The sequence below is a fragment of the Trichoplax adhaerens genome, genomic scaffold, assembly GCF_000150275.1.
Source record: "Trichoplax adhaerens TRIADscaffold_2 genomic scaffold, whole genome shotgun sequence".
NCBI classification, from domain to species: domain Eukaryota; kingdom Metazoa; phylum Placozoa; class Uniplacotomia; order Trichoplacea; family Trichoplacidae; genus Trichoplax; species Trichoplax adhaerens.
In genome coordinates this window covers 3,561,477-3,619,202 of record NW_002060944.1, presented here as the reverse complement: position 1 = coordinate 3,619,202, position 57,726 = coordinate 3,561,477, and the positions used below count along the sequence as shown (strand labels likewise).

The following is a 57,726-nucleotide window of genomic DNA, read 5'->3' as shown; positions in this document are numbered from 1 at the left end:
TACATGAAATACTTTGTGAGAATCAAGCCGGCAATGCAAGTGGATGTATAACCATAATTAATTTTAAGGTTGATTTTACTTTACTGAAGATATAACATGAAAAACTTAATGAGGATCAAGTCAACAATGTAAATGGACCCAACCTCAATTAAACCTATAGATTGTTTTTACTCTGCTAAAAGTATAGCCTTAAAATACTTTTGAGAATCAAGCCAGCAGTGTAAATGAACGTATAAACTTGATTCATCCTATAGATTGATTTTGCTTTACTAAATGTATATCGTAAAAATGCTTTATGAGAAAAACTGACCAAAAAGGACGCCTTGTGTTAGCTATTATGACAGTCAAAATCAATGAAGGATCAAGTAATCTAACTATAACTTTTCGGCTACTTGATCATTCTTTCGGATCAATATTAAGCAGTAATCAATTTTATAAGAATAAGCGTGCGCTCTATCATAAATTAATCATCGCCGGTTCAAATATCTAGCCATTTGTATCCTACTTTACATCATAGTGAATATTTCTAAAGTAAAATATTAACTATGATATTGAAAAAGCGTTAAAAGCGAGAACATTAGACTAATGTGCTATCATTTTATCCAGCATTTGTAGTCGTCGTATTTATTGATAAACACCAAGATTGTTTATTTAATCAGATATTTGTACCACGCGTGTAGTGGTAGGTAATTGAAAATAAGTTTCCCTAGTCTATGTCTTTTGATTTTTATGATATGCGGTAAATTAAAAACTATAGCATGCATTTGAATTAGATAGCTGTCATGTAGAATTATCATAGAGCTTACAGGTTTACTAAAAGCTAAGTATTTCGATATGTCAAAATGATCTAATCATAAAAATAAAATAAAGTTCTAGTTTTGTTCCCTTCATCACAAAACGATGTGTTCTTATATTAAGCATGCTTGTCGAAAAAGAAAATTTAAGGATTGCAATTTCAATATTCTTACGTCCGGTCCATCTGATCTATTAGTGATCAACAACATATCGTCAGAATTTTTTACAAAGCCCTTTCAAATCAAGTCTGTATTCAATATCTTTTTGAATAAATGAAGTTTTGTTCACGTTTGTAATCTGCAGCTAGACGAGTTAATCGATTCAAATTCCTTTAAACTCGGTTACAAAGCTATCTATGGTATAATAAAACTAGGTGAATGCCGACCATCAAACAGTACAGGATTGGTATTCAATCCTGTTTGTTAACAGAGATTTCCTTTACTTTCATATTATGGATAGCTTAATTATACTAAGGTTGTTACTTTATTAATTATTAGTTATACTCGCATGGTGGTGAAATAACCAAAAGTATTAAATAGAACTACCATTACCGATTTTATAGTACAATATACATCAAAGTCTTGATTGATTATTAATTTAGATTTGTCCTGTTAGATCTAGTGATAGCTTAACAATAACAACTGCGGGAACTAAAAATAAAAATTGGCACTGGTACCTAACATATAGACTAACGATTTTACGATAATATATGGTATTTGAAAAAATGTCGTGATAATATATAAGCTATACGGTGTTGTTTATATTGTATTCGTGTTATAATATACAGTATATTACTGACGAGATAAATTACGCTCTTATTAATAAACAAGATTTACGCAAAATTTATTATATAGAATAATTTACTTAAATTTAGACATTTGTACTAGTGTACTCATTCTTCATGAATAGACAGAGCAATATATATAGCTTGTGTAGGCTATATAAATATTCGGAATGATTAGAGAATTTTGGCTAATTTTGCTGTCATTATTCGTTCGTGATATATTGGCTTTGGGTTAGCTTTGTATTTTATTACTGGTTTGATAATATCTGGTTTTTCTAAGTAAATAAGTTGATTAAATTAGCAGATCTAGAAGGCTTCCAATTTATTTCTAATCAACTTAACAATTTATATATAATCTAAGATTAAAGTAGTGGGCACAGTGAAGATATTTTACTGTTATACTTTAATAAACAGATAAAAGCTAGATGGTATAGATTAGAATCGAATCTTAATCCAATACTTCATCTGTAGATGTAGCATAGAACACTTACACTCTAAAGGATAATACCTTAAACCTTTATAAGAATAAAAATGTTGAGATGCTACGTATGTAAGAAATTAATCCTAAATTTATACTTGCAACCTATTGACCGATTTATTTCACCATCTATGCTGGGCACTTACATCAAATTGTCATTGGCAATAGTTTAAACTGAGATGCTCAAAAATCCAAAATAAAATTACAAATGTTTTTAAATATTGATTTTTATACCACATTTTACTAGTACAGTATCGATTGGTAATTGGCATTTGTTGAAGTACAGAATTCTTATAAAAATTAAAGATGATAGATGAAAGTCCAAACAAACTTAAGTTAAAAACTTATAAGTTCATTCTATCGTGTAAGCGTATGGAATGCGTCTATGAGGAAGAAATTGCAGTATATTACGTCAAATTAATATTGAAAGCTCACAACAGAGTATTTTATGGTCAACAATAATATTTATGACAAGGAGAATTAAATGTCTCTGGTATTACAAATGCTTCTGCTATAAAATTTATAAACATAACAAAGCTTTATATTGCGTTCGAACAACAACAGATTATAAGTATGTGGAATAAAATATAAACATACATGTAATCACGAGATAGCAGGTTGCTTATAGATTAGGTCAAAAAAGTGTTATTAGGTATAACCTCTTTCCCTAACCCATCAGCTAACTAATTTATCATTATCGATTAAATGAATGGCGTTAGGTCGTAAACTGCTTGTTGTTTTTCGACAGAGGTTATTCTGTATGTTATTCTACCGGTCAAGAGTGTAGCGTAAATAGATTGTTTAGCTTTCGAATATAATTGGAAACATAATATCGTATTGATAAAGTAAGCTCTAGGGTTGATATTGATAAACTATATCGCTATTGCATCAATAGCAAAATCATCTATATTAGTTGATTGATTTTAATACGCAAGTAGACGTTGGATCGTTGTTCTGAAGTGGTAATTTACGTCATATACTTTATTATCACTGGGGTGAAAAAAATAAAATAGGTTAAGGCATAAAAGCGAATGACGCAAAGGATAAAAAAGTGGTTTAATTGTTCAGTTCAAAAAATAAAAGTAATCTAACTCAACGAAAACAACTTTCATGATTTACTCTTGCCTTAGATGTAAGTTGTTTTTTGTTGATAGTAGAATATCAGATAAATAGTTAGAATTGAGGCACCACGACAATGCAGATTGTTGCTAATACAGTTGCAGTGAGCATAAAAATTAACATTAGATTGCTAATAATATGATAAGGAGAAAGTTGTTGTCTCTCTATTTTTTCTATCCAATCAATTGGCTGTGGATAAATTATCATACAGTTCTTTCTACTTTTAGCATGAATAGTAATAGCAGATACGTAATCATCATAGTAATAATGACAACAACAACAAACATCAACAATTTAAAAAATTGACTACTATGATGTCATTCGAAGAATATCTATGGTTATTGATCAAGTGTTGATAGTACCATAATGAGAAAACAGTATGATTAAAGAGATAAAATAATAATTTGAGGAACGCAATGCCTTGGCAATACAATGTCATTATAAAATTAACCTTAATCCGTAAAGATCATAAAGTAATTAGTAATCAACTGAACTATTTTCTGCAATAATAAATAATAATATAGGCAATAACAGCACAATATTATGATAAAACGTGATCGTAATAGAAGACAGGGTCAAATTGATTGTCAGCAACATCCGACATAGACATCCAATACGCAATAGACAGAATATTCAATAAGTAATGATTATTTATGATTTTGGGCTTGGTACAGACTGACTTTGAATATCGACTGGAGTTACTATCGTCATCATCATGAAAATAATTATAGAACGAAGAAATATCAATAACAAAAACAAGTTGATCTAATACATTATTAACCAAATATTAATAAGATATTTCTCTACTTGGTTACTTTATCCAATACCGCCATTATTGTCAGTAATAACGACGATGGAGGTATTGTAAATTGGATAAGGTAAACAAAATAAGAAATCTTCAATTTAATAATTTTTGTATGTATCTTATTATGACGCAATACAGACTAGTTAAAGTTTCAACAGTAGCTGAATTCACCGCCGTAAACAACGACTTATTAAATATGCACAAGGTGTTTGTCATAGCCATGACGAGACTCTATACCAGTTACTGTATGATTTTAATAAGATTACGTGATCATGCCATGACTAAGTTTTATACAGTGATAACGTAATAGAAATAAGAATTGGAAATCGTATTTATATAATTATTACTTATACATTCTTATCCACTAAGACCATGTACTCCTATCATAACGATCAGTAACCGATACGATGATGTATTACATAAAGATTTTCATCTAGTAGTTGAGTTAATACACAATATTTTAAAGATAGTTTACCCATTCAAATAAGTATAATTCATCCAAACTATAGCGATCTAAATCTTAGATATGATAGCAATAGCATGCTAAGTGAATGATTAATCTTACGTTTCTTATTATGAAATACTAACACAAGCAAATTTACATAAATATTTTGCTGATATAAATCTTTATCATAAATCTACGGCTTAGGGTAGAGAAAGATATAGTTCAAGATAGTGATTGTTGCTTAAAGGCCACTATTGACTAATATAATCTAATTAATAAATTGTATCCAACATATAGCATTACCGCAATTAAAAAACTCAATTATCAAGTTCGTTTCCCTCTTAATATAATTTTATACTCCAAAAAGAATACATTCTTCAACGCTCCAATTTATATCTTCAATATTACGTTCGAAGATTATGCTCTTTTTAGACTGGATAAAGGGGACTTGCGGTTAAATAATCGCTCTTAATGTCCAATAAAGTGCTAAGTAACGGCAGTACTAAGTAGTAAGAAATGAATATTAAAATAGACATTCTACTCGGTTCATACTGTATTATCAAGAATGTGGATAGAACTCATAGACACTACCGCAACTAATATAATTCCTTCTATATCCACCATCGATGATTTCTTCTTCTATTCATTTACTAGATAAAGATGCTAATTCCCATAGCAACCATGTATTGATAAATTAGCTTATACTACAGTATTTCATTGAATCAATTCCCAGTATAAAATAAAGTTAAATTTATTTTTGCGTTGAATGCAGTATCATTATGGAAACTAGTATTCATAATTGTATCGTATTTAAATTAAGAAATTAAGACAGAATATTGTAAAGAGATTTATCAATGCTGCGACAAATTTAGTTACGAATAACTTGGATGGTCAAAATGTAAGCAGAATAGAGAAGAAGGAATTATGTATAAGTGATGTCGAACATAGCTTTAAGAATAATAATACCACAATAACAGATTGGTATTAACGGGAAATTAGTACTTCCCCATCTATTATTAAACTAGCATGCTTTCTTATTTACGACAGGATCATGCTTAAAGCTTTATGGCCTGGCCCTATTCTTTCGATAATAACATCCAAATATCCCATTACTTTTACTATATGACAGTTAAATACGTAAAGCCAATACACCTGAAAAAATCGATATTATCCTGTACTTATCATAACTAACTGTAATCAATTTTTAAAATCAAGTAAAATTTAAGCTCAATTAAAAAATACACCCGTAGACACAACAGGAAATAGTTGAAATAATCAATTAGAATAAAATATCAACGTAGCTTGTGAGTAGGTTAAATATTTAATAGCAACGAGACAATACTTCAACTCCAGACGAAACATTATGGCCTTAATTTAAGAAGCTTAATAAAGCATTAATGCTTAGTATTTACTCAGAATTGTTAACCGATCTGACTGGATTATAGATTATACACAACAGCTACTATCTATTCAGATATGAAATCATTGTCATAATGTATTGAAACACAAGACATTAGTCATATAAGTCAGAATGTTTAGATTGCAATTTGGCTGAATAGAACAACACTGTTGTGCAAGATTGCATGGCAGCGTGCTTAGTATTACCCAAGGTTATAAGCCGACTTTACTAAATTATTGCTTATACATAATATAATTGCCACGATCTGTTCAGATAAGAAATCATTGTCATAAAGGAGTTAAATACAAGACATTTGTTATATTGGTCAGAATGTCAAGATTACGATTTCAATGGATACAATAAAATGCGCTGTTGTGCAGGATTGTAAAATAGTACGCTTGGTATTTATCCAGATTATTAATTGATCTTAATATTATGTAGCTTAAACATAACAACTGCGGTACTATCTGTCCAGATAGGAAATCTTTTTCATAATATTGTGAAACAGAAAATATTATTCATATTGGCCAAAATGTCAAGATTGCGATTTTAGTGAATAGGATCATACATCTAAATTGTGACATCTTGTCATTTAGGATATTATTAGTTTATAATAAATCTCATTGTTGTTACAACAAACTGACAAGATATATCCTGCTCTTCCATTTCTCCGCAGTAAACAGTAAACACCCCTCTAAATTTAACTACGTCGGATACCAGCAATTCCGGTATACCAGATTACTGATCGGTACCTGGCAAAAGCGTGTATTATTTTTTGAGATAATGAACTAATAAGTGTATGTACACAAAGAAGCTTACAAAAAATACTTAAAAAATATCCTGATGTTTCATTACGGTAAGCACAAGTATGACAGTAAAATAATATAGCATAGATGTAATTTGATCTATTTTTAAAATTAGCATAAAACAAATAAGAAGAATACATCGAATAACAATGACTATGAAGTATTGATTGCCAATGATAAAAGATGGTGTGCTACGACCAGATATAGATTTTAAATTTGCAATTAGTTTTGCAGTACATCTATAATAAGCATTTTTTACATCGAGGTAGTAGTAATGATATGAATGAGCGTAGATGTAATTAGATCTATTCTAAAAGTTAGCGTAAACAAATGAGAAAGATATATCGAATAACAATTTAATGTTGAGGTAACTTATAAAGTATCGATTACCAGTTGTAAAAGATGCAACATGACGACATGAAATAGATTTTAGATTTACAATTGGCGTTACTTTACATCTATAATACCCGTCTTTACGTAGAGCAAGAATGATTTCTAGGTTAGCTACGTCAACATCTCGCAATCGTATATTTTTTAGATAGGTATTAAGACTTGATTGTTGACAACTGGTATTTAAACAGGATAATTCTATTACAAATTATATAGTATACAAGTCTTCACGCTTTGCACTTAGTACATTATATTGTAGTGATCTCTTTACCGGAATAACGCAATACAGTAAATACCTAACGATCAGTCAGAAGTTTAGAGCCGTGATATATACGTACATTTTATTTTCTAGCATTGAAATACACTATAAAGATTCTAATAGACTGATCACTACTCTATGCATCCTTGAGACCATAAGAATACGACGAGCAGTATTCGAGTAAAAACAATTTGGTCTCTTATTTTCTCACACGGTAATAAAAAAAATTTTTAATTCCTATACTAATGTTAACCCATTTTTGTTTGTATTGAAGATTTAAGAAGTGTTGTAGCACTCACTGAGTGCTTTAAGAAAATTTATAATACTATTAAATGAGCATCAACATATTCAATCAATTAACATACTGCAATTCCGACGTCTGTGCCTAAATTACATATCGTTAGCTAAAAAATATCTTATAAAAGTATAAATAGTAACAAAAAAGTTCTAGATGTCTTTTACTTACCGGTACTTGATATAACGATTTGGAACAAGGAATTAAATTTCTATAGTATTCACACTTTTGGCAGCTGGCTGGGATGCCATTGCTGTTTAGCAAATAGAAAGAAAAAGTAATACACATTCAATGAAAGCCAGTATCATTCATGAACTTAATATTGATCTCTCAGTATCGTATAATTCGCATTTGAATTTAGTTTAATTAATAGAAAAATTAGCTAGTAACTGATGTTAGCATACAAAACCCTAAATTGAAACTATCTATAAAATCCTATAAATAAATCTTAATAAATACTAAAATTCAACAAGATCACGTCGCGGTAAAATAATTGCTAGGAATATGAAAACTACATTTTTACCGATAGACTATCATAGGTAGGACTAGTAACAGCTAAAAACGAAAAAGGCAATTAAAAACGCCATTTTTCTCTAATATTACAAAATTCTTCAGAATTAATTCACGACTTCATCATTTATTAATTACAAAAGTCATGAGGCAATTACTCAAATGAGTACAATATAAATAATTTAATAGTATGACTACTGAAGATAATCATCAGCAAATATTACGAAAACAGGTCGAAAGGTCAATAAATTTCAGCAACCCATTAGTTTCGGTAATTTCGTATCAGTAACTCATTTATGCTTATCAAAAAATAAACGCCTAATATTACATTACGTGACGTTAAATTCATCTTTAAATGCTAAAATTAATACGTAAACTATATCATAAACATAGTTACTTAAAGATATAATATTAATAAAGGAATCTAGTAGATACTAGCAGACATAACTTTTAATTTCTCGTTATATCTAAAATGGTCAAGCATTTACTTGACCTCATTCCCAATAACCCGTAATTGCAAGAAATCCTCTGCAATTACCTAAAGTGATAGTATTGAACAAATTCAATGAAAGATTGTTATTGTAGATAATATCGAAAATATTTATATAGTGCTATAACTGTCATTTGAAGGGTTATCGAAGCAAAATAGCAACAAACATATCCGTATTTGCAAACCTCTGTCCCCTTGTTTTTGATCGTTGCATGAAGCCTTTCCCATAATCGATTTTCATTAGATATGCTAAATTTGTTCAATTTTATATATATGCGGGATATTTAGAAATTGAAAATAATCTAATTGATAACTAATGGATCGATATTGCTGCTAGTGAAATTTACGTTGCAGTCATCCAAAATATTAAATTAACTGCAATTTTGATTCGATACACTGTATGTTAAAATTTTGATAAAGATAATTCTGATAATTAATCTGATGCAAGTTTTCAATTCACCTCTTTACATACAAAATCGATCGATTATCTTTCGCCACCTTAGTTCAATTCAATAACTCTGATGACTTTTTCCGGGAGATATAAATCGTACGCTAATTTGCAACATATTTTGAAGTATTTGAGCTAAATTAAGCTAGTAAAAGTAGTAAATGAGTTTAATCTGCATAATCTAATGTTATGTACTGACGTAACTCTGTTGCTCGGCTAAAAACCTTATATAAGAATATAAAGATACAGTCTAGCAACATTAATACTAGTGCTACCTGTTAGTGTAGTAAGTATTTTAATAGAAATAGCACTCAGGTATATGTCTCCTCGCAATAATTAATAAATTATAAGCGTTTTGTCTAGATTAAAATTGCCGAAAATTCCATTGTGAAACATTTGCAATTAAATTGAATAGGTCATTACCAGTTGAAGTATATCAAGTGCAGCTGTCATGATAAATTACACTATAAATAAAATAAAATTTACCTTTACAATTATTATAATGAAATGAGCTTGTGGAAACACATATTCAAATACTAATATAAAAGTCTATCTATAATTAAACATCCTTTTAAATATTAATCATAGTGAAGTTTATTCTTGAGATTATCACCACTTCATTTTGTTAAATATTCATGCCATATCTGATATCAACAGAATAGAATTTTAACATCATAACTATACCTAACTCTATTCGAATAATAATAAGATCTTATTTATTGAGCGACCTATTATGAAAATTAATAAGCTATTTTGACTTGTAATCAATGACCTTAATGTTACTTTGTAAAAACTCACTAAACCTAATGATAATTTTACTGAATTGTAATATATCTATTCATTCCATCATTCATCACCTTATTTTATTTGAAAATAATAGTATGATGTTGCTAGAATCCGTAATATTTATAGCTGAAAATAAATTGGAGTATAGTGTAAGTTATCAATAACTTATTTTAACTCGAGAATATTTCGTTTAAACTAAACATAATCTAATAATATTTTATTGAACAGCGAAAAAACATATTCATTTCATCTTCCGTCACTTTTTCTTCTTTAAAATTGACGGTCAAATATTGCCAGCATTCGCAATATCTATGCTTGAAAATTGATCAGTATATAGTGGAAGTCATCAATAGCTTTGTCACACCCTCTAGGATATATATTAAAACTTTCATTATTTTATTCTACAATAAATTGTATGCGATATGGTCATCTAAGATACTAATTAAAATGCAGGTGTATATGTTAAGCTATTCTATAAACTGTAAATGTTAATTTTATAAGAGTTTACAAGTATTTTGTTGGTGAGGCACAGCAACATTCAGACAATTACCGACTAACCTTGGCCTAACATGAAACGTGATGATAAAAAGGTCATTCGCTGTAATTATGACTCTAGTTGCTTATCCAGCTTAGATTTAAGATCGTGATCCATTTACAAATCATTCTACTTTACAATTTGTGATACTAGCAGTGACTCGATATTATTAAAATTAATTTGAAAATGAGTTATTCAATAATAGAATGGAAGATTCATTGTAATCCAAGTAGTCTGATTATAATTATTGAGGTTTAAAATTCAGGAAATAATTGATGAGAAGCATTGTACTATCTTAATGACCATAGCAACATTGCAATCATAATACGATGATCAAAGTAACATTCGTATGATTAGATAACTTCTCTAGCAACATTCATATACTACTTCAAACAATCAATCTTACATATCTATACATAACCGTAACACTAAACCCCTTCGATTACCTTTCGATAACCTATCACCTTGATTGTAGAACTGATGCGTATTTTCTAATTCTGTACAGTGTCTGGGCGATCAGAAACTTATGTTGTCACCATATTACTTCTTTGAACTATTTTGTTTGAAGAATTAAATTGTTCTGATAGGGTTTGGACTACGTTCGTAAAGCTCATCGTTTTACCTAATGTTGTGATTTGTAATTGTTGCTAATCACGGTACAAACCACCGTGAAGAGTAAATGATTAAATTTAGTGTTTAACATTTATATATGGAGATAACTAATAATGACTTACAGTAAGAACTACAGTAGTTATTATTTTGTTACAGCAAATTATGCTGTATTGCAGTAAGAGTTCTCATAAGGTAACTAATATTAATTGATGATAGTGTTATGTCCTGTAACGCTTGTGATGAATATCCTGAAGATATTGAATTATAGATGATACTATAAATAATTCTGCGTGTGGACATACTGTAGTCTAATTATCTAGAATCGTTCAGTAAAAGTCCAAAACTATGAATAATGTCTGTATTAATTTAGCTATCCAAATATGAGCTAAATTTCGTGAACTGTTATGACTCTTACATGATAGCTGCTGCCGAAGGGTATTTAAGATCTGCAGATAGTTGAATAAAAGAAGAATTTTTTAGTTGTTTTAACGTAGAAGCAAAGGCATCTAAATTCTTGTGAGGTCGTTAAGGGATACTGAATCCCGGAGACTATAGTAATTTAGAGATTAGTTTTACGCTATCTTTGCCACGACGTTGGTTTGTGACATTGCTATATCAGCGTAATCGCCAGATGATGACTGTCACCATCGGTAAAAATTTCGTTGTTCCCGATTTAATATTACAGTGTAATTATACGAGATACATGTGACCTGCTAGAAATTGGTTTAGAAACTGCTAATTAATAAAGAAGCTTAACCGTAAGTATATAAAGTTAGTCAGAATATTTCGAGCAATTAGCTAATACCGCGGTAGATCTAGGTATTTGCTGATTCATGTATGCAATACAGTAGGACCTCATATTGCCCGTGTTGCACCTAACAGTAAAGAAGAAATTGCAGCCTAGCAATTCCTTCGCACGTAGTACTTATAGGATCAAATCTTTCGGTAATATAATTTTTTCATTATGCTTCTATATGAATTCGAGAAAATATGCATGATACCTATTCAGTTAAAGAACTTAGAGAGGAGCATTTTGGTAAAATGATTATATGGTGTCATATTGAATCGTAGTCTCAGAGGAATACCTATTCAAATTATTAGTAAATATGATCTTAATTGGTCGATTAAGATTAATTTTTCGTCATATATTAATACAATAAAAGCCATATTTATAGATAGGTAGTTACCTATGATACATTTTTAAATTAAAATTAAATATTCTGATAGACTTTCAAAAGGAGTATGAATAGTGAAGTGTAGTAATTTAATCTGAAAATATCACGTATTAAAAGCTGCGTTGGTATCTTACACAAAGTAATCTTTGCAATGAAAGCAAGATGATTATTGTCAAAAATAATTGAATAATTGATGCCACTGTTAATATTATAACGGATAATCGAGCGATCAGACGACGTTTGATAAAATTAATCTCGCCTAGCATGGATTCAATGACTTTATGTAATTTAATGTCTTGTACAATCAAAAAATAGGCTCATAAGATATAGTATGTATATTAATAAACATGGTATTAATAATGCAGTTTTTCACCATATCAAAGTTATTTAAAGCAAACGTAAATCGATATAAGTAGTATCTAGGATGTGTGATCACGATATAAAGCAAATATTACTAATTCACAAGTCATACTAACAAGAATAGATTGAATAAAGTTGTCCTAGTTTAAACTATCCCCAGTTTATTAATAAAGCATGAAACTGATAATTCGATCGGATAACTAATTCATCTGTCAAAATGATGCAGTAACTAATAAAGTAACAATTTCTTTCCAAGGATTTACTATTCAGCCCTGGAGTATAAACTCACGTAACTCGCTAAAAAAATCCTTGATAGAGCTCCTGAATTTATTACATGAACCAGCAGTAAACTATAAAGTCTTTGGGCTATGTTGAAGTATTCTACACTTATCTTTGCTTAGAAATGAGTTTCCCGGATATAATCTCACACCAATGCCACGAAGTGACTTTTGTAGACTAACATTTAATCGCTTATCTTATTTTCGTTAGATAACATGATTTGATAATACTGCTATCTGTGGCAATATACATAATTTTATAGATAACTGCACAATGTTATCTATTTTCTGGTAATTAATGTTTATGTAGATTTACTATTAAACTGGCTGATTTTTTACGAAGGTTTAGATTCAGTTTTGTCTATATTAACAATCGGGATCGTCCATTTTTTGAGTCTTTCTGCTGGCGCAGTGGATATCGGGAGGACGAACTTTCTACTAGACTCGTAACATAATAATTTCTTGTAGTTGTGGTAATTTCCTCAATACAAGTCCCAATTGGCAATATAATATACAACAGCTGTTTATGACTTTTGGATTAAGTTTAGAAAGCGATTGAAAGCATGCCTATTATCACAATTTTCTACAATAATACTGCTTTAACAAATTTGGGCCATCTGCAAGTTAGTGCAGTAGTATCAGGATCATAATTATCCGAAAATGAATTAACAATAAAATTTATCTAATCCATTGATATATTTAAAATTATTTAATAAAATACCAGGGTAGATTATACCCCATTATTATGCGAAATCTATTAAAAACGTTATTAATCACAATTGAACATTCATCTCTAATTTAAATCATAACCTTAACCCCCAAAAGACGATTAATTACCTCATATATAGTAATGGATATTTGATTCTTCCGTTCAATAATTTCCAAGTCTGTACTAAAACATTTTTATTTAATTCTGTGGGCAAAAACCTAACTTGCTTGTAATATTATCAACTTTTAAATTCGCCCTAGAAGATATTATTCCTGAAGGTGAATAAGGCATAGTTCAAACAAGTAAAGATATAAGCGATTCTTGAGCCAGTCTACAGTAATAGCGCTGTGCAGGCATTATTATTTCTGATAAAACAGGTAAAGATTAAAATTATTCTTTTGTTAGTCTAATGGAGCTGTGAAGTTACTATTACTTTAGACCAGACAAGGAAAGGCTAAAATCTTTCTTTTATTAGTCTAATAGAGCTGCAACACAGACATAATAGTATGCTGACACATTTGTTTTAGCTTTCACGATCCTAATGGCGTGTTAGTTCATAATTTTTCATAACTCGTACGACAACTTTTAGGCAATAACGTCAATTTCTATTTCATCAAGTAATATGATGCATTATTGGAAGTATCCAGTCCTTCCCGGAAATAGCCAATTCCCGGGATTGACTGTAACACATACATAAATTCCCATCTTGGCAATCCGTTAACAAGTACCTACATGTAGTGTTGATCACCCAAAAGCTCTACTAGTGGAGGTTTTACGTTTAAGGTAACATCATCAGAAGAAATATCATCTTGACAGAGTGATAGTGTTCTTATTATATCTAGCATGTAACAGTCACCAACTATAATATCAATCAAGTAATAATAATTAATTAATTACTACATTGCACCCCTGTCATGGAATCATTGCTGATCAGGAAACCTAGAATTATTACATCACATCTAGATGTGACAATGCTGTACGATTACTTTTACGTTTATTATTCATATATATATATGATAGAATGGAAAATTGTTTCTTATGAATCGAAAAATACTGTACTGTATTCTCTGCTATTGGCATGATCGTATCTATCAGAATAGTTTGAAGAACAAAAATGGTAGGATTTTTTAAGATATTCTATATCCTCATCATCAATTTTAGATTTATAAAAATAATTGCATAGTTACACAAGTCAATAATTGTTTAGGTGGTAGAGTGAAAATGTCTCGATATAACATGCATAACCCTATTTTATTCATTACGTATACCCAGTTGCCCTAACACATAAACTTTTAATAAATGTATAATTTTCAAAATAGTTTAATAAAAACATTCTTGACTAGTTACTTTAATTCTCTTATCGAACTTTTAATTATAAAATACAGAGAATACCAATTAATAAGTAAGCGCTAATCATTGACATTCCTATCAATGACGAAATAAAGGGAGGAGATTGATCTCAAATTTGATCTATTATGGCGGTAACTCCTAAGATAGATGCATTACTTGCAGCAAAAAGTCTTTAAGTGACCAAAACTTCAAATATTCACCGTCATCATTACGTGCCATTAATACGAAACTATCTTTATAGCTTCTATTTACCAGCAACTATTGGCTAAAAATTTCACGGTACAACTATTTTTAGATATTAAATTATTCAGACACGACAATTTTACTGTATTTACAAGCTGTACCCGTACTAAGGGATGTCGCATTGTATTTCTATTTAAATGGCGTAAGGTAGACCTTATTTTATTAGCTATCTACACCCAACTCTATTATTAGCATATGAGTTAAATGAAAGATTTACCGATTAAATACAGCAGCGCTATTTATTAAACAATTATCCTTGGAGCATTCATTAAAGTTCATCTGAAATTAATTTTCGACTTTTTACAACACAAGTTTAGATCGTCATAATAAGCTTCTACATGACGTAAGTCTAATTTACATCGATTATCAAGATGTTGCCCAACAGTTGCTATTATGATCGTTTTAAAAAATATCGTTAACTATTTTTGTCATCTGTCAAATTAAATGGTAGGCGTACAGACACAAAGTAAGAATTTGGGAAGAGGGTCAGGGACATTTTAACGGGTTACGAATAGCAACATGAACCAACCCATGACATGAAACGAACTTTAAATCTACCTTAGGCTGTACTTGTCTCTTCAAGTAAGACAGAAGAAAAATTGATTATGTTATTTCCTTTAGTAAACTTTAGTGTAGCTATGTGCTATAAATTGAGAGTTACACTACGAAAAATAGATGATCAGATAGCATGTATGCTTGATATCTGATAATGTAAAGATGATAAATAGAGCAACAAAAAACGAAATGAGTATTAATTCCTTTACAGAGGAAAAATTGACATAGTTATACAAACAAAAGACAAAAATGAATAATAATTCCTTTAGTAACTTACTAGGACGCAGGACGGCGCTTCCATTTACGTCTTTTTAATTTACTAGCCATTCTAAGTTTTTCAAATTAACCATAGAAATAAAAAGCGTTAAGGGACATATTTTAAAGTATTTCGAACGAGATCATATTGAAGATTTTAGGAACGAAAGAATATGTGTAAGCATCTTGATAAATTACTCATTAAACTATCCTTATTTATCCAAGATCTGCACAAATGAGTAGCAAGCCATTAGAATAAGTGAACGATACTCAGTTCTATTTGTAAATTTGTGTTAATTTTATACATTTATCATTTGTAAAGAGAAATAATTACGTACTTTCAGAACAATCACTTAAGGAAAACGATGTAGGAGAAGTAATTAACTCAAGTTAATATCTTATTGCGAAAAATTATCTACGGACATAATTTACACTGATCAGTTTAAAGTGAGACAATCACTAAAATATATTTTCGTTGAGGTCTATCCTAAATATATGGAATCATTACATAAAACTAAAGTAATCAATACATTAGTGTCAAGAGTACTATGACAAGGAACGATTTAAATGATCATTACCAGCAGATATATGATCTAACTATCATATCACTAGTGACAAATTTTATCATTTTATCATTTTTAGTATATATTTCTACTGTACGTCTTCTTAAATAGCACAAAAACTAACAAACAATCTAACTTAAACAAGGGATTAAACATAGAATTAAAATAGGGAAGATGGAGATGGTAAGTAATTTCATAAAGGCGAGTAGATTTGTAAAGAATTGCGTATAGACTTAATTATCCGTATCGATATTAATTGACTGTTTCTCACAAGTTTAAGAAAATAGAATATTGTCAGTTATCCTATGGCACTTAACAATTAATTGTAATAGAACGAGAATTTTTTGCCACGTAAATAAATTAGAGAGTCACTATTGCATAAACCTACATTTTGATAGCGTTCGATTTGTACTTGCAAATAGAATTCTAAGTTGTAGTAATGGCGGGTATCAATTATAGTCTTATCATATAAGCCAGATCAATGCCGGAAAATCTTTGGGTCGAGGATATACGACCAAATACTGAATGAAAATAGAGTTGGCCAAAGTGTTAGGAGAGTCAATAAATGCGAAGATCCATACCAAAAGATATTTTTGTAAAAAGATATTCCACCACTGCTACGTAGAATAACGAGAGCAAGCTTAATGACTTGAGGATCGAGATAAAATTTATTTGGATTTCAAGAAATAATTCCAGACTAAGGCAGAAGATTTCAATTTGAAGAAAAGGAATTGATGCAAGTAATGAACTTATTTCTTTTACAAAGCGAAAATAAAAGATTACGATAGAATTAAATGGTATAGTAAATAACGGTGAATAGAGACAATAACAGTGTTACTTCTAGGGAAAAACTGTAGATAATTGTTCACTACGAGACAGTAGTAAAGATGGTAGTTTATCACGTTACGGTGTCAAAATTTACTGGGAACGAATGTAAAAGTTTTAAGCGTCCATTGCAGAAACAGTAATAGTAAGAATAACAATAAGCTAATAGAAGGAATGCCAAGAGTTACTGTAATGTGTAAAATTATGTTAATCATCAAGGGTTGAACATTGTCACAACCAGGTACTTTGTTGTATAATTTGTCAATAAATATAATTATAGTTTGAATAAAATACAGATTATCCTACTATTTAATACTGATAAATTGTCTTTTATCAACGAAGCGAATTAAGGAGATTTTAAATGCAATAGCGTGTAATAATATCGTGGGACTACATTGAATGCACTTTTGCTAGGTCATGACTTTATAATATAGACTGTGTCTGAATACAAGGTGCGAGCCCGAGGAAATGAACAATAAAGTAAATAGCAATAAAGTATTGATACATGCCGTAGTTAAAAATAGTACAACCATTCATAGCCAGTCCTATCGATGTTGCATGCCTAGCTTACATGATGGACTATGCCGCACATTATCGTATTAAGTAAAGATGAAAAAGCATTGTTTAATGATACCATATGGAGGAGGGAATCAGCCTACTTTATGCTGTTAGTTAATATTAATCAACGCCAAGAATTTATAATGAGATCAGCCACGAAAATGATTCTTCTACTTCTTTCAAACAGAGAGGCAATTCATTGTTGATTCTATATGGATTAATTAGTAAAGGGAGTTCATTATGAATTAATTAAACTAAAGTATTCTGTAGATTGAAGTCTGGAAGCGTAAAACTATCAATTTAGTGGATCAAGACAATGTATTAGTTCAAAACCTATTTAATATTAGTTTCCTAACCTACTCGTTTAATAGTATCAACCATAACCTCAATTCTCGAACAAAACATAAGAATAGAGTGCTTATAGTTATCAAGGAGTATTAATACATCTTGCTTCATGGCCTTCATCTTGGAATAATAATTATTCAAGGCAGAGTTGAATACACTACTATCACATTTACTCGTAATATACAATACAGTAATATATCACTCTCTCAATCATAGATATCTTTACTGCAATCTTTTTTTCACTATTTCGCCTATTATGTAATTAACAAAATATCGACAATTGATTCATTGTCTTATCGGCATCGCTAGCAAGGCGTAAATCTCGAAATGATTAACGGATGGTTCCCTTTTGACCATTTACTTCTCTCTACTACTATTTCTAAGACGTTTTGTAATATTTTTATCCGGAAGCCGCAGTGTCACTATAAGTATTGCTATCGTCATCAATTAGGATTATAAAGAGTTTATTGTACTTATAATTCATACTTTTGATCTTATATTGTTTCCTGGTTCTTATTCGTAATCTAGTCTTGGTAAAAAGTAAAACTGTAGTTAGCCAATTTAAAAATATTGCTATTTAAAACTTTAGATGGAACAGAGATCTTTTAGTTTTTAAGATAGTCCTAAATTATTAAAATCATCATCCCAGTGTAAATTCTCAATTCAATATATCATTACAAACTGGAACCTATGTAGCAGACTTCACTTAAGTAAGCAATCTATTCACATGAACAGATCTTTCTATTGACTGGCATAAAGGTTATATGAGATAATTTTTTCACCCCAGTCTAGCAAAATTTAAAAAGTATTTCCAACCAGTATAGGCAATTATAGTGTAAATGATACAATAATAACTACCGGCACCCGTTTTAAAACAGAATGCGTTCATTGGCAGACTAACGCAATCCAACAGTTACGATTGAGCAATAAGGTTAGTGGTCTATACCATTTAGCAGCATCAGTTCCTTGATTCCTATTCATGAAAATAGTGTAAACAGTTTTTCACTTTTGGTTATATCCAAACTGTTTTTAAAGCGCAACGGTATGTAATTTTAAGAATTTAATCTCGAAATTTGCCGTATGCTTCCTTCGATCTCCTAAACACAATATTTTATATTAACGACGCAAATTAGTCAATACTATATTCAAAACCGTTTTAAATCTGCTCCCTCAATTGCTTATATTTTGCTAAGCGATTCTTTACAATATCATTTTTATTTCATTAGTATGATCAGAATAATTGCAGGGTTAAAGCAAATTTACTATAGATTATTAAGATATTGGACCAAGTTGTATGGTACATACAGTACAGCAATTCCTTAAGTAAATGAACGTGCTAAAATGCAATAATAAATATATCTGAACTGCATGATTCCTTAACTAAATAAACTTATCTACTCTTAGTGAAAATATAGGGAGTAATGGTAACCGATTCTCCATTTTTTAATCTGTCTATAATCCTAATTACATCTAAGATTTCAATTTCATTCTATTTTTCATAATTTCATTAACTGGAATTCCCAATCATCGATTTATCATGTCGAAAGCAATACTCTTTATTAAGAAATTAATAACAGTCAATTTTAAAACCTGAAAAGGCGGCTGTGAATCAAACTCAATTAAATCGATAAATATTCAGAAATCGCTAGCCATACATAGTTTGTCATACCTACACTTTGGCAGTATCAGTTGCCGCTGTTAGAGACGTGCTAAACTTAAAATAGTTGATGGTTATCGAGTAGTGTAAAATAGATCAAGGAGTTGATATGTTAATCCATGACTTGTTGGTGTTCGTAAAATTGTAGTCGGTCAGACGATTGTAAGTTAGCAATTACTAGCTAAAACACACTTATTTAAATGATGCTAAGCTAGTATTAAGAAATATAAATTTGTATAGTTTCTGAAATTATAATGATATTTAATGAATATTTAAGGAAATTTCTGACTTTAATATAGAACCGAATGAGATAGCAAACACTTATACATGGATACAATTAAATGACCATACGCTAGTATTAATAAAACAAATTTATACAGTTTATGTAATTAAAATGTAATTTAATGAATAGTTTTGAACATTTCTGACTTCAATATAAAATGAAACAGTGAATGCTTATAAATAGACACAATCTTATTATGATACAAGACAAAAATTTATAGTAAGAGCTAAGTTTTTTGATACGCATAAAAACATCATCGTAGCTGAGATAGTACGCTTTTTGATATGGTTGTGATTGCTAAAGTTCGGTTTGGTCTCAGATTAAATTAAAACTTGTGCAGGTGTAACTATAGATATCGCCTGGTTAGAACTAGAATTTAAAGGACGGTTTTAAATTTGATAATAAATAAAATAATATATAAAATAAGATATTGCTTATTTAAAGGAAATTGAATACTTAGCAGAGATCATTTGTATCAATGGTGGATCGAATAATCTATCACTAACAGTAGTAATTCCTATCGCTAAATTAACGTGACTACGCTCTACTAGGTTCAGCAGATTGGATAGCTTTTTTTACTTTGAGCCTTCTGAATTATTATGAGTTTTATTCAGCTAGATTTACGTGATTGAATAAAATTTTTAGTTTTGAGCTTTAATAAATATTATAAGTTTTATTCAGCTAGGGTTAGGAGATTGGATAAATTCTTTTTAAGCCTTATTAAATATTATAAGCTTATTCTCATAAAGTCCGCTATAATATCGCCACTTCGCCAGACTAATTTGTAAGCAAGCATAAATTAAGCTTCGTTATGTAAATAGATCGTGGCAGAAAATAATCGTGATATATTGATATGGTCTGGTGTACACAATAGCAGACCGAGAATGGGGTCAGAAGTATGTCCCTATGTGAAAACCGATGAGTAAAACATTGTCATCCGATCATGACCATATTATGTTTGTAATACTTCAAAATGATAGACATGCAAAATTCACTTATATTAACAAATACATGGGAAGTATAAATTTTAAATAATTACCCAGTACCTAGCCTGCAGTTATAAATTGCCACAACGAATAGAATCATACACGAGGTGAAAAGCTTGTAAGGGGTCAGAAATGTTTCAGTCTATCAATGGTGGTCATTATTAGCCTATGCTAATGGAAAACAAAGCGTAAGAAAAATCAATACTAAACAGACCTAACAATTTGTAATAACATTGTGGTAAAAGAATTAACCTCACTAGATAAGTAACAGATTCAATGTATAGGAAAACAATATCCGCCGCGATGCTTATACAAAAGAGAGCAGGCAGCCGCTAGCTATTATGTTGTATAAACGATAATATAATAATATGGATAATAAAGAGAAAGTACAATCTACTCAATGTAAAAAAAGCCCGTCTAAAATCGTAACCGATATTCTCAACGCATGAAATTTATCCTAAAAGGCCGTATAAAATTATGATTATCTTGGAATAGAAAGGAGATATGTCGAAAAACAGTACACTAAGTATACTTATTCCTATAGTATAATCGTATGCAACTGAGTACATAGAACTAATAAGATTCGATAATTGCACCAAATTTTATAATTGCTGTAGACTGCCATGATGTTTCACGGTATTTGTATATTAGCTGAAAGCACTCGTAACTGAGTCCCTTTATAATTATACTGTTTTATTTGTATGAGACAAAGAAATACGGGCGTCTATAGCTATCACTACTGAAGAGCTTAATAACTAGAGTATACCGATAATTACTATTAGTGTACAGTTTGAGGTGCCTGAATTCCAATAGAAACTCACAACCACACTAAAGAATTCTTAATGTTAGTTCAAAAAATTTCTTACTTTGATAAAATCTCATATTGGAAACATCAGTCATTTATCTAAAACTGATCGGCCATAAGCAATTGTAGCCTACCTATTAACTTCTAATACCGCCAATAATTATATTATTCAGAACAGGAAGTATAACAGACAAAAGTGCCTACCACACGCTGTTTATAGAATAATGTATAACTACTACATTCGCTTCTCAGTTATTTAAACTAAATTATTAACATATGCGCCTCATTTCTGTATATCACTGCAATCATTAAGAAGAGAGGGAGCTTAAAACTATCGAACGTTGGGCGATGTCTAATAGATTTTATCCACCATCGTCTTCAAACTAAAATAATCCTAAACGTAAAGTAATTAAAATATTACAGTTTTATTCGTATAACTACTTTAGAAGAATTCAAATCAAATGATACACGTATTAATTGACTGCAATTTTTCTTTTTCTAGATGAAAATTACTACTTTAGAACAAGTGCTCTAAGAAATTGTAGCAAAGAATTATTTAAAGAGCAGGTTAGATCAATTTCTTAGTTTAATAAAATTCTCTAAATAGATTTATTTCAAGTCAGCAAACGTATAAGCATGAATGTTCAACTAAACGCGTCGCTGTAATATTTGAGCTGCGCAATAATTTAAATCAAAAGTACATATCCAAATATTTCATTATGACACTATAACCCTTTAGATTCGTTAGGCATAACAATTCACAAACGAAATTTAACTATTCTTTGGCCGATACAAAGCTATAAAACACGAATTTACATAGCCCTAACATATCTAATAAGATAGATTATCCGGGAGTTAATACTGAGATTCAGTACAAAATTTGAAACCTTCTAAATTAGTTTAAACTTTTGCGAGTCAAAGTTAAACATTACCATATCCCATCCGTTGCAGTTTCACTTAATAATTAATATGTAAACCTATGAAGAGAATCCTACCTATCTCACTTAATAGATACAAGTATATATATTCGTATATCATATCATCAAACTTAAATGAACGAAAGCACAACATACACCTACTAAATTAAGGCGTTGAAAACTCAAGTCTTTTCGGCACTGCTAAGACCAAGATTTTACTTTCTCGAGTATTACTACGTTGGTGATTTAAAAGACACAACATTAAAGTTGTTCTAAGTTCTTAGTTTAACCCATTAACGATACTTATTGATATCACTATATTTTTTTACACAAAAATAGAGGGGCAAAAGATCATCAGGACTTAATATTCTTTAGATTCCACTTAACAATAATGATGTTTAGTATTTGCTGTTAAAATGTCCTTCAAATATGAACACAATATGTGGAATTATCATGAATATGTAGAATTGAGTAGAATTATCATGATTATGTAGAATTGAGTAGCTATAATACCGTACATCTTTTTTTGGTTTCAAGTTAGATCCAGAGATTAGCATGATTTTTTGATAGGCTAAGATTACTAGAAGTCCAATATAACGCGTACGACAAAGATATCCTTAAATTGAATAATATTCTGAACAGGTAGTCAAGAATAAAATACCGTACCGACTTTGCGGAAATATAAACTTGAAAGTTAGGGAAACATCCTATTTTCTCGATTTAAATTATTAGTCACATTTTATCTGAACAATATTCTGAATAGGTAGTCTAGAATAATACTTTCTTTGCGGAAATATAGACTTGAAAGTTAATAAATATCCTCTCTTCCATATTTTAAACTATTAGTTATTTTGTCAGTCCTCCTTGATGTGTTAATGATAAAAGTAAAGTATTACAGATTTCTTTTCCAGCCTAAAAACTAAAAATTTTATTGAGAACGATGGTTTTGGCGCAATCAACGAAGCTGCCAGCTCTAAAATAAGTAATAAATGAGTATTAAGTAATAGTTCAAGGTGATGAGTACATTTCAGGCCTATTTGTCAATTGAATAAGCTCAAGTGAGATTCAATTTTTTGCAGCCTGATGTACCTTTCAAATTACTGCACTGACATAGACCGACTTTATAGTAGTATAAAGTGCCCAGAATACGACCAAGTAATTTAGTTATAATTTATCGAACCACTTAGATGACTAGCGTGTATAAAAAACTCCAGTCTCATAGCAACAGTAAATCAAATCAGGGAGCAAACTTGTTAATTATATCGCTTATGTAATCTAGCGTTTTACGCATAGTTAATAATTGCTACAAAGTAATTCAATAGGCTGATCATTCTCAACATCTCTGAATACTTACAAATTACAAAGAAATTATTCAAGCTGTGCAGCCATGCCTTTATACATTCATTGTATCTGCAACATCAAAGTAAACAATAACAATCGTCACCTGGATCCATTTTAGCAGAGTTTTTGATTGATTCATCATCCATCTCGAAAGTTTACCGAAAAAGTTGTATCAGCAGGGGGATATCTTATTATTGAAATTAGTTTGTCTCATACTGAGGAAGGCTGTTTGAAAGATAATAAACTTACGTCAAGGATGGTTTAGTAAACAAATTGTTTTGGTACCGAATAAGTTGCAAACTGGGTAATCACTTTTTAACACATAATTATTCGAAAATGGCGATATTCCATCAAATAAATAGTAAAAAGGTTCATATCCAAAGTTTATGTAGGACGTATCTGTAGCGGGATCTACATACTAAAAATTGAATAGCTATCTTCTTGGCATCTTTACGTTATATACAATAAAAAGAGTTAACATCATTTGGGATATTAATAAAAATACTAACCCCATTCCTAAAATTCTCTCTAACTCAAGTTGAAATCAGAATATTGAATCATGCAAATCTAGATATACAATATAAAATCTATTGACATTGAATGTACTGGCTCCATGATATTTCTCTATCATCCATGACGCCTAGAAATAGTTTTTCAGGATGTTATTTGCGAATCTAGAGTATAACGATGTGCCGGTATCGATGATAGCTTTGCAATTCAAAACTATGACATGTTTTGTGACTCCTCCCAATAAGTAATAGAAAAAATAACATTAGGATAAATATAGACATCCACAAATACATCATTTATCGTGACAAAAACACCGTATTAATTGTAGCTCCAGAGTAATAATGATTGCAATCACCATATGATAGTTAGCTACAGTAGTTAAAATAGTACTACACAATGAGTAAATGTAGTTTCCTGCTTACTGTATTAATGAAAACGTTAATTGCCGGTAGTAAGGTAGCTTGCTCCGACCACAAGTGATCTATTTCACTACTGTAAGTTGTAAATTTGTAAATTATAACAATCATAACTAGTAAATGTTACCTTTCACTAGAGTTAATGAGTATAGATAGGATATTTGGCTCTAGCATTAGATCAATAGAGATCTTCCCAAAACATGGTCTATAACGTAATTAAAGTAACCAAAACAGCGAAATCTATCAACATTTTTCAATAACGATCCATTTTCCTCTGTTACCTGGGCAACTTGAATAAGTTTTTAATTTGTGTGCATAAAATATCCGGTAATTGAAATTTAAAGATTTTATATAGGTGCGGTAACTTATACGAAAATGGATCCTCCTTAATTATTTATTATTTTCTATAATTTGCTAATTGATTCAATTACAAACAGGATACAATTGACCAAAAAATTTATCTCTGCGTAGGTTATTTCGTTGGTCGTCTTTGACTGATTAAAGATTATTATACGCGTAATTATTATAATTACGTAAAATATGGCCGATTTAACAGCAGCAGTATCTAGCTTGCCAGTGATCCATCATAAGCAACCTATGAAGGCTTCATCACCAACGCGATATGCAGCAAGTGGCAGAGAGCCAATCACTCTACGCAATTTAAGAAATAAACATTTACGCTACATGAACAGTGTCAAGAAGGAACAAAATCAGTTAGAGAAGGAAATCAGTAGAATTAAAACGGTGTTAGATCCTCGAGATTATCGCCGAGCTTCTAAAGCAAGGCGAAGGCGTAACAACAGGAATCATTCCATTGCAAAAGCAAAATTAGGCCTTGATATGCTAAACGACAGCCGTTCAACTTCTGAATCTTCAAATTCATTACGCAAAAAGAGCTTACCTGTCATCAATGAATATCAAAGAAATGGACATTTGGCAAAGCAAACATCGGAAGAGCCCTGCCAACGTGTTAAGTATAACGAAATGGACAGAAATGATGAAGGTGAATGGTTTAATGCTACTCCCAAAAATACGTTTGATATGATGTTACTGCAAAAGAAAAGAGATCAACGGCGTACAATTTATAAAATTTTATTAGAAGAATGCGACCTGCAAGAACAGGTGGATGATGTTCCGCGTCACTTGCAACAGCAGGATCATGATCAAAATAAGAAATATAATACTAAAGGGCGTCGCAAAAAGGACAACTTAAAAGTTGAAATTGGTGAAGTCAGAGAATTAATTGAGAAAAGACTAGCTATCCATGATCATTACCAAGAGAATCCCCTTGATGATTTAGCACTATTTTCAAAACCACACAACAAAGGCACTGTCAATAGTCCAATTGCAACGGATAGGAAAAACTTATCAAATCAATTTAATGATAAAGACCTTCAAAAATCTTTACTAGATCAACTTAAAACTGAGAAATTAATTTCTTCGCAATTAAGTTCATGGCTTAGAGTTGTCAAAGGACCGAGAGCATCGAAAAAGATTTTTTAATCAAAAAACAAATACCGGTATTGAAAATGGTCCTGACCCATGAACAATATAAAACGAGTGGGCTTCTGCAAGCAAGAATAATCATAAGATCATATGGCAGCTATGGCAGAAGTTTATTCACTTTCACTATAACTTATGACTGCACCATTTTTTTGCAGGACTATCGTGAACCAATTTTGGGAATAGAACATATAATCTACTCAGTATTGTACATTAGAAGAACGTATTTAATGTATAGTAAATAACTAGCTATTTTTACGTCTATTTCGCAATTTAATTTTCATTCTATCATTCATCGTCAAAATTTGCAAACCTATCTGAAATATTTAATGTATATCCATTATTAATTTAATTTATCCTGCTTTTATTTTATGCTAATTTACATGCTATCATATATATTGGTCTTATAAGTCTCTGATTAGATTGGAGATTGGTGAATACGGATGTATTATTTTGGGATCTTTAAGATCCTTCATGCTACCGTACAATCCAGGCTAGAAAAAAATCTAAGGTCGAGTTCAAACTCTAATGAGTCTATTTTAAATATTTGAAATAAGTGATTTGTAGCTGATAATGTATTTAATGCTAGCTTGAAAGATACACACAAATTATTGTAGCTCCGATTTAATTTTTATCTCCATCTTGAAGTAATAAAGAATAATCCCATTTAAATTATCTCGCCTGAAAAGAGCGATCGAGATGGACTTGCATTATATTGTGAATATTAAACTTTAGTATAGATTAGAAATACTCCGAAGTAATAATTTAGAGATTAAAGAAAGAAAATGTGCCTGTGCGGACAATGTCGAAGGTGCGTTATAAATCTGCGACTTACTTACGTAGTAATCAGTTCACTTACGTTAGAATTGGCATAGAGAATAGAGTTTGCTATGTATAAATTACTCATAGTAGTCAAAAGTTAGTGCATGGCGTGCAGCAACATTGGGAATACACTTTCTAAGACTATTAAGCATCGCATCTATACGTTACTGATTCTAATTACTTTTATGGCCGTTCGTGTAGAGTTGTTTGTATAAAAAGGGGTGCAGATAATCGCCAGTCTTAAACTATAGCTAACAGTTGTACTATCTCATAAAATAAACTTGATAATATAAATAAAACTAGAAGACTAACATTCTATGCATCAAAATATGTTTGGAGATGACAAGGAGACAGAGAATAACAGTTATTGTCCGTAAAATAGGCTAATAAAATAAACTTGATAATATGAATAAAACTAGAAGACTAACATTCTATGCAACAAAATATGTTTGGAGACGACAAGGAGACAGAGAAAACAGTTCTTGTCCGTAAAATAGGCTAATTTAATCTATTTCTGTAATCCATACACTCTCTTATGATGTATACCCAAACTTAGGATAAGATTCGTTAAGGAAGTTTGCAACCAATTTTTTTCTATATTGTCGTTTATCGCCCCTAACATGGACTTTTAGAATTTGAAGATTCTAGAAGTCCGTGGCGCTGGTTATCATGCGTTTTGTTTGATATTGACAGTACAAAAAAATAAAGTGCTTTTGGCGAGAATCGCAAACGTATCTCGTCAAGCTGTCACTTACTGTTAATCAATTTATGTACATTGCACAAGAAAAACAAGAAGAAATACTATATCACTATTTGTTAGAATATTATCCTGATGTATAATAACTACTGTAGTTTGTCATCAGAAAAGAGAATTATTGTACAAACAAACTCAATTATAATATAAAATAAAATAATTGACTACTGTAAGTAATGCAGGTCTAAGAATTTAATAAACTTCAATTTTATTTTCAGCTAGTCGTAATTCCATAAACTATGAATATGGTTGTAGGTAACAACGAAAATTTATTCGCTTTCTTTATTCCCTTCATCGGTGGTCCAAGATTGCATTGCTCATTTGTTTTCAGCATGATACATTGCAAAATAGCATAGTTTTTGTAGGAAGAGCTTGATATACAGTCTAATTAATTATTATCACTCAATCAAAAAATTTGTAGAATATCGAAATAATACATTTTACAACAAGAAAATAAAACTAGAACCAATGCAGGGCTATAAATAATCATATCCAAGTTAAGAATGTCTAAAAAAAGACGGTACACTAGTACACATACACTGTTAGTGATCTGCATTTCAGAAAGGGAACATTCTATCCAATAAAACTGTGACGATAATTTACATTACGGTAAAGTACTATAATTTATTATTCAATTTTATTTTAGATTTCTAACATTTATATGCTTGATAGCAATAACGTTCTACTAACATTACAAAAGCGTTACAAGATATCAATAACTTTGTAACGTGAAACATTTTAAAAATATGACTATGCTGCATGAGATAAATCATGAGCGATGTGCCTTATATTTTAGTGTCAAGCGATCATTAGTAGATCAACTTTAAAAGAAATACTATATTACAGAATTGAAGATACCAAGGATTCAACCTTGGATCCTACGCGATCAATTTAAAATGTCGTTTCGACCTCTTATGCGCCTAGCTAATTGGACATCTCTGGGCATAATGGTTACTCTTTTGGCATGGATAGCGCATAGATTTCTAGATCAAGAAAATAGGAATAAAAAATAAATACGTACGTACATCATGTTATTAAAATAACGTTTACATAATGAAGTAGAAGTAAAGAGCGAATAGCTACGCTATAAGAATTGAATACTACGCAGTATCAATTTGGTAACATTAAGCGACACTTACGTATCTTCGAAAAGACTAACAAGAAAGGCTTCTGCAGCTTCTTGTATTGCCAGTAATGCTTCAACTTGCCAATAAAAGTGTTGACTAGTAATATCATACGCAACTTCTCTTACCTGTTTTAAAAGTAGAACACATAGGTGAAAATTACTTTGCGCTGCATATGCTCAACCTTAATGAAGCTGTTTTAAAATTCTTTCAGCTATTTAAGAGCAGACCCATCATATACAGATTATTTAATAAGAGTTGTAGTATAAAAACAGCCAAAGATGTAGCCATGACTATTTATATGATACTTCTGCACGATACATGGTCAATCAGATAACGTGCTAAATCTTATCAATTCATTTGTAAAATGGATTCAATCCCATTCGAAATGAAAGGTGGTGATAGTGTTTGGAAATTCAAGCTACTTTAACTCTATATTCTATAAATCACTGAGCTTATGCATGACTTTCTTGGCGTATTTACAGCACCTTCATGCATGCCATTTGTAATCGCTTACCGTTAATAGGTGAAAACAGTTCAAAATAGTTGAGACATAATGTAACATGGTGTTATCAAGTTGGATACGTTTAAAAGCAATGTGATTATTTTAAGTCATTGGCATCCATGTATCGTTACTAACTTACTGGACCTGATTGATGTTAAAGCATATATAATTTTCCAAGTAGCATACAAAGAGTTGTCAATGCTCATCATCATGATTACTCAGTGTTGTCTTTTAACCTACTATCATCGGTGCTGTATGCACCACCGTATCGCTACAACTTACCACTCGTGAAAAAGGCAGTTTACGAATTAATAAGTTAGTATTTTTTTGATATTGACGAATTTCCATTAAGGCACGAGTGCCAGGTTTAAATCTTTTTTGGCGTCTAGTTTGACTTTCATTGGCTTTTGCTATAAATAGATAAAACAACAAGCCATTAGTATGCCATTGCAAGTCTGACAATGATGGCGAAATTGCGATTCATTCTATCTAGCATCTGGGACTTTAGAGAAAAATAACTAACAAATAGTTAAGGTGTTGACTGGAGACGATGGTATCGCTTTACTATCGGATATCAATGAAGAGAAAACTATCATCCTTTTGGAATGGCTATTCTATCATTCTATTGAAGCTTGAAAGTGTTTGATGGTGATGACTACTGTTATCGTAAAGTCGATGTTAACTGATTCGTTATTTTTTGTTTGTGATCGTTGAGCTTACATGAAGTAGCTGAAGCAGGTACACGCTTGACAGGCGTTGATTTTCGACGTGATGTTGCCGGTAGGCCACCACTTTGGGTAGTCCGACCCATTGAGTACTATTGCAAGTACAGCAGTAGCAGCTCGTGTTGAAATGGTCGCTACCAATAGATGAGTTTGCTGCAAGAGTAGTGACTTTGTCAAGTGGCCACTGACAGGGACTGATCGAGGAGGAAGAGGGGGCCAACTTGCAGTCCACCTACAGTCAAGTTGGAAAATCACCTTGACAAGTACAGTAAAGAATGAAACGACTATCGGATCGTCCAATGGAGCCAATGGCGTTGTTCTACGAATTGGCTATGGATGATCGATCCCCTTGTCAATGTTTTCACTTTCTTCCACTCAATGATTGAGTGGAAACCCAATGAATAGGCAAGCTTTTGCAGGCAATTTTCCTTCTCCTTTCAGCATCCCGCGCGTCTTCTCTGCAGCACAATCATTGGTAATCGAGAGGTAAAACCAGTCCAATTCTTGGGCAGCGTCCTTCTGGCTTCTGTACCGTAGCATGGCGACTGGCTACAGTACTTACGGAGCTGTACAGTGTACAGTACAGTACTGTACTTTCTTGCGGGCGGCACTTGTACTGTACAGTACACTGTACAGTACAGTACAGTGTACTGTACGTTGTTAACCATTACTTGCGCCTCAATCATTGGCAATCGATAGGTAAAACCAATCCAAAGAACCATTCTTGGGCAGCGTCCTTCTGGCTTCTGTACCGTAGCATGGCGACTGGCTACAGTACTGTACTTAAGGAACTGTACAGTACAGTACTTTCTTGGGGGGGCGGTACTATAGTACTTTACAGTACAATGTACTGTAGTGGAGACTGTACTCATCTGTACTGTACAGTACAGCATACTAGAGGCTCTCATACAGTACAGTACTGTAGAGGGTCTCTAGTGAGCACTACTGTACTGTACTGTACAGTACTTTCTTCTGATCGGTACTACAGTATAATGTACTGTACTGTAGCGTAAACTGTACAGTACAGTACTCATCTACAGTATAGTACAGTACACTAGAGACTCTCATACTGTACTGTAGAGGGTCTCTACTGAACACGATAGCTACAGTACATACAGTACTGTACAGTATGTTGTTAACCGTTACTTGCACCAAAAGCCGATTCAAATGATGCTGATATCCAACTATCCAAATGATCAAAAGTGATTCATTTTCTCATCAGTCTACAGTAGTGTACGATGTATCGTGTATTACTATCTAGAGTCAATACTAACTACTGTATTGAAAGTTCGTACTACTCTCAATTAGCATCAATATAGCGTAGCGTACTATAGAATACTATGGACTACTGTAGGGGATTCTACCGTATGCTAGGTACTGCACTAGAGACGCTATGATCATTTGGTAATGACAGATGAGGGGAAAATTCCATCGTTTGGGAGGGACTTCAACCTTATACTGTACTGTACTGTACTGTATATTGATTTCTTGATAGAACCGAAAATGAACCGAATCGTTGGCAGGTCTAGACAGTAGCAAAGTACAGTGTACAGTACCTTAAATACTGTACCGTACAGTACACAGACACTTGATGCCTACCGGAAGTACTGTACTGTACAGTACATACTGTACTCTTTCTTATGACTGAACAGCGAACACGTCTACAGTACGTACTGTACTGTACTGTACACTGTACATGAGTCGTTATTGCTGTTCGACTGTTATTGACTAGATACGATTTGATGCTACACAACGTTACTGCTAATCCTCCTTAGTCTCCGATGCTGGACTAAATCGTTTCTCTTCAACGATTCCAACATTCAATCGATGGTCATCATCTTTTGCCATTGATAGCCCTTACTGTAATTTATCCATTAAGGATGTCCAGTAACGATTATTATACTGCCATTTCTGATATTGGAATTACTTCAAGACCGGATGAAGTTCCCCAAGGATATATTTTAGTAAGTAAATAACTTGTATTCCAATACTAACAAACTATCCAGTCTCGCGATACTCTTACCATCAACATAAAATAGACAGTAATCCATAGCTTGTCCAGTCATTCATTCATTATGCTATAACTGTATATAATCATATGGATTTGAAGGACTAAAAGAATCGTCACCATAATGATCGAGACATGGTATGATTGAATCCATTTTACCAATCAATACACACCATACGCAATACATGACTGCCTGCCAAAGTGGCGCACCAGAACGACTACCGCACATAGAGAATAATCACTTTCAATAGCCTATGAGTGTATTGATCGTCTTCAATCATTGATATCTCAATAGATAGATTGGCCTTAATCTTTCTCGTTGATATGTTTCTCTTTCATTTTGTCATCCACATTATCTATTTTGATTTTAATCAGTGGTAGTATAACGCTGATCATTCCATATGGGTCTGTCATTTCGGCCAACGTTATGTGACTCTTACCATGCCACCGATTACGTCATAGCTTCGACGAAGATCATAACGCTCAATGGACTATCAAGGACTGCTCTTCTATTTTGCAGTAGTTCTTGTAATTATCCTACGACTAAGTAGGAATGAACTACAGCCAATGAGCACGGAATGTGTGAGCTTCTCTCCATTTGCGCCCATTTTGTGATATTCATACTGAATTGCTCATAGTAACGATGAGAAGATGGCATACTCATTGCCCATTTCTTTGCTTGCATACTTTTACTACAGTGTACTGTACGTACGCTCCGACTTCACGTCGGACTGTATGTCCAAAGACCAGATGAATTTCGCCTCGATCGTTTAAAATATCAATTCTACTATCTCTATTTTAGGTTTCTCGCTCTGTGTCTGGCATCGATGCTCAGCTATGGCCTGGAAAGCGATCTGATAAAGCGAAACGATATCTCTGCGTCAAGCCGCTACAGGTAATAACTTATCGTCTACTCATGTTTATCACCAGTAGAACGGATCGTCATCACATTGACACCACAATATTTACTAAAATGAATAATAAAACGGTAGAAAGGGATCCAAAATAATAAAACGAAAATTAAAATACATTCAGCCAATACTGTTACTTAGGATATGTTGATGTAATAGTGTAAAATTGAATCATCGCTGTCTTCAATTTGAATATTGCACTGCCGAATATTAAAACAATAAGGTCGGCCTATTGAGTACGCTAATTTGATACCAAATATAGGGTAGATCAGTCAATCCCGTTGTAGGAACGGGCATAATGCCATAAATCCTTGACTTGGTCAGTCTTAGCTTGTATACCATTGTTGCGTCCACTATGATATCGACAGGAACTGCTTCCAACTACTGTTAAACGCCGATACCGGTCTCCACTAGATTCAAGTCTACTGTACAAACCTCTTTGTTGTAATAAGTATCTCGCTTTTGTATCTTTTATCTATATCGCATACATGAAATTGAATACTAATCAATAATATGAACCATCGTTTATACTTCAAAATTTAGATTTAAATATAAACGATAGCTAATATTATAACCGTCTACTTTACTTTAAAATACCTTAGAGCACGTATAACAACGCGAGATTAATCACGATCAGAACACCATACGATCTTTCAGCTCTCTTATAAATTAGATATCCAACTAATTCATCTTCGCAATAACTTATCTGTTTCTGTTTACACGTATATCTAGAAAAGCGATAAAGTAGTGGTAGAAGACATTGTTATACTGAAAGAGACGAAGGCTACTCCACGTGGTTATACCTATAGGGATACAACTCTCAACGACGGTTAGTTAGTCTCACATTTCAATCAGGATTAATTGATCAATAATAGTGGTTCTATCGGCATCTCTTTATGAAACCATAGATCTGCTAATCAAAGCAGAATCCTTTACCTTGTCTAACTGCTAGAGCAAGTGAAATGTCTATTTTGATCACATGCAGGTATTGCGGCATTACGGAAACAGAAAATTTGTGTCAAATATATATCCTCAAGTAACGCTCAATCGGCCCTATGTAGTATTATTTTAGTTAATAGAGCAAAATCAGAATACGCTCCCCCAAAACACGAGTATACTGAAAAGTAAGTCAATTAATATAATCATTATAGAACAGCAAGGATTCGACTATAATTAATTATAATTATCTTTTGAACTCTTGATACCATATAATATCGAATAATTGTTAATATCTAGTTATTTGATACAGTCATCTACGGAGTACTTCAATTTAGTTATCCAAATTTGTGTGCTAGACTACAGAAAATTAAAATTTTATTTGCTTTTACCAAAGCTTTTCGTCAATTTAGTATTATTATCGTATGCGATAAATATGCCACAGCTATACTCATTCTTATAATGCAAACATCCCACTTAAACTTTCTCTCTGACCCTCATCAAATATTTCCTAACGCAAAGCGATATCAATGGATTCCATATATGCTTTGACAAAGTTAATATGAGCCGATGTTTTCAACAATCTCAACCACCTCAGCCAGTTTCACAACAACAACCTGGGCAACATCAGCAAGTGCAACATCAGCAAGTACAGTATCAGCCAGTGCAACATCAGCCAATGCAAAATCAACCACTAGTTATCGAGTAAGTCAACTTTTCTATGTTCATCCTGATATCCTATTTCGATTATTTAAATGTACTACATTCAATACAACGTCATGGTAATATAATGGTATACAAGATAATAGCACAATATTTATGAATTTCATACTAACTATAAATCACGCGTGCTTTTTACTTTACGCTGATATTTGCATCGATAGGCAACCCTTACAATCTCTTACGATAGCGTCATCCGCTACGCAGCCGCCGCAATCCCACAATCCTATTCAACGTACTGACAGTCGTAAGTTATAATATGTACAAGGACGAAGTAATTTTCTTTAATCTAATTCAAATAAACACAAACTAGATCAGCTAGTACTAAATTCAAATAATCATTTCAATCTGAATGAATATTCCTTATGTAATCTCAGGTGATCTACAACATAGCGCCAGTGGTGACCTCGATGGAGTCCCTTTGCTAGTTAGTCCTTCATTCGATATTCGAAAGATTGGAGATGTAAGTGGGCTGTACTAAAATTATTGCATCTACAAGTATTGGTGCTACTTTTCGTAATTCGATATTCTAAACTTTTGTGAAGTGAAATGCTGAAAATTGATTACTTTACCCCTGAAATTGTAGATTCCAGATAATATTTACCAAAGCCCTTATCTAATAGATGAAAAGGTAATACTAAAATTTATATCGCCGTATCATAAAGTCACCTATCTAACCTTATTTATTCACTCATGTTTATTAGTATCAGCATGATTTCGCGTTAGAAAATGACGTGGTTGCAAGAATTAAGTAATCAACATTCCCTTTGTGAGATACTTTAAATATCGACATCCTAATTCCTATTATGTATATAAAGCAATCGGATAAAAACGAAGTAAATACGAACGTATAAACGTAATGCGCCGGTTTATATCCATCCACTTCGATGGAATGCTACTCAGCCGAAGGTTGGGAGTACACGAAATACTATCATTTGGCAATTTAATGGGTAATAGTGTCTTGTAGAGATGATGCTTCTGCGATTAATGGAGCTTGTCACATACCGTGAATACTAAAAGTTGGTTTTGACACGCTAATTGTTACAATTTTATGATTTTGATAAGTTAGATTTTACAGTTATTGCACTTAATCTCCTTAAGTTAGGTTCAATGTTGTTAATGCTAGAGTAACTTTTTCCTATGTTGCGGTGGGATTAAACTGCATTGCCTGCTACAATTGTAATTCTATGACCGTTCTAGACTTATATTGCTGCGTGACTATTTTCAATTATGGTTTTGCATTTATGTATATATATATATATATATATGAAATCCTTAAGGAATTGATTATACATCCATTTACTTGCCAAATCTTTACGGAAAGAATTGCCAAAATGTTATTTGGTTACTACTAGACATGAAGCAACACTTTAATCCTTCCGGCAATGTGTGGCATTTTTAATATTGTATTATTACTAATCATACGAATATTATCAAGGCTCTCTAAATATGTAAATTTTTACTAATAAATAATAACATCAACGTGATTGCAATATCTTTTGAGATATCTGCGCTTTAGCCATCAAAATTTTATTAAAGGTCGCAATGATTAATAGTAGTTTTAAATTTCAAAAGAATTTTGATAATCTGAACAAAGTTTACAATTGCGGTATAAATATAATATGCGAAAATTTAAAATCAGTCCTTATAGTCAAGCCCTTTAAAGCAGATTAACATACAAAATAGTGAAGTAAAAATTTAATATCATAACAATTTAGGAATAGAAAGAAAATCTACTTTGTGATTTAATCCGACCATTGTTCGTCATAGCTTCTTGCATTTGCTCATGAGATGGAAAATGCTTTAGATTTCCGTAAGCGGCAACGGATAATTTCGAACTTAGTATCCTATCTACAACGCGTATTAAGCTTTCTTCCGTAACTTGCTCTGTATTGAGAGATAGAACAACGCTTAGTCATAATAACTTGGATGGTATCCATTAGCAAAGCCTTAAATAGTGTACCTATGTTATCGCATAATTCTTGAACTGAGGTATAAGCAGGTAGAGATAAGGTTTGCCTAGAGATTAAATTGAATTATACGTACAGTTGACCACGATGTAAAATAGTGTAGCTTATGTCTATCCATTGAATTTTACTAACCGACATAAATCTTCTAGCATAATCTGTTTCGATTCTAAATTCATTAATAGTACAGACTGAAGTTGCCTTTTAGCACGAGAGACTTCGTCCTAAAGCAAATATCGAAATTATAATATTGCAAATATAAAGCAATCAGTTATTATAGAATAAACATAGGATAACATCCTTTTATTATCGTAACATCAGAAATAACGGAACAGTTCACGCCATACCTTATGAAATCCATTTTTCATATTACAAATTGTGGTCATGACCACTTCAGCAAGCTGCCCCATCTAAACGTCAAGGAATCACTAGCGTTATGACAACTTCAAAATGTTCATACGTGTACGTAAACGTTAATTTGCCACCACAATAACAATACTATTATTATAAGCTAGTTTAGATTTATAATATAAAATACCTGTTCAGGAGGAGCACTTGCATTTATTACAAATAAGCCACTATCAACGTAACAATGTTGTAAGCAAAGGCAAGAAAACATCCAGTAATAGTTACATAGAACAGATCTATAAATTCTAGAATACATTCCTTTTCCAGGACCACCAGCTGAGAAAGATCCGCCACCTCCCATCAATAAGCTCAAAACTGCTAAACTAAAGAAATCGGGATCCATATATGAAACACCTTGTAAAGCAAAAGCTGCATGGGACAATTCGGACACCATTGCTGCAGTCATGGTCGGACCTGCAGGGGCCTTTGGTAGGTCCATCTTCAATTACAAGCATACCGGATATTTACAGATGGAAGCGCAATGCGCAAGAATCTGCTATTACTGTTACTTACAATTACATTCGATCCTATATATTCCGTCTCATCCTCCACCGGTGATGTTGATGACTTAAACCAACTAGGTACATCGCTTACGAAATATTTTTCAGCTAATTCCACAAGTTCTTGATGGTTAACGCCGACCCCACCAATAACTAGTCGTTTCGGTGTGTAGAGCAGTTCATGATAACGTTGTAACGACGATGTATCGATCTCGGGAAAGGTTTCCATATCAGCAAATTTCGAAAATCCAACACTCTTTTCTCCGTAAGCTGCCTAAACGTATAACAACACAAAACATTAGTGCACTTTTTCCTTATCAGTCGGTGTCAGTAGCTTTATTACAGTATTTATCTACCCCATGTATTAGTTCAGTTAAAATAATTTCTGCATCCGCCATCATTTTAATGTGTTCTAATTCTGCATTTAGGGCCGCTTTTTGGTTTTCTACCTAGAAAAATGACAACACACATGATATCGGATTTACCAACGAGTAATAATATTCCTTTCTAAAAAGTACAATTACCACGACTGCATTACAAGTATAATGTGAGTGAATTAATATGCAGATAAGATTATCATTTACATTTCTCTGTGAAAGGTCAGGAAATAAAATAGAATCGGCTAAGGCTGCAAACATATCTGGTATTCCGTGGCGAAAGCCAGAGATAGAATAAACGGCACAATCTCTAAATGAGTGTAGCAAACTAGTCATTAGAATTTCAAGCATTGAATGCAATTACTAGAATAATACGCGTATAACTAAAGCTAATCAATAAAATTGTACTGTCATTAAAGATTGCAGTTTAAATAAGCAAATTAGACATTCTGATTTAAAATAGAGCGCAAGGCAGACAACAATAACACATTTAGCTAAATGCATAGCGTATAATCTTGATATTTTGCCTTTTCTTTAGCAGTATTTTGCACTATAATTACTTGTAATAAAAGTCACGTTTCAAGTATTGCTCACAGGAAATATAATATTTATTCTTTTAGGAAAGAACATTTTGTATGTCGTTGGTCGTATAGTGTACGACATGTTGAACAATACACACTGTCCCTTCGTTTAGCATTCTGAGTAGCATTCAAATTTGATGAGACTTTTACTCAGTAGTTACCTATTCATTTCACATTGTACATTCACACCATAGGAATCTAGTTTATCGATGAAATCTTCTTTATTCTCAAACTTTCGTGAACCCTATTTCATTATTTAGTAATTTGAACAATTATTCATTAGAAAAAAGTGAAGTATCTACAATTCATTTATAAACGCTGAAAAGATGATTCTTGTCAATGCCATGGTTACTGCTATAGAAGCCATGATCGATGATGAAAACACAAGTGCAATCGGCAACTTGCCTTCTCTCTACGCGTATTATTTACAAATAGCATCCATACCTGGAAACATATCTTTCCCATCAAGTGAGAAATGCCTTTAGGGAAAGCTAATTCATAGCGTGATCCAGCGTCCACTATCGCTACATTTTAAAAAAGAAGACGTGCGCATACCTTAGACAAAGCTATGAGCATCGTTGTCAACTTTGTTCTACATGCCATGAGCATACTATAAGCATCCCTACCTCCAATATAGCCAACTTGTCCATAACATGGTGCAGTAATGACCTTAATGCCATTGGATAATTGTGTTAACTGTGGATTCTGAGTACTATTCTCGATAGTAGGAGCATATTTAGGAGTAGCTATATTAGGCAAAGGTTGCGATAAAGGTATCTGTTGATACGATGAGCAATAATAACGTGATAGCTGGTGGATATATCGACCAGATGAAATTTGCCGAGGAGACTGGAGAAGTCGTTGCCATGCCATAGCTGAATCTTGTGTGTAGCGTTAAGCTGCAGACAGCCTGAAGTAGCCTGAAGTACTGTACAGTAAGCACACGTGTGAATTTCCTATCGACTGTACTGTACTGTATTGCATCGGAGTCCAGTGTCAGTCCGAACTGGGACTGATGTATGAAGTGCCGAGTTCATTGTCTACAGTATAGTGCACTGTTATATACAGTGCAATGTACGGTACGGTACTGCCATTGCCAAAAATTGGGACTCTTTTCGCTTCGATCTCTCCTCTGCTACGGTACTGCCATTGCCAAAAATTGGACTCTTTTCAGTTAGACTAGTGCAAACTCCCGTCGCTTTGCTGACGGTTTACGATAATGTGCTCATTTAACAGATAGTATTACCATTTGTCGTAGACCTGTCAGAGGTTCAGTAACTTTATACCGTGTACTGTGTAGTAGTAGAGTGTATGACATACAGTATACTGATATACTGTACATACCGCATTTCTCTAATCTTACAGTAACTCTCCATTTTTAGCTACTGTATGTGGAACACTCTTACCCATTCATTCATACTGTATAATATACAGTATATACTGTATACTGGATATATATGAGTGCAAGCTCCTGTCGCTTTACTGACGGTTTACGATAATGTGCTCATTTAACAGAGGTTCAGTAACTTTATACCGTACCGTGTACTGTCTGCTGTACTGTACAAATGCACGGTACAGCACTACTGTACAGTACAATACTGTACAGTACAGTACTTTTACTACAGTACTCATATTGTAGTAGAACCGAACCGACGAACCACAGTTCACGTCGACATAAATCGGTTTGGAATCGAACCTCTGACAGGTCTACGGCCATTTGATAATGTACCCATTTCTTATACTACAGCACGGTAGAGTAGAGTACAGTACTGTACTATACCAGGCCAATCAATGTACTGTACTGTCATGGAGCAAAATAGATGTCAAAAGTAGAGGCAGCCTTGGACAGTGTACCAAACAAATTTTGCATGCCTTTGGACGACATCTATTTTATACTGTACATCTTGTAGTATTGTACCCAGTGTCTACAGTATGTCACAGTCAATGTACTGTAAGTACTGTACAGTACAGTATAACTAGAAGTACTGTAGAGTACAGTACTGTACCAGGCCAATCAATGTACTGTACAGTACAGTACTGTACTGTCATGGAGTAAAATACTGTAGATGTCAAAAGTAGAGGTAGCCTTGGACAGTGTACCAAACAAGTTTTGCAAGCCTTTGGACGACATCTATTTTACACATCTTGTAGTATTGTACCCAGTGTCCAGATGAATCATCGTCAATTCGTCATTATCAATCAATGCTAAAGGCGATGACAATATTTTTGCACAATAATCTACCGTAGCATTATACCTGTTCAATATGATGACAGTACTGTACAGTACTTTGCAAGCTTACAGAGCAGTCTAAATCCTCACTACTAAGTACTGTTGTACTGGGCCGGACTTGCGCAGGACCCACTCCAAGCCTTCATTGATTACACGATCCTCGATAAAGAAAGCTCCCGATGATCATGTTTAATAAATAAATAATAATACTACTTTTACTTTAAAAATCGCATTTCCTTCAAAACTCTATCCTAGACAGATGCTGATTTAGCAGTAGTTCGATATAATACTGTAATGGTTAAAACAAACGCAAGACTGGCGGTATACTATACAGTGAAGGACAACACAGCATAACAACAGTCTAGCTGCTCAACAATCAATGGCCAAGTCAAGAATTACGCCAGAAAAATACTCTGGGGTAAGCCCACAAGTAAATAATTGACTACAAAGTTGTAACTAACTTTATCTAAGCATAGAAATATAAACCTATCTCGTATTCAGATGCTGTATGAAAGACATATTGTACTGTGTGATGCCGATGAGCAAATGGCATTAAATGGATTGTATACGAGTTTATACAGTCTTGCCGTTTAGTTGAATTGAAGCTTCCAAGTATAGTACCATTCCATGCAGTATCTCATATAAATTACATTTAAAACATCCAATAACCTCCAAACCCTATCGTTGCTTCTAATTACACGTAAATGTTGCATCGAGTAGTTAAATTGAATAAAAAAAAAAACAGTGATGGTCACGTTACATTGCCATAGTAAAGCTCTTAAAAGGTTAATGCATAAACATGTAAAGGCAATAAAGTCTTGCGCGTGATCTACCGTTGTAGCTAACGTTACCTAAGCATAGAAATACAAACATATCTTGTATCTTAATACTGTAGAAAAGACACTGTACTAAGTGATGTGGATGAGCAAATGATATTTAATTGACTGTATACGGAGTCAATCAAGTCTTGTGCTTAATGTATAAACATGGAAAGTACTAAATAAAGCCTTGCTCATAATATAAACGTGCAAAGTAGCTATAAGATATATAGTATCTATAAATAGTAGTAAATTAGTCGCCAAGAAAAATCTTTCTTTTAACGGAGCATGCAAGATCATCAAATGCTTTCACAAGCATCTGTGGTTTTACCGGTTTTACTGTACACCAATTGAGTTCCTTTCTCATTTGTTGGCATAGTATGCAATTTCCGTAAGACGACACAAAGTACATTATCATAAGCTGCAATGGCATATTCATGCTACATACGAGTAGACCATCTATAGATGTCATGACATCATATCCCTTCCAACAACTTGCATTTGCAATTGACGTATTTCGTAATAGTAGACCTTGATTGTAATAGAAGTGCTATGTTATCACGAATCAATTATAATTCTACAGATTTGTATTCCTTACTGCGCTGTTTAGACAACTCAAGTTGAGCACTTTGGAAAGTTATTAAATGAACTATCCAAATTAGGAACTGTTATCTCGACAAGCTTTGGACCATTAGGCAGGTAACGCCAATACTACTAGAAAACTAAAAATGTAAAAGGCTCCTCTAGAATAGCTTTCGCAAAACTCTGCTTTACCGTATTACAATATACTCGTTGGAATACTAATTTAACTTCAAACTCCCTACTGATACTATATGACTTTCCCAAAATCAGCCTCGCTCTGATTATCTGAATAAATACTGTAGATGTATATCCAAACACTACCTGTACTAGCATATACAGTATATCATGAATACTGTACTTTGGCCTATACTTATCCAAATACTGCTAATGCTTTCTTTCTATTTCGTCAGGTTAAAATTCTTGCAGACAAGCCAAGGTGGTCACGTAACGGTTACATCTTCCAGCAAAAGGATTTTAAATCAATTACCACCTGGACACCCAGTAATGCATATTATTATATCTGCAGTCCGAGAACATCTCGCTCGATTTGATGACGGTGGATTATTTCTTATCCAATTAACAATCAAGTAATCTCCTGCGAATGTTCACATGTTGTCATGTATACAGTTAGTTTATCCATTTAACAAATATAATTGATCTCATTTGCTGTTTCAGCCTTATTACTTCTGCCTCCCGGCTTTCTATCCCCAATCATTCCATTATTGCCTGCTACGAATTTATTTTAAAGTGCTGCATTGATTTCTTTCAAAGTGATACCTGCCCGTGTCGAATTAATGTTGATATTAGCAGCATAAAAACAATGTTAGCATTTATGAAGAGCATACTATGCACTAAACCGACTTGCACGCTGAACGATAGTGAAATAAGTCACTTATCATTACTATTGATTAAAGTATGTACATGAACACTTACTAACAAGATTTGATAATATTACCAGATCTATATAGCTATTCCTGATATTTATTTTTGCTGCATTATGGATAATTAATTTACTTCTAGGGATTTGTAAATGCTATCCCCTCACCAACAAGTCAAGAACAGTTTTCACTACAAGAATGCATTCAATTTATACACTGTTATGGTGAAAGCGCTTCGGAATCGAAACTTTTAGATGGAATATTGATCGATAATTCATTCACTCTTCGAAATGATCGTGACTCCTATGCAAATAAATTTCAATTTTTAAGATTGCCCGATAATACAATTCGTGTCATTCTTTTCAATATATCGCTAGCGGGAGATCCTGAAGGTTTATCATAGCTTTATAATAATGAATGCATATTCTTGTACTTCCGTTATTACCACATATACTATAGCTATTTGTTAACATATTTCAGACAGTTTACCAGAAAATATAACTTTAATTGCAACAAAGGACGACAGGAGTTTAAAACTTTCATCTATAGCAATGGAAAGGTTTAGACGATTAATAGAAATTTTGAAAGCTAATCATGTCGGATTTGTTGGCTGTCAAAAGTGTGTCCATCCTACTTTTAAATTAGCCCTAGAAACCAATGTGGGTGCTGTTCTCGTTTTTTTACTATCTGATGCTAATCCTAGCACTGTTACTTATCTCATAATTAAAATATATCAGTATAGCCTCCACTGGTTAATCTCGATACTAGAGAGAAACATCTATAATGATGGATGTATCCTCTACATTATTCAATTTTCTAATGTTGCTAATTTCATTCCAATAGGGAATATTCGTTTGCGACCGCTTATCCATTTTAAACATAGGAAAGGTAAAAAAGATAACCGGAGCTACTGTCCTAAGCACTAGTTTTACAGAAATTAAAGATCATCACTTCGGAGCCATCTCAGATGCAAATTATATTCACATAAACAATAAATGGTAACGTATAGCCTTTGCAAACCAAATTTAAGCAATTTCTTATAATATATCGCTAACCTGATACCCATATCTTATTCTTCAATGCGTTATAGCTTCTTAAATCTGATACCCTCAAAGTACAATGGAAGAAATATTTCAACTATCGCTATCATCTCGAAGGATGAAACATCTTGTGATGAAATAAAGCTTGTTTTAGCAGCCGCAAGTACGCATCTTACCATATCGAATTGTATACTCACTGATAGAAGGAAGTGTATTTTGCAATATTAATAGACGTCGACAACCATATCTCTTGCGTAAATACTGACATGAGCTTCATTCGAACGTTTTTTAATATCAATCTACTAGTTAACAGCCTTCAACAAATTGTCACTAACGCTGTCGCCTTATGCGGCAGTGGATGCACAGAATTAACGTTGGTCAGATATTTGCAGCAAAATGTAAGTTTTCTTAAGATTTAGTGAATACTTATGTAAGTTGTATTACAGTATATTTTCTTTCAACTAAATAATTAATTGATTGTCAATTTGCTGCATTATTAACTTAGAGAGAATCATTATTCAATTCTGCAAAATCTCAAGTCCAATTAACGAAAAGTATATGACTAAAAGATATTACAATTAAGTCTCAGAAATATAAATATTAACAGCGATATTTCATTTTAGGTAAATTTTTCACTATTTTAGATAGTTTCCAGCTATCACTCATTAAAATTGTTTCGAGTTTAAATCAAAATGAAAAAGAAATATTAACGGAGGTTCAACATGGTCATCACTGGATAAAACTTTCAAGATCTATTTCAGATCGCTGTCGATGTGGCATGAAAAATCGAAACGAGATCAAATCTCCAACATTTTACTCTCCTAAATTCGACGAGGCCATTCCTGTAAAATCGGAGGTAGACATTGTTTCCACTTCCTATTACCGAAGTAATGAGAATATCGTCTTGGACTCTTTCGCGATGAAAATAAACGCATATCATGTTGCTATTAGTGTAGCAAACATAGCGCTACGGATAATTAATACAGTGTCTGACGCTCAGACCTGAAATTTTGTAAATGAGATATCGTGAATTTCAAATCACTTCCGGGAACGCAACAAAGTCCTGCAATCCGTTTGCGAATTTACCTATTTCTATGTTATGTCGCTGCACATTATTCCTCGTAGATTTATATATGACAGCTTTTGCTGACGAACGATACTAATACTCTACAGCGTCGTTTAACTCTAGATATACCTCCGCATTGTGATATCATTATATCATGATCTTTATTCCTGATGTAACCCAAATTGTTAAGATTATCGTTTACAGTTACTTGAATAGTTATGTGAATAAAATGATTTAGCCCAAGTATTGATTCGAATTAGCTTTGTACACCTGTATGTAATAATCTTGATGATGATTATAATAACATTTTATTCACCAACCTTAAGCTAATTTATGTACTTGGAAATAATGTACTCAGAAGCACAATTTCCTTCTATTACATCAATTATAATACAAAAATTATTATATATGACTGATCATCAGTTTCAATTTATGAAATAAAGACATTTATTAATATTCAAATTTTAAGTATGGAGTTATTACGAAGTTTGAAGACCAATCAGATAATCATGTAACTGTATCAAAATAGTAATCAATTTCTGTTTTTGTCTAACAATTTTCTGTGCTATATACGTTTGGCTGAAGCTAAAAGAACCAATATCCTTTTTATGTGCAAATTTCTCTAATGCAGATGTTGGACTACGAACAACTGTCCCATCAATCAATCAATCAATCAATCATCATCATAATTAGGTTTTGATTCACTGCCCACTCATTAAGTGATTTTAGGTTCAAATCACTGTCCACTCAATAAGTGATTTATCATCACGTATTCAGAATTTTTATTACAATCTTAATAAAGATAGCATTTATCAGAAAGAGCGACAGCAATAATGGTATAGTACCGTACTGACTTTATTTATAAAATATATTACAACAAATTATAAATAACTTCATAAATTAAATCCATATCTACAGTATAGCTGTTATGCTTATAAACTTATGCCATGGAGCATTATTAGTAAAAATATTGTTAGACTTCTTAGCTAAGATTTCTAATTACGACAGCTGTTGTTGAAATACATGAATAAAGATTAGAATCCTAAAGATTATCATATTAGAGAGTAATCAAAGAGAGCAATAATGATAGATTAAAATTGTCAGTACTAATAGATATATTGCCGAAAAATAACTAACTATATTTTCGATTATACATATGTATCTAATCCTACTACTAAATTACCCGTTCAAGTGAACGGGAATACAATCTGCATAAAACAATACATTGAAAGAAAATTTACAGCTAGATTACCTTAACATATACTCTTCTTAATTCATTAGTACAACATGTCCTTAATTGCAATGAAAGCTAATCAAACAACAATTTATAACTTTTAAGTTCTAGATGTATCCACATACTCAAATCATCTTGAATAAGTGATAACTTATAAAATGATTTAATTTTACTAATATTACTAATAATTATTGGATTTGCAGTCAATATCTTAGAAATAATACGTAGTCTAGCCGTACAGCCTTTTATTAAAAAACTATTTAGACACCATCAGGGAATGAAAATAGTAACTGACTTAAGCTTGTAGATCGAGAACGATTCCATAATTTAAATACTCTATTTCTTAATCTGTAAGTTAAATAACTATAAACAAATGGATGTATAAGAAAATATCCAACGGCTAAATTTTGAAGTAATTGTTGAACAGGACTAGGTGGTCTGTAAGGTATTATAGCTTCTGTAGTAAAGTTGTATACCGCATAAGGAATTCGTAGACAGACATAACACAATACGATATAAACGCCTCGTATAATTCTCTTCTTTCTTCTCTTCTTTAATTGAAATAATCTTGTACTTCTTCGTCCATATCGACCAGTGCTTGCAATTTTAATGTATAATATGACAGAGAACATGATAACGATAAATGGCATTAAGCAGGCCAGACTAAAAGTAACTGATTTAATGACTGTATAGAGTCTCCTTTCTTCGATGATGAAATATTGGTCTAAACCATTTTCTGAGAGAGAATCATTAATTTTAACAGTAAAAATAATTAAGATCAATCCATAAACGACACAGGATAATATCCAAATGGATAATATACAACCATATAGGCGTGATTTTCTCAATTTACCAGGCCATTTAAGGATAAAAGCTACCGATAAATAACGATCTAACCCAATCAAGGCAACGTGTAACCCGGCATTAAAGAAGAAAAATTCCATTATAAAAAATTTTAATTCTTGAATGATGGCACAAGGCCAATGACTAATAAGGAGTTGAATTGGTAATATTAAGCAGGCGGAAAAGATGATGGATAATATACACATACTGTAGAATGGTACGTCGGAAGCCGATCGTAGTTTTTTTTTATAAAGAAACATTGTTAAAAACGTTCCATTGATAAATAAAATACATGGTGCTAAAATTACCCTTTTTATTTCGTTTATTTCATGTCCTGAGCAATTCAAGTTGCAACACTTGTTTCCATTTAGGATATCGACTTCCATTAAAGAAGTATCGTTGATATCCATCACGGGTAGTACTGTAGTTATGAATAATACTTGGGACAAGGTTGTCGAATTAAAAGTTTTACTTTCCTATTAATAGAGTAGAAGATCATTTTAGTTCAAGCCTATTCGATTTTTCGTTAATTAAAAAATCTAATGAATTCCTTATGTCAATCTCGTTACATATGCGTAGAAAAAATACATCTAGAAATAATACATGTCGTAACTCGATGTATTTATTCAATCATCCATGATGAAAATGATTTAATGGAAAATTTTTAAAGTTTCAATTCCGTTATAGCATACCTTCAAAATTGGATCTCTTTTCAATAACTTGCTGGTACTAAAATGATCCAGCCAGTGCTTCAACTATTATTATATAAACTGGGGAATAAATGGTGTTAAATTGATTTTTTGTTTACTTTGCTAATTATAGATAGACACATTATCTTCTATGTATTGGTTTAGTTTAAAATAATTGTAGTTCAAATTGCTATAAGATAAATTATATATTCATGTATTAAGGAAAGGGTGGCGTGTGTAGAAGTATGAGCAAATACTACTGTATGGAACACCAAGCCTTAGACACATTTTAGATTCTTTCTGAGAAAAAAATCATTCTGTTCTATCCATTGACAAAGCTACCATGAATTCTATTGAATTCCTTTGATTTCTAAGTCTACCGTACATGTCATGAGTAGTTATAAAATTGTATGAAGTTAAACTTGTAAAAAAAATTAAAGGATAGTAAGAGAGACTGATGAGGAGTCGAATAAACAATAAAATAGTCTAATAAAAGCAATCATACAAAATTGGGAAAAGCATTTAAGGTAGAAGCAGACATAAATATTGTTTAATAATTACTTTCAGATCAAAAAAATACGGTAAGGAAATCCTATTATCCCCAATTTTTGTCGCAAACAGGATATACCATTAGCAATATATGAACAAACTACCGGTACGGAGTTATTTATGAAGATAGACAATTTTTAATTAGCTGATTCCACCCTTCAAAAATTCTAGGAAGATTTCTTGATATGCCATACTTTATTGTCTAACCGTCGCAAATAAGTGATTATTTTTAATAACTTACTTTCCTTTCCAATAGCTACTACTTCTAAATTTTAGTACTATTCTTCTTGAAATATGAGTTGACATATTTTTATTTCCCTCTGTCAATATTGCTCCATTGATTATATTATCAACTGTTGTTGTCCTCAAGCTATTCAAGTTATTATTGATTTGATGAATACTTCATGACACTCCAGAAAAATAGTAGTCTATGATTTGAATGTTTGGTATTTAAGAATGGGCCTATAAATATGTGAACAATGATAGACTTCATTTAGATTCAGTAATTGAATACATTTTTTAGCTAAAAATACAATAATTCTGATAGCTATGTATATGGTTGATTTGACCACTAGAAATTCGCTCATCATTACTGTAGTTAAATAACTATCCGATTAAATTGCATTACCAAATACTGAGTTCAAGTATCATTTCTATTATGATCGAATCGAATAAAAAGAATTAATCATAGGGGTTAAGATTACAATCCAGCGTACGCATAAAAAGTCTAAAATCATGGATTATAACTTGAGATCAAAGATGTTTATTTCATCATTTATTAATTATTAATATCCTTAAATGTATAAAATAAATAATATTTTGTCTTTATAAATTAATTATTACTATACAAGTACTTGTCTACAATACTATCATTTTAAAATTATATGGGTAGAACTCCAAAGTATCAAATTTTTAATGTTATTAAATGCCTAAAATAAGTACTATTTGCTCTTTATAAATTAATTACTATGCTTGCACTTGTCTAGAATATCTACATTCTAAAGTTATATCGATAGAACTCTAAAGTATCAGATTATCAATGTATACCGATATTTTAAATCTATCAAACTGTTTAAGTTTGGCACATTACTAGCAATATCAGCCATGATTCCTGTATGTGCCCGAATAGATATGTATACTGTGTTAATAGAACTACAAGTATCAAGTGCGTGAGTAACTTAAAGTTTATCATTATCTTTACCATAACATTAGCTTTAAAAAGGGGATAAATATGAGCGAGAGTATTCTATAATGGTGGGTTAAAAAATTCAAAATATCCATTCTAAATGAGCACTGATCATCTTACTGCCAAATAGTCTTTTATAAAATTTACTTATTAAGGAAAATGTAAACGTGAGGGCCATTTTATAAAAGCTTTCTTGTAATTACCACCAGTAATTTTCTATTTTTACTACTATCAATCCTTCTCATTATTTTTAGTTGCTTTATACGCTATGTATTCATGTGGCCGGATATTATGTATATGTGAAATTATTATTAGTATTATATTCAACTATAGTGGAAATCAGTGACGTTATGAGACTTCTTACAAAATTAAATCATCGATCATTCATTATAAAAAGAACCGCAACATGGTTTATTAGTCTACTAATAAGACTGCGATATTTATTTTAAGTTTATTTGGCGAAAAAGCCTACTCCATTTCTGAATAAAGACACTAGGATTGTATCATAATTATAGGTAATATTCAAGGATTAATTAAACTCTTATTTAGTGAGCTGATTCTAGACTGTTACATGCCTGTTAATGCCTATCCCATAACATGAACATGTCCGAGTCTAGAGTTGGATATAATATTAAACCTGACGGAAAATTTTAGATCTTGCTAGCTGTCTTTTAATTATTAGAATATTTTGACCATGGCTGCCCTTTGGCAATCAATATTTTAACATAGCATTAGTGATATATTTACTAAAAATTTGACATAAGATTTTACTGGGGAAATGAACAAACTCCAATTAATTAATATACAATTTAGAGCCATTTCATTTCCGTTTTCAGTCGTGAGAGGCAAATATTATCGATTCTAGCATTTTAAAAATTATTTCATGGAAATAATTTATGCGTTTACCCGTTGTGCATTTTGTGTAAGCTTAAAGAATTGACCTTGCTCTTTCCTTGATGGTCGAAACTCTGTAGCAGCATTGCGTGCAGGCAATTTGTTCAATCTGAGCCGGAAATAGGCCAATGAAAGCTGTGGATATTGATTATAACCGTTTGACGATAAATTATCCGATGATCTATGATACTACAATGCAAAAATGCTAATATCAATATCGATGCCAGAAAGGGATAATACAGCACCTTACAATAGCATCCTAGACATAAGATTTTGAAAACTATTTAATTCAAGGTCAATCGTTTTATAGCAAGTGATCTAGATAGATGCTTAACTTTTTTCAAAGTGTATGGAATCTGTTTGTATGCTAAACTCTACCAATGCCATAGTGCAGTATAACTTTATGTCCTCTTCTCTTACTGCGTTGTCAGATCCGTATCTTACTCTTTTAATGATTAGATCAAGAATTATTGATGCTGCTTTTCTGCTACCTCTTGTTTATACAGATACAGCGCTAATAAAAAGGCTTCTTTATTACTGTTGGGATTCTTAGTCTCGCAATAATTTACAATAAAACAAGGTCGCGTCTTACTTGTGTTTGGTTTATACTTTATTTAAATTACAGTTAACTATGATTGCCGACAACGTGCTCGAGGGGAAAGAGAAAGGAATGACAGCTGAAAATAAACCTTTAACCGCTTTGACTGAACAGTAAGTAGATCGACAAGTTTAATTGTACTCTATGCTATACAGCCAATCGTATGGTAATGTATGAGCATGTAGTAGAAAATGAATTATGGACATCTAAATTCTTGTGGTTTGCATCCTATTGACTGTGGTAGTCTATTAATTGAGTCAATAAGCACAAGGAACTCTAATGAACTACAAATGGCTGATTGATTCAGTAGATAATAATATAGCATCCATGTATCCACAATATTACTCTATCGATGGCTGATTAATTCGCTCATTAATTAATAATACAGCGTTTACGTATTGTATTTCGAAGCGATTTGATAGAAAAGTTTTACTTTTCATCAGTATTATTTCTCTATGGATGGCTAGTTGATTCACTCAATAATTACGCAGTGTCCATCAACCATGTATTGTATACTTCATAGAAAAGTTTTACTTTTCATTAGCAATATTTCTCTTTTTATTGCTGGTTGATTCGTTAAATAGTAATGCAGTGTTCTTCATGTACTGTATATAGACGCTATTTGATAGAAAAGTTTTACTTTTCGTTGGCAATAATTCTCTATCGATTACTGGTTGATTCGTTAAATAGTAATGCAGTGTTCTTCATGTACTGTATATTGACGCCATTTAATAGAAAAGTTTTACTTTCCATTGGCAATACTTCTCTATCGATTATTGGTTGATTCGTTAAATAGTAATGCAGCGTTCTTGACCTACTACAGTTGTATATTGGCGCTATTTAATAGAAAAGTTTTACTTTCCATTAGCAATACTTCTCCATCGATTACTGGTTTATTCGTTAAATAGTAATGCAGTGTTCTTCATGTACTGTATATTGACACTATTTAATAGAAAAGTTTTACTTTCCATTGGCAACACTTTTCTATCGATTGCTGATTTATTTATTTAATAATAATGCTGTATTTATTTACTATACATTGACGCTATTTTATTGGAAATTTTGCTTTTCATCTGTAATATTTCTCTATCGATTACTGGTTAATTTCTTAAAATAGTAATGCAGCGTTTATGTACGGTACCGTATATTGACGCTATTTTACAGAAAAGTTTTACTTTTCATCGGCAATATTTCTCGATCGAATGCTGATTGATTCATTAACTTCAACAACTTTTATTGCAAGGGATATCAATCCGTTAAAAAGTCTACACTTACAAATCAAAATATCTCCTAAATGATACCATTGATTTTACGCCTTTACCGCATAGTCAGATAAAATAAGCGGAGCAAATTTCGCGCAATACCGAACCTACGCATGCAGTAAAATGGAAGATACTGGAACAATTATTGACAATTTCAAGAGATAGTGACTAGTAAAACCAAATGGTTCTCATAGAAGTAGGCTTATCCATTCTTAAATATCAAATTCACAGTGATATTTCATAAATGTATAATTTAACGTAGATATATGTACAAGTATATAAATCAATATCCATTTAATACATCACTCTTCGTAATAAAATATACATCACAATTAAGTCTACATTAGCCATTCTATAGCTTAAGTGTACGCGTATTACATCCCAAAAGCAGATGTTTAAATTAAATTAATGAATGCATACAACATAGTCGTTGTATTTGTTTTCAATTTTAGCGCACTAGGCAATCGAGTCAATTGGCATAGAATGAAGAGTATTCTGGTAGAACAGACGGCCTAAAACAATATATATTCTTTCTACAGAGAGCGGTCCATCCAACATAAATTTAGCCTCAAAATTCTATACCTTTCTTCAATGCCATAACTACAGTACTCGCGTTAAAATTATTATTCAACGCATATGGTTCTATTTAATCGTTACATGGCAAGGGAAATATACCAAAGCATTGATTAACATAAAACTTTGTAGTGGCCCAGCTGTAGGCTTAATGTTACTCAGTCATAAAGTTTTTCAAATTTTAAAGTTTAAAGAATAATTTTAAACTGACACCCAAATCATTCAGTTTACAAACTGAATAACCCGAAAGTAATCCGAAAGTAGAAGCCTTTCAAGTTGGGATCAGGACATAAAAAAATGAAATTATCAGAGTGATAATATTTCTCCATCGTACAGCAGTTTTGTGGCAGCAATAAGCTTAATTTCGTATTTGGTTTCTAAATTTTCTTTATAAGAAATAGCGTTTCAACAAGCACCAGTACATATTAGGCCATGCCTATAGTTATCTTCATCAATTTTATATGAGCACGTTGAATGTCCCAATAAGACATTAAGGCACTTTAGTATCTTTTCTTGACAAGGCTATTGCTGTGTTAACTACCTTGGATGTTTGCACCTTCCTTATTGATATTTTTCAATTTCTTAGACTCTTTTTTCTTTCCCAGCTTGTCTGTGTTTCCTTTAACAGAATTCGTATTTTCTTTTTCTTCAGTTGTACCCTGGGTAACATCATTTTGAACTTTTCCAGTTTTAGTATTTGCATCCTGATTTTCCGTATTTTTGTCTTGTGTACTTAAATTTTTACTATCACTCGTGGGTTCCCCAGAGCTTTCCGTTCCATTTTCTGTCGATGACTTATTCACTTCAGGGTTAATTTTTTCTGTATTTGTTTCTACATTCTGCCCTTCTTTAGTACTATCGCCATTGTGAGATTCTTCTGCTGGCCTTAAATTACCATGACTATCCTCTTTATTTTCCTGTTGATTACTTCCTTGAGCAGGCATCTCTTTACTTTTTTCAGTTGGATCTTGTTGATTATTATCATTATCGCCCTTGCTAGTAGTATCGGCAGATTCCTTATTATTATTATTTGTGCCGTCAGTTTCATCCTGATTTATTTTATCTTCTATTTTAGCGTTGTCAGGACTAGTAGTTTCCTTATAAGCTGGATCAATTTTTTCGTCGGAATTATTTCCTTCATTTTCATTTGTTTTTACATTCTCTTCGCTTTCGTTAATATTAGTATTTTCCGATGACTGTCCATTTTCATCAGCATTGCTGACTTTATTTTCATCAGTATTTAACTTTTCTTCATTTTCGTCGCCTTTACTCTCTTTTATATTCTCTGATGATTGACCATTAGAATGATCAAGCTCGTTTTCATTAATCTTCGAGCTCTCGTTATTATCATCACCATTCATATTTTCCACCGACTGATCATTCTCATTGGAATTATTAACGTCGTTTTCGTTAGCTTTTACCTTCTCTTCATTATCATCAACTTTAAATTTAATACCCTCTGACGACTGATTACTTCCGTTTTCTTCTTGTTTTAACCCAGATTGCTCCTGTACGTCATCGCCTAAAGTTTTTTTAGCATTCACGATACATTAAACCTCACGATATAGCAATATCAATAAAATCGTTTATCAAACCACTACAGCGTTAAAGATATTATTCTATGAAAATATCTAAAGAAATTCATATTGCCGAATAACTATCTATCGTTATCAGCTTAGACAACACTTTTTCCCAACGATTCTCTATTTTATTATTCTAGTCAAAACTAACCATCGATATTCTCTTCCTTCGTTTCTTGACTATTTTCTATATCTTCTTTAATCGACAGTCTCATATCTGGTGATGTTGCTGTCGACGATAACTTCGAGGAACTCCTAGAACCAGTCACAGACATTCTTTGTTCCAACTTGGCACTGCTAATCATCTGTGCTGTCTTAGATGCTCTTCTCTGTCTTTCTTTAAGCGCCCTACGTCTTCTTTTCCTCGCATCTACTCGAGAATTGCCATCATCTACAACCACTACATTAGGCAGTAAGCTATTATTCCGTGATTTATTAGTTATATTCGTTCTGATAGACACACTGTCACCATTGACGTTTTCACTTATTCGTGAACCTCTATCATCTATCCCGCCAGAATCATCAAGTGGTATTTTACCTAAATTAGAATAGATATAAAATGGTAAGAAAAAGGAAATTTTTTCATCTATTCTATCATAAAGGACAATAAGCACAGTACAGTAAGTAATAAAGCACCGGTAATTAAAATTTAATATTCTCATTAATATGAAAATAAGCATATAACGATGATGAAGTAAGTCCAGTGGGTATAATTGATTTCTAACACTGATTAATGATGCCATTCCGTAATTCTTGAATGCACTAAAGCTTCTCGCGCTTGATCGTGCCTCTTCCGTAATATGGTAGATATAATATTTCCTACTTTATTTTCGAAACTTTCTTGAAACTTCTATAGAGTACAATAGCGTATAAACACTTGTGCTATTACTGTATAAATTGACTAAACGTCGTCATGTCCTAAACTACTTTATTTTAAAGGTAGCTGCTAATAACTTGCCATCGATTTCTGACGTCGTTAACTATCTAGTTATGACTTTTACTTCATGTCGCCTATTTTACTTACCATTCTCTTGGTTTCCTAGATGATTATCTTTAATTTCTGATATTTTTGCGGCAGTTGACGATCCGCACCCCATAGCAATAATTTGATAGAAAATGAGTTTATATTTTCCAACACTGTCACAATCCTCTATATTAATTTTCAGTAAAAAAGATTAATCATCACTCTGGGCAGTTTATATCTGTCAATATCGATGGGATTAACTCGTCTTGAGCGACTACAGTAAAATTTTTCGACCAAGGAGACTTTGAAAATTTTTTTCAGGATAAGATAACGTTACTAATAAAATTTGGCTAATGAAAATTCGTGGTTGGCGTGAAAATAGTAATATTGCAGAGTGTCAAATATCAACAGAGATCAGATATCTCCAATTAAAAATGAGCAATTTTGATGGTCCAACTTGCCGCAAGTTAGTTGCTTAAAGGTATAACTTTAACTAATGTAGGTACACAAGCAAACTCTGCGGTTTTAACAATAACTACTACTAGTATGAATATAGCGTAATCAGGATAATTAGGACCTTCTATATCTTGGTGTCGACGACTAATTCTGCACTGTTGCAGCATGCACTATCATTCTTAACGAACAGTTTATCTATTATGGGGTTAGATAATAGTCTATACATTTATATTAATCGATATTCAATACTAATTTTAAAACCGGACCTTTCTTAATTCTCATGTACGTACATACAGGAAGACATGCATGATTTGGTTATTGAATAATTTACTCTGACGTAGTATTACTTTTATCACATTCCGAAGCACCATAACAACAGCCAAATGATTTACTGATATTGTAACGTGGTAACAATTGTCCTGTATTCTTTATTCCATGCTTGGCAATCCATGGCAACATTATTATTTTAATCGATCGAATTAGCATAATTACAATGCTACATATTGGGTGTTAACTTGACTGGTATTCAACAAGTTCATTTGATGCCATGTTAATTATTACATTCTAATTATAATAGATATATTTATTTGACATCGTGGGTAAATAGTAGATGGTAGTCAATCAAGAACTAAGTTTTGGTGGCGCTCAATAGATGTTCGATGTAGTTACATGTCAATGTAATTATAACGATAGCTGAAAAATATTGACCTCAGGCGATTGATAGAAAACTTACAATAATCGCTATTGTCAGATTGTTGTACTGTTTAACCCCGAGTACAATTACTCGCAAGTGTAAAATCTGTTCCTTTAGATGAGTCTACATTTTCCTATAGATTTGGCAGTGAGAATGACATTGTAATTTAAATATCTAAATTAGGCCTTGTTGTAAATCAATCTAAGAATGAAATAAGACTACAAAGTCTTTAGCTAGCAACGGTAACTTGTAAATATAAATATACGGTATTATACTCTGTATCACTACAACCTAGGATGCAAATAATGTGCACTGTAATGCATTGGGCAGCATAAAACTATAGATGAAATCAATCATTGATGAAACGTAATAGCCTTAAAGTATTCAGCTTATACAGTAATTTTCAAATCTGTGTATTTGCTAATCATTGATTGCTGTACGGAAATGATGTGGCAATGGTAATCCATTCAAAGTGAAATAAAAATTATATTGCATTAAGAAAGAAGGGACTTATCGAAGTATTCTCATTAATTTAATTCCTGCCTACTAGTAGATGCATATACCGAGCTAAACTATTCGACGACCTCGTTACTCTGTCCTCAAATCGTGCAAACGATAAAAGAAATGAAATTACTGCGATATCACGCTTCACTCTACATATT

The 57,726-nt window shown here is 32.2% G+C and overlaps 5 protein-coding genes across 5 annotated transcripts; 3 read left to right on the top strand and 2 right to left on the bottom strand.

Annotated features, from left to right (window-relative positions):
* Nucleotides 1–25,627: 25,627 nt before the first annotated feature.
* Nucleotides 25,628–26,590, top strand: TRIADDRAFT_53302 (uncharacterized protein; the record flags this gene model as incomplete). The annotated part of the gene is made up of 1 exon (XM_002109876.1): nucleotides 25,628–26,590. One exon carries the CDS (start codon nucleotides 25,628–25,630, stop codon nucleotides 26,588–26,590), a length of 963 nt encoding a protein of 320 aa, XP_002109912.1.
* Nucleotides 26,591–29,052: 2,462 nt separating this feature from the next.
* On the bottom strand, nucleotides 29,053–30,606 carry TRIADDRAFT_53301 (uncharacterized protein; the record flags this gene model as incomplete). The annotated part of the gene is made up of 4 exons (XM_002109325.1): nucleotides 29,053–29,149; nucleotides 29,306–29,418; nucleotides 30,078–30,205; nucleotides 30,516–30,606. The coding sequence occupies 4 exons, from the start codon at nucleotides 30,604–30,606 to the stop codon at nucleotides 29,053–29,055; spliced, it is 429 nt and encodes a 142-aa protein (XP_002109361.1).
* Nucleotides 30,607–30,917: 311 nt separating this feature from the next.
* TRIADDRAFT_53300 (uncharacterized protein) lies at nucleotides 30,918–36,450 on the top strand (the record flags this gene model as incomplete). The annotated part of the gene is made up of 10 exons (XM_002109875.1): nucleotides 30,918–31,006; nucleotides 32,400–32,484; nucleotides 33,331–33,423; nucleotides 34,172–34,268; nucleotides 34,425–34,563; nucleotides 34,898–35,080; nucleotides 35,260–35,342; nucleotides 35,473–35,558; nucleotides 35,682–35,726; nucleotides 36,376–36,450. The coding sequence occupies 10 exons, from the start codon at nucleotides 30,918–30,920 to the stop codon at nucleotides 36,448–36,450; spliced, it is 975 nt and encodes a 324-aa protein (XP_002109911.1).
* Nucleotides 36,451–36,809: 359 nt separating this feature from the next.
* On the bottom strand, nucleotides 36,810–39,801 carry TRIADDRAFT_21554 (uncharacterized protein; the record flags this gene model as incomplete). The annotated part of the gene is made up of 11 exons (XM_002109324.1): nucleotides 36,810–36,982; nucleotides 37,059–37,114; nucleotides 37,198–37,286; nucleotides 37,410–37,472; nucleotides 37,601–37,909; nucleotides 37,990–38,244; nucleotides 38,327–38,419; nucleotides 38,555–38,657; nucleotides 39,090–39,172; nucleotides 39,373–39,452; nucleotides 39,555–39,801. The coding sequence occupies 11 exons, from the start codon at nucleotides 39,799–39,801 to the stop codon at nucleotides 36,810–36,812; spliced, it is 1,551 nt and encodes a 516-aa protein (XP_002109360.1).
* A 1,736-nt stretch (nucleotides 39,802–41,537) lies between these two features.
* Nucleotides 41,538–44,598, top strand: TRIADDRAFT_53298 (uncharacterized protein; the record flags this gene model as incomplete). The annotated part of the gene is made up of 8 exons (XM_002109874.1): nucleotides 41,538–41,576; nucleotides 42,587–42,675; nucleotides 42,969–43,145; nucleotides 43,234–43,471; nucleotides 43,579–43,828; nucleotides 43,917–44,095; nucleotides 44,280–44,324; nucleotides 44,527–44,598. The coding sequence occupies 8 exons, from the start codon at nucleotides 41,538–41,540 to the stop codon at nucleotides 44,596–44,598; spliced, it is 1,089 nt and encodes a 362-aa protein (XP_002109910.1).
* Nucleotides 44,599–57,726: the final 13,128 nt, after the last annotated feature.